The sequence below is a fragment of the Sminthopsis crassicaudata genome, chromosome 2, assembly GCF_048593235.1.
Source record: "Sminthopsis crassicaudata isolate SCR6 chromosome 2, ASM4859323v1, whole genome shotgun sequence".
In the NCBI taxonomy this organism is placed as follows: domain Eukaryota; kingdom Metazoa; phylum Chordata; class Mammalia; order Dasyuromorphia; family Dasyuridae; genus Sminthopsis; species Sminthopsis crassicaudata.
In genome coordinates this window covers 296810943-296883031 of record NC_133618.1, presented here as the reverse complement: position 1 = coordinate 296883031, position 72089 = coordinate 296810943, and positions in this window count along the sequence as shown.

Here is a 72089-nt window from a genome sequence, read left to right as displayed (position 1 = left end):
CTGCATAATGTTAAATTATTTCATTTCTTTGATCCTGTTTCCCCATTTGTAAAATAGGGACTAAAACTTCTGGTTCTAAAAACTCCCTTGTTCTAGTATTTGACAAAATACTTTGTCCAATTCTGTTTAGTTTTTAACTAGGTGCCCCCAAAAAGGCAATAATAATTTTTTGTGCAATCAATTCAAAAACTCAAATATTTTATATTTTATGAAAGTGAAATGTTCACTGTTTCTAAAGTCTAAGAATATTGGTTCCAATACTGCCTTTGCTTCTTATTATGTCACCTTAGGCAAAAACTAATCTGTCTAGACCCTAGTGTCCTAATCTGTAAAATGAAAGGTTTAGACTAGATGTCTTCTAAGTTCTCTTCCAACATTAAGCCTGTGATACTCTTTTAATTCTAGAAATGACACCTTTTTCACTTATACTACAAGTAAAATCACAGAGACAAATTATTAATTTATGTTTTTGCCTTCTTGTAACTATGCTATTTGCTATGGCTAGCAAATCGTTCTTCTGGAGATTGCTCCTGTTATACAGAGTATGTCCTGCCCAGGAAAATATTTATTTTCACTACTATCTTTCTGGATTCTCTTATCCTTGTCAAGCTCAGCCTTCATACATGATGAATCCTAGGTAGCTAGGCGGGCTTTAGCAGAAAAAGCAGTAAGTACAGATAAAATTAGAATACTCCTGGAAGCAAGCAGGGAAAGACACACATGGGATCAGTTCAGTCTTAAGTAAACTTTTGTTCTTAAATAGGTGCTTAAATGCAGTTTTCATTACAGTCCCACTCACATCAACCCTACCCCCACCTTATTATATCTAATCAGAAAGCCAAGTTATTATTCCAAACCCTCAAGTTAAATTTCCTCTATAAATCTGCCCATAGCCAATGCCATCTTTAGTAAAATCCCTTTTTAGCCCAATTTGGGATATCCTTCTGATGATGTCTTTCTTCTTTCTCACTCCATTCCCTCCCTTTCCCACACCTCATCATGTCTTTCTTCTTGCTATAGCTAACTCTTTTAGATTTCTAAATTGCTTTTGGGTTAGTCTTCCAGTCAATGATGTACTTACTCTATGGATTTTGCCTGCCAATCAATGGCATACGCCTATCTCATGGCATATTCCCTTTCTTCTGGGTAATTATGAGTTCCACTAGGAAACTTGTTTTTTTTTTCCCTTGTTAATTGTTAAAAAGCCCTTTCTCCATGGATAACCATAATATTCTTTTCATTGTTCCCCCAAAAAAATCTATTTTATATTCACCACTCCTGCTATCGTTTTTACCTCTTCATTTTTTTCTGTAAACTCTTCTCATAAATAAAGGAATATATTGGCAAATACAATAACATTGTGAATTCTTCACATGTGCCTTGGGCATCATATTTTGAACTAGGAGCTGTTATCCCTACCCCATCAATACATACCCTACACAATTCATATTCTCTCCTGCCTTCCCTTTCTGCTTATACATTCTAGAGATCTTCCCATATGGTTGACACCCAAAGTATCTTCTTCTATTACTACTTTCACATGAAACATCTTTTTTTTTTTTTTTTTTACTTAGGACATTATGTTCCTTTTTCACTCTCTCCAGTTCTGGCTATGTATTTTCTCATGTCAAGTTACTGAGAGATAACAACATTGTATTATTATATTTTGTTTTATTTTATTTTTTATTTATTTTAATACACATGGCTTTATGAATTATATTAGGAGAAAAAGGGAAAAACCCCAAGAAAGATTAAAAAAGAGAGAAAAGAAGTGAACATAGCATGTCTTGATTTATGTTACTGTCCTTAGCTCTTTTTCTAGATGTAAATGGGCATTTTCTGTCCAAAGTCTGTTGGCATTGCTTTGAATTACTGAACCATTGAGAAGAACCAAGCCTTTCATAGTTGATCATCACACAGTCTTGCTATTATTGTATACAATGTATTCCTGGTTCTGCTTGATTCTCTCAGCATCAGTTCATGTCAATCTTTCCAGGCCTTTCTTAAATCACACATTCCATACCAAAATAAGGTCAAAATGGCTACATGATTGAGGCATAAAGGATGATACCATAAACAAATTAGATAATTTACCTATCAGATTTTTGGAGAAGGGAAGAATTTGTGACCCAAGAAGAACTACAGAACATCATGAAAGGTAAAATGGACAACTTTGATTACAGTAAATTTAAAAGGTTTTACACAAACAAAACCAACATAAACAAGATTAAAAAGGAACTACAAAGCTGGGGGAAAAATCTTTATAGACTGTATTTCTGATAAAGATCTCATTTCTAAAATATATACAGAGCTGTGTCAAATTTATAAGAAAACAAGTTATTCCCCAATTGATAAATGGTCAAAGGATATGAACAAATTTCAAATGATGAAATTAAAATAATTTATAATTATGTGAAAAAAATGCTCTAAATCACTATTGATTAAAGAAATGCAAATTAAAACAACTCTGAGGTACCATCTCACACCTCTCAGATTGGCTAAGATGACAGGAAAAGATTGGAGGGGATGTGGGAAAACTGGGACAATAATAATGCATTGTTGGTGAAGTTGTGAAATGATACAAACCATTCTGGAGAGCAATCTGAAACTATACTGAAAGGGCTATAAAACTTTCCATATACATTGACCCAGAGGTGCCATTACTGAGTTTGTACTCCAAGAAAATCATAAAGGAGGGAAAAGGATCCACATGTGCACAAATGTTTGTTGCAGCTTTTTTTGCAGTGGCAAAGAATTGGAAAATGAGTAGATGCCCATCAATTGAGGAATGCCTAAAAAAGTGGTGGCATATGAAGGTCATGGAATATTATTGTTCTATTAAAATATTGAATAAACTACATTGTATTATTAATAACTAATTATTAATGTTGATCATCCTTTTCATTTCTATTAAGACTCAACTCTTGAAAAGATCATTCAGTTTCTGAAGGGGTATGGGTGAATGATAAGATTATTCTTATTTTAGGTTGGGCAGACTCCACCTCTTTGAGAAATCTAGGTGCAGTTTAAGAGCAAAACTTCTTTCTTTTCTTCTTCTTCTTCTTCTTCTTCTTCTTCTTCTTCTTCTTCTTCTTCTTCTTCTTCTTCTTCTTCTTCTTCTTCTTCTTCTTCTTCTTCTTCTTCTCCTCCTCCTCTTCCTCCTCCTCCTCCTCCTTCTTCTTTCTTCTTCTTCTTCTTCTTCTTCTTCTTCTTCTTCTTCTTCTTCTTCTTCTTCTTCTTCTTCTTCTTCTTCTTCTTCTTCTTCTTCTTCTTCTTCTTCTTCTTCTTCTTCTTCTTCTTCTTCTTCTTCTTCTTCTTCTTCTTCTTCTTCTTCTTCTTCTTCTTCTTCTTCTTCTTCTTCTTCTTCTTCTTCTTCTTCTTCTTCTTCTTCTTCTTCTTCTTCTTCTTCTTCTTCTTCTTCTTCTATTCTTCTTCCTATCCTTCATTCTTGAAGAGGACTATGATATTAGGGAAGTGGTGCCATGACAGAAGAAGTGAATTGAATTTAAGTGTGGGAGAGCTGTTCAAGGTCACTTTCCTCACTTTCCCCTCCAAAGTCATTTAGGTCCAATGGCAAGATTAATCAAGATAACTAGAGATGGCCTTGCATGAAATGAGAGACCTTGGCCCTTTTAAACTAAGGTCTTCAACAGTTCTCCCTCTGGCTAAATAAATAAGTAAATGAATGAATCTGGGAAGGGAAGACCCCCAGGGTTTCTGGCTAAAGCAAAAAATACTATTTACATTCAAAATGAATCAATCAGGAATTAAACAATGACCAAATGGGGCTTGGAATGACCAAATGGGGCTTGGCCTAGGACCCATTGTTGGTCAATTAGAATCAAACTGGTTTTGATTAAGGTCTGGTCCCTAAGAGTACAAGGAAAGTAGCAGCAGATGAATGACTACTAAATCTTAATGTTCTATCTCTTGTCATTTTTGCTTCTAAATTCTTAAAGTCACTGGTGATCAGAAGAATGATTGAAATGATTGAAAGTCACCTACTTTTTTGAAAATCCATCTTTCCCTCTGAAAGACTGGCCTCAATATTGCTGGGTATTTGATCTTTGGTTGTAATCTAAGCTCTTTTGCCCTATGGAGTATTGTATTCCAGGTCTTTCAATCCTTTATTGTAGAAGCTGCTGTGTAATACTGATTCTGGTTCATCAATACTCGAATTGTTTCTGTAATGACCTTAAAGATGTTTCTCTCTGACCTTAAAATTCTGGAATTTAGCTGCAATATTTCTTGAAATTTTCCTTGTAAGATCTCATTCAGGGGGTGATCGATGGATTCTTTCAATGACTATTTTGCCCCATATTTCTAGTATTTCAGGGCAGTTTTCTCTTATGATTTCTTGGAAGATGCTCCTTTTCTGATTATAGTTTTCAGGTGGTGCAATGATTCTTAAACTGTTTCTCATAGATCTTGGTCAAATGTTTTTCTATTTTTTTCTATTTTTCATTATTTTTAGATTGTTTGACTGGAATTAATATCTCATAAAGTCACTAGATTCTATATGCCCAATTCTAGTTTTTAATGTACTATTTTCTTCAGTTATCTTTTGTACCTCCTTTTTAATTTGGTTAATTTTACTTTTAAAGGTGGTGTTTTCTTCAGTCAATTCTTGTCCTTTTTCCAAATTGTTGCATACCTTTTGTTTCTTTTCCCAGTTTTTCTTCTATTTCTCTTATTTGTCTTTTAAAATGCTATATAAGCTCTTCCAAGAAGGCTTTTTGTGCTTAAGACTAATTCACATTCTTCACTGAGGTTTTGCATATAGGCATTTTGTCCTTTTCTGAATTGGTGTTTTGATCTTTCCTGTCACCATAGTAGCTTACTATGGTAGTTCTTTTTTGATTCTGGTTCATTGTCTTTTTTTTCTTTTTTCTTTTTTTTTTTTTTCTTGTGTTTTTCCTGGCATTTGAAGTAGAACTTTGCTCCTATGGTACAGGGGAGCTATCCAAGTTTCTTGTGTAACTTTGAACTTTAGGGCATTTTGAGTTTTTGTTTTGAGCCCAGAGTCCCCTCATATATGATGGCTATGTCATAACACTGAGCTTAGCTCAACCTATTTCCACCTGATGCTGCATAGTTTCCCTGACTGTCAATTTGCCTTTTGTGTTGGGATTGGAGACTCCACCACTGATCTATCTCTATGCTGCTGTTTATTGAGCTAGGATATAAGATTACAGTTGCTGATATGTGCTTTGGCTAAGACCTTCCTGTTGGTTTTCCTGGACAAGTACCATCTTCTCTGGGCTTTCTTTCACCCAAGATACACTGATCTTTCCTAAATCTTCCCAAGTTATCTTGAGCTAAAAAATCGTTTTTTTATTCCATTTCTTTGTAAGTTCTGTCATTCTAGACTATTCACAGCCTTGATTTCATTCTGTTTCTGAAGGGCACTGGAGAGAACTCAAGCAACTCCCTAGTTTCTCTCCACTGAATTGGCTCTACCCTCCTGTACTTTAGAGCAAAATTTATACTGTTTTTTGTGGCCCCCTATGAGAACTTGTAACTGAACATGGAGGTCACAACATTATGATTTATTATCAATAAATGTATATCTATTTTACATACATATTTTATATGTACCAGAGGTGACTAAAATCTTCTCAAGTGAAAAGAGATTACAAGTGGAAAAAGTTTAAGAAGCACTGATCTAGAGTATAAATGGAATCCAGGCTGGGTGAGCCTCTGTTTGGGGGAGAATTCTGCCCTTGATCCCCTCCATTACAATTTAGAGTAACTCAGCTTATAAAGGTGAACACTAAGTAGAGAGGCCTAGATGGAAATGGTTTCTCCTGAACAAATGTCTTGAGGTTTCTGAGTTTCATGATCAAGTCACATTCTCAGCAAGAAGAATTTTAACTCACTGCCTCATTAAATGTCTACCAATAAGGACTGAATTTCTCTTTTCAGGACAATTCCTGATCAGAAGATATCCTATTTAAGGAGACTCAGAACCCTACTTTGGTCTTTGATTGCCAAGAAAAATCTTTGGCCACCAATTTATCAACTGTTAGTTAGACCAATTAATAAACTGATCATTAATTACCTGGAAACTCTTCTCTCCAGAATATTTATTCATCATATTACTTAGTGGTCCAGGAAGTATATTGGGTATGCTTGTTGTTCCCTATAATTATTTCCAAACATTTTTTTTTTCTGCCACAATTACTCCAATCCATTTTCTTTTGAAGTTCACATCATTCATTTTCATCACCCTGATTTAATCATTGCTATTGCCATGTATGGACTTCCCTAATACTCTTCACCTTTTCATAACATCTTTAGCAAATGCTTACATCTTTATTCTTGACCCCAGTTCCTACCATCATCTTTGATGATATCAATATTCACATCACATTCTTTCCCTCAAATTCTTACCTGGACTTAATCACTTAATCACTCAAATCCATTTCACTTGCATATGATGACATTCTTCCCTCATGTCAGAATTTTCTTCAAAAATAAAGGACAAACAAAAGCCTCTGTGAGTAGAAATAGGAGCTACCCCCTTGGAACTCAACTGGATCTGGTCATCTGAACAACACAGCTCCTTTATGCCCTTCCTCTTCCATTTCCTCTTTCTCTTCTTCTACATTTCCTTCCCTTCTCTTTTCTTGTAGTCCCTTTCCACTGTCCATATAAGGTATCATATCCATATATGTGGGTTCTCTATCCAAAGGAATGTAAATTTTGATTACTGTTGGGGCTTATAGGCTAGGATCTTGTTAAACTCAAATCACTCTGGCTTTCAATGATTAATCAAAAGTTGGGGCCAGGCCAAGTGCCCCTTGGTTATTGTTTGGGCCTTGATTGGCTCAGAGGAAATGTAAATAGCAATTATTTCTGTTATGGCCAGAAACCATGATGGTCTTCCTCTCCCATATTTATTTATTTATTTATTCATTGGCTAGGTGAAAGACATCATTCTCTGCCATATTTCTACCCAGTCTTAATCACTGATCAGACATTGCCTCAGTCAAATAAAGATCTGTTAAAGAACTTAACTTAAAAACACTGAGGTCTCCCATTGTACCCAGAGCTATCTGTAGTCATCCTGATCTATATTTTCCCACTGGACCCAGATGACTCTGGAAGAGACAGTGAAATTAATGGCTTTGCACAGCCCTCACTTACTTAATTCCAATTTCCTTGCATGTTCTGACATCTCCCTGATGTCATGGTGCTTTTAAAGAATAAAGGATAAACAACAACATATATAGGTATAGGTAGATGAATATTTCATCACTCCCCTATGCAGAAACCATGTCATCCTTCAATTAGATCTCATCACAGAGCAAAAAGAGCAGTAAATATAGTCTCAAGGGACATATACCATTCAATTCCAGCTCTGATGGTAGATATATAATTTGGTCAAGTGACTTAAAACATTCAGAGTCAATTCCTGCACCTTTATAATGGGAATAAGGATGCTTCCATTTCCTGTCTTACAAATTTGTTGTGAGTAAATTACTTTTTATACTTTAAAGTGGCATGGTACATACCAGGAATTCAATAAATATTTACTGACCTTAATTAATTTTAGTCTTTAAATTGGTTTTAATTTTGAAAAGTCAATGCTCTCCCCTCCATTTCTACAAAAACTATAGCAGATGATTGCTGGGGGCATAATACTTTTTGGCCAAGCTTCATGCACTTCCCCAGGGGCTACAGATAAAGAGAAGCTGAGATCATTTGTCCCTTCAGGTAGCTGGCTTAGATATAAATTAACTGACACAGACTCCCAACTCTTCAACTGTCTGACCCTGGCTGGAGCAGTGACAAGTTTCTAATCCCTGGTTTCCTGTGGACCATAGTTCATGTCCACAAGAACTGGATGTTCAACATCAATCTTTTTTTTTTTTTAATAAGACTTCAAGAAGAGAAAAAGATGTTCATAAAAGTCATATCCATAATGTTACAAATCTTAACTTATGAAAATAAGCAAGAAAGTAGAATTGGTCTTGAAAAGCTATAGAAATTAACCTCCTTTTTTTTAATCATGAAAATGACAGTGTCAAAGTGAGGGTACCGTCCATCTGCTATAGTATTCCATTATCTACCCTGTTCAGTGCTGGAAATTTCAAAAGAAAGTATAATATGCCTTCCAAAACAGACAACATAACAATATTATTGGGTTATTTGTCTTCTTAAACCAATAGTGTTGTCAGTGAAAAGTCAATTATCTGGTTTTCAGCTAATTTTGATGCCAACTGCTTACACTGAAAGAAATTTAGCTTTCTACTGTGGATTTACTATAAGTAATCACTGACATTCAACTTTTTTTCCCCAAAACACTATCTCTATGCTTACCTAAATACTGTGAGGTATAATAATATTATAACTTTAACAAATATAATGTAATCTTACTAAGGGGGTATTCCTTTCAAAAGTGTAGGTTACAATCCATCTATGTCTAATCGTTCTATGACCCTAGTCAGTCAATCAGTTGGTAAAAAATTTAAATGCCTACCATGTAATAAGCACTTTGAAAAGTGCTAGTCCAAGTCTTCACATAAATTCCTCACAGGGAATCTACCATTTATTTTAGTAATCATTTGTACAATCTCTTAGCATTATATTAATGAAAAACCCAATTTGTTTATTAGTTGTTTCTCCACTTTGACATTGTCTCAGTATGCATATATCATTGATTAAAAAAAAACACCACTGATACTTATTTTAATTTGATTTAATATAATTTCAGAATTGAATATATAATACAGTATAAATACAATCTGAATAGGAATACTGTTCAAACATTCTTCAAAACAGTTCACCTAATCCCAACTTGAATACTTCTAGCAATGGAGAAATTCACTACTATATGAGCCTCCAGTTATTAACAAGTTTTGTGTGTTTGTCAACATTTTTATGCCCAAATTAAACTAGCCCTTTTATAATGTTAGCCCATAGCCCCTAATTCTTCTTACTATGTCCAAATAGAGAGAAATTAAAAAAAAAAAAAAAAAAAAGGCTGACTTTCCTTTTTTTTTTTTTTTTTTTTTTTTCCCCCCTACTTCTGTAGTTGCTGCCCCACCTCCAAAGCAAATATTAACAACTATGGATGGGAGAAACTAAATCACTTAACAGTATCTTCCCTTAGGCGATGTTTCTTACCCTTGCTATTTTGTGCCCTATTGCTAAAGACATAGCATACAACCTCTAAACCTTCAAGTCTGAGATCTATAAAACAAAGCAGCACTAATATTTTCTCTAGAAAAGGCTAGTCAATGAATTGTCTTATTGCTTCATTCATTGTCCTTTTTAATTCTCATACTAAAACACCTTTCTCTGGCCACCACTCCCCATTGTCTACCTTAAAATGTAAGTTCCTTGAATAAATGCTTGTGACTGTATCACTTTTTGAAAGGTAGCTGGCTTTTCACAAACATAACTAGAAAAAAAAATGAAGCAGATAATGAAGTTTTAAATTAACTATAAAAATGAAGCCAAGCTAGCTAATCCTTTTATGAAATTCAAATGAGTCCCTTGAGTGAATCAGAATGGAGGTGACACAATAGGATGAAAAATTACAGACTCCAAGTGACATTCAAAAGTCAGTTCAGTGTGTAGAGGATCACAGAGGAGCTCAACTTCTGATTGGACAAGGAGAAGACTCACAGAACTTTATAAAATGAAGTGTAAAGACCAGTACAAAAGTAGGAAGGAGGAAGAACAGGCAGAAAGAACCACTACAAAGAAGGAGTTAGGACATACAGCCAAGATGGCTGCTTTAAGACACAAAGGCAACTTAGCTCTCTCTCATTTACTTCAGCAAAAAAATCTAAGAAAACAAAAATTTAAAAACTCACCTGACTTAGTCAAGAAAGCCAATGATAAAATAGGAAAATAAAAATAGGAAAGCCTTCCCCAAAACTGCACAAAAAGTAAAACAGAAAACCATGAGAAAATTTTTTTAAAAAAGAAGAGGTACCACTTGAAAAGCTGGTTCTTATCAGTGGAATAGGTTAGGTTCACAGGGCAAGATAATGAATAAAAATAGCAATCTAGTGTTTGACAAACCCAAAGATCCCAACTTTTGGGATAAGAATTCATTATTTGACAAAAACTGCTGGGAAAACTGGAAATTAGTATGGCAGAAACTAGGCATGGGCCCACATTTAACACCATATACTAAGATAAGATCAAAATGGGTCCAAGATTTAGGCATAAAGAATGAGATCATAAATAAATTAGAGAAGCATAGGATAGTTTACCTCTCAGACTTGTGGAGGAGGAAGGAGTTTGTGTCCAAAGGAGAACTAGAGATCATTATTGATCACAAAATAGAAAATTTTGATTACATCAAATTAAAAAGTTTTTCCAAAAGACATTCAGTGCTCTTGGATAGGCCGAGCAAATATAATAAAGATGACAATACTCCCCAAACTAATCTATTTATTTAGTGCTATACCAATCAGACTCCCAAGAAACTATTTTAATGACCTAGAAAAAATAACAACAAAATTCATATGGAAGAATAAAAGGTCGAGAATTGCAAGGGAACTAATGAAAAAAAACTCAGAGGAAGGTGGTCTAAGTGTACCTGATCTAAAGCTATATTATATAGCAGCAGTCACCAGAACCATTTGGTATTGGCTAAGAAATAGACCGGTAGATCAGTGGAACAGATAGATACAAAGGACAAAAAAGGGTACATCTATAGCAATCTAATCTTTGACAAACCCAAAGATACCAACATTAGGGACAAAAATTCATTATTCGGAAGAAACTGTTGGGAAAACTGGAAATTAGTATGGCAGAAATTAACTTAACACCATATACCAAGATAAGATCAAAATGGGTCCATGATTTAGGCATAAAGAGTGAGATAATAAATAGATTAGAGGAACAGAGAATAGTCTACCTCTCAGACCTGTGGAGGAGGAAGGAATTTATGACCATAGGAGAATTAGAGATCATTATTGATCACAAAATAGAAGATTTTGATTACATCAAACTAAAAAGTTTCTGTACAAACAATACTAATGCAAACAAGATTAGAAGGGAAGTAACAAATTGGGAAAATATTTTTAAAAGGAAAGGTTCTGACAAAGGTCTAATTTCCAAAATATATAGAGAACTGACCCTGATTTATAGGAAACCAAACCATTCTCCAATTGATAAATGGTCAAGGGATATGAACAGACAATTCTCAGATGATGAAATTGAAATTATTTCCACTCATATGAAAGAGTGTTCCAAATCACTACTGATCAGAGAAATGCAAATTAAGACAACTCTGAGATACCACTATACACCTGTCAGATTGGCTAAAATGACAGGAACTAATAATGATGAATGTTGGAGGGGCTGTGGGAAAACTGGGACACTGATGCATTGTTGGTGGAGTTGTGAAAGAATCTAACCATTCTGGAGAGCAATCTGGAATTATGCCCAAAAAGTTATCAAACTGTGCATACCCTTTGACCCAGCAGTGCTACTACTGGGCTTATATCCCAAGGAAATACTAAAGAAGGGAAAGGGACCTTCATGTGCCAAAATGTTTGTGGCAGCTCTTTTCATAGTGGCTAGAAGCTGGAAGATGAATGGATGTCCATCAATTGGAGAATGGTTGGATAAATTATGGTATATGAATGTTATGGAATATTATTGTTCTGTAAGAAATGACCAACAGGAGGAATACAGAGAGGCTTGGAGAGACTTACATCAACTGATACTGCGTGAAATGAGCAGAATTAGGAGATCATTATACACTTCAACAATGATACTGTATGAGGATGTATTCTGATGGAAGTGGATATTTTCAACATAGAGAAGAGCTAATCCAATACCAATTGATCAATGATGGACAGAATCAGCTACATCCATAAAAGGTACACTGGGAAATGAGTGTAAACTGTGAGCATTTTTTTTTTCATTTTTCATCCCAGATTATTTTTACCTTCCGAATACAATTCTTCCTTTGCAACAACAACAACAAAATTCGGTTCTGCACATATATATTGTACCTAGGATATACTATAAGATATTTAATATGTATGGGAATGCCTGCCATCTAGGGGAGGGGATGGAGGGAAGGAGGGGAAAAACTCGGAACAGAAGGGAGTACAAGGGATAATGTTGTAAAAAAAAAAAAATTACCTATGCATATGTACTGTCAAAAAAAAAGTTATAATTATAAAATTAATTAAAAAAAAAAAAGAAAGAAAGAAAAGCTGGTTCTTACACTTAGGAAAACCAGAGGGTAGCCTCCAGCATGATGAAAACCAGTCAGCAACATTTTTAGCCTGCAAAATCTGGAAAAAGTGACAGCAGAAGTAAACCTCAAAAAGCTACAAGGTAGTTAGAAAAATACAACATAGACACTGAGAGGGATATGAAATTATAAGAACCAAAAACTGCATTGACAAGTACTAGCATAGCAGAATTCAAAGCAGGGCATTCCCAGCCCAAAGTTTTTAATATTCTGTGTGATATCCTGAGACACAGAGTCCAGAAGAATGAACATTCTCGACCTTAAAATTCAAGGGGTCCTAACCCAAGAAGGCTGAAGTCAGTGAAGGAATTAAAATGACCCAGACTTCAATGAAGCAAGACCAACCTACTCAAAAGCACAACAGAAAGCAGAAACTGGAGCTAGCATAAAGCACTGAATCTTGAGAGTCAATAAAAGATATAAAGAACTATTAAAAAAATCTAGAGATGTCCCAAAATCTAACCTAGAAAGAGAATTTAACTCCATAGCAATTACAAGAATCTTTAGAGGCTTAAAATTAAAAAATAAAAATAAAAGATTTTTCCATAGAGCACATGAATACCTAAAAGGAAGAGTGGAAGAATTTTTTTTAATGAAATAAAAGTTCCAGCAAAAAAGTTAAAAAGAATAATAAACAGCTCATAGCAAAAGGTGATAAATATTACCAAAGAAACTAAATCCCAGAAAATTAGAATAGATTAAACAGAAGTCAATGACTCTACAAGACAGCAAGAAATATTAGAACAAAACCAAAAACTGTTAAAAATAGAAGAAAATATAAAAATAGCAACTGATCTAGAAAATAAATGAGAGTCAAAGGTTATTTAAGAAATGTTGAAGTTCCTGAAAACCATGATTAAAACAAATGTCTATCTATCTTTAAAGAAATATTAAAATTATCTAGCTATAAAACCTGAAGGCAAAGTAAAAATAGAAAAAAATATGTTAATTATCTCTTGGAAGAACTACAAAAAGAAAAATTTGAAGAACAATGGAGCCCAAATCTAGAATTTTCACATCAAAGAAAAATGCTACAAGCAGATAGAAAGAAGTCCTTCATGTTAAACACACACACACACACACACACACACACACACACACACACACACACACACACAAAATCACAGTCAGGATTATATATGAGCTGGCAGATTCTACTATAAATAAAGGTTATATAAGAATGCAATGTTATGAAAAAGTAAAAATATTCTCTAAGGAAGGATAGAAGAAATGCATTGATATAGTTAGAAGGAAGAAGGGAGAGAAACTAAAAATTTCTTAAATTGGGGACACATAAATAGTAAAATACAGGAAGGCCAGGAGGAGTAGAACTACTACACTGAAGAGCTAGATTTATTTTCTTGTTGATTCTTTAGACTTAAGAAGTTGATAGTGAAAATATTAATAATTAATATTAATAATACAGATTAAAATAAAAACTATATCATGCATACTGTTTCTTTGGGGTTATTAGATATTTATTTGCATACCTCTGGAAGGAGTTCTCAGGTATTCTCATCATTGTTAACTCAGGCAAAAAGATTTTGCCCAAACTAATCAACATAAAGTTTGCTTAATGCTACCATTGAATACCTGTCTCCTCATATTGCAAAGTAATCTAATCCAAAGAGAGAGATGGAAAATATCATCTATATCACTGAAAAAACAAAAGCATATTAACAAATAGAATTCAGTACTGTTCTATAAAATGACAAATATTAAATAAAAAAATTGGGGTGGTGATGGTAAGAATGTTTTTTTTTTTTTTTTTTTTTTTTTAATTTTTTATTTTATTTTATAATTATAACATTTTTTGACAGTACATATGCATGGGTAATTTTTTACAACATTATCCCTTGCACTTACTTCTATTCAGATTTTTTTCCCTTCCTCCCCCAACCCCCTCCCCCTGATGGCAAGCAGTCTTATATATGTTAAATATATTACAGTATAATTTAGATACAATATATGTGTGTAGAACCGAATTTTTTGTTGCACAGGAAGAATTGGATTCAGAAGGTAAAAATAACAGTTTACATTCATTTCCCAGTCCTTTTCTGGATGTAGCTGGTTCTGTCCATCATTAATCAATTGGAATTGGATTAGCTCTTCTCTATGTTGAAGAAATCCACTTCCATCAGCATACATCCTCGTACAGTATCATTGTTGAAGTGTATAATGATCTTCTGGTTCTGCTCGTTTCACTCAGCATCAGTTGATGTAAGTCTCTCCAAGCCTCTCTGTATTTCTCCTGTTGGTCATTTCTTATAGAACAGTAATATTCCATAACATTCATATACCATAGTTTACCCAACCATTCTCCAATTGATGGACATCCATTCATCTTCCAGCTTCTAGCCACTATGAAAAGGGCTGCCACAAACATTTTGGCACATACAGGACCCTTTCCCTTCTCTAGTAGTTCCTTGGGGTATAAGCCCAGTAGTAGTATGGCTGGGTCAAAGGGTATGCACATTTTGATAACTTTTTGGGCATAATTCCAGATTGCTCTCCAGAATGGTTGGATTCTTTCACAACTCCACCAACAATGCATCAGTGTTCCAGTTTTCCCACAGCCCCTCCAACATTCATCGTTATTTGTTCCTGTCATTTTAGCCAATCTGACAGGTGTGTAATGATACCTCAGAGTTGTCTTAATTTGCATTTCTCTGATCAATAGTGATTTGGAACACTCTTTCATATGAGTGGAAATAGTTTTAATTTCATCATCTGAAAATTGTTTGTTCATATCCTTTGACCATTTATCAATTGGAGAATGGCTTGATTTCTTATAAATTAAAGTCAATTCTCTGTATATTTTGGAGATGAGGCCTTTATCAGAACCTTTAACTGTAAAAATTTTTTCCCAATTTGTTACTTCCCTTCTAATCTTGTTTGCATTAGTTTTGTTTGTGCAGAAACTTTTTAATTTGGTGTAATCAAAATGTTCTATTTTGTGATCAATAATGGTCTCTAGTTCTCCCTTGGACACAAACTCCTTCCTCCTCCACAAGTCTGAGAGGTAAACCATCCCATGTTCCTCCAATTTATTTATGATTTCGTTCTTTATGCCTAAATCTTGGACCCATTTTGATCTAATCTTAGTATGTGGTGTTAAATGTGGGTCCATGCCTAGTTTCTGCCATACTAATTTCCAGTTTTCCCAGCAGTTTTTGTTAAATAATGAATTCTTATCCCAAAATTTGGGATCTTTGGGTTTGTCAAAGATTAGATTGCTATTTTTATTCACTATCTTGTCCTGTGAACCTAACCTATGCCACTGATCAACTAGTCTATTTCTTAGCCAATACCAAATGGTTTTGGTGACTGTTGCTTTATAATATAGCTTTAAATCAGGTACACTTAGACCACCTTCCTCTGACTTTTTTTTCATTAGTTCCCTTGCAATTCTCGACCTTTTATTCTTCCATATGAATTTTGTTGTTATTTTTTCTAGGTCATTAAAATAGTTTCTTGGGAGTCTGATTGGTATAGCACTAAATAAATAGATTAGTTTGGGGAGTATTGTCATCTTTATTATATTCGCTCGGCCTATCCAAGAACATTGAATGTCTTTCCAATTATTTAAATCTGACTTTATTTTTGTGGCAAGTGTTTTGTAATTTTGCTCATATAATTCCTGACTCTCCTTTGGTAGATATATTCCCAAATATTTGATACTATCGACTGTTATTTTGAATGGAATTTCTCTTTGTATCTCTTGCTGTTGGATTGTGTTGGTAATGTATAAAAATCCTGAGGATTTATGTGGATTTATTTTGTATCCTGCGACTTTGCTAAAATTCTGAATTATTTCTAATAGCTTTTTAGCAGAGTCTTTGGGGTTCTCTAAGTATACCATCATGTCATCTGCGAAAAGTGACAATTTGATTTCTTCATTTCCTACTCTAATTCCTTGGATCTCTTTCTCGGCTCTTATTGCCAAGGCTAGAGTTTCTAGTACTATATTGAATAGTAATGGTGATAGTGGGCAACCTTGTTTCACTCCTGATCTTACAGGGAAAGGTTCTAGTTTATCACCATTACATATGATGTTTACTGAAGGTTTTAAATATATGCTCCTTATTATTTTAAGGAATAGTCCATTTATTCCTATACTCTCAAGCGTTTTTAGTAGGAATGGATGTTGGATTTTATCAAATGCCTTTTCTGCATCTATTGAGATGATCATATGGTTTTTATTAATTTGATTATTAATACGGTCAATTATACTAATAGTTTTCCTAATATTAAACCATCCCTGCATTCCTGGTATAAATCCCACTTGGTCATAGTGTATTATCCTGGGGATGATTTTCTGAAGTCTATTTGCTAATATCTTATTTAAGATTTTAGCATCAATATTCATTAAGGAAATTGGTCTATAGTTTTCTTTCTCAGTTTTCGATCTACCTGGTTTAGGTATCAGTACCATGTCTGTGTCATAGAAGGAATTTGGTAGGACTCCTTCAATCCCTATTTTTTCAAATAGTTTACATAGCATTGGAGTTAGTTGTTCTTTAAATGTTTGGTAGAATTCACCTGTAAATCCATCTGGTCCTGGGGACTTTTTCTTAGGAAGTTGGTTAATAGCTTGGTCTATTTCTTTTTCTGAGATGGGACTATTTAAACTACTTACTTCTTCCTCTGTTAATCTGGGCAAGCTATATTTTTGAAGGTATTCTTCCATTTCATTTAAGTTATCGAATTTATCGGCATAAAGTTGAGCAAAGTAGCTCCTAACTATTGTTCTAATTTCCTCTTCATTAGTGGTGAGTTCACCCTTTTCATTTTCAAGACTATCAATTTGCTTTTTCTCTTTCCTTTTTTTAATCAGGTTTACTAAGGGTTTGTCTATTTTGTTGGTTTTTTCATAAAACCAACTCTTAGTTTTATTAATTAATTCAATAGTTTTTTTACTTTCAATTTTATTAATCTCACCTTTTATTTTTTGAATTTCAAGTTTTGTGTTTGTCTGGGGGTTTTTAATTTGTTCCTTTTCTAGCAATTTTAGTTGTAAACCCAATTCGTTGGCCCTCTCTTTCTCTATTTTATGCAGGTAGGCCTGTAGAGATATAAAACTTCCCCTAATTACTGCTTTGGCTGTATCCCACACATTTTGGTATGATGTCTCATTATTGTCATTTTCTTGGGTGAAGTTATTAATTATGTCTATGATTTGCTGTTTTACCCAATCATTCTTTAGTATAAGATTATTTAGTTTCCAATTATTTTTTGGTCTATTTTCCCCTGGCTTTTTATTAAATGTTATTTTGATTGCATTATGGTCTGAAAAGGATGCATTTACTATTTCTGCCTTACTGCATTTGATTTTGAGGTTTTTATGCCCTAGTATATGATCAATTTTTGTATAGGTTCCATGAACTGCTGAGAAGAAAGTATATTCCTTTCTGTCTCCATTTAGCTTTCGCCAAAGATCTATCATATCAAACTTTTCTAGTATTCTATTTACCTCTTTGACTTCTTTCTTATTTATTTTGTGGTTTGATTTATCTAATTCTGAGAGTGCAAGGTTGAGATCTCCCGCTATTATAGTTTTGCTATCTATTTCCTCTTGCAGCTCTCTTAATTTCTCTTTTAAGAATTTAGATGCTGCACCACTTGGTGCATACATGTTTAATATTGATACTGCTTCACTATTGATGCTTCCCTTTAGCAGGATATAATGCCCTTCCTTATCTCTTTTAATTAGATCAATTTTTGTTTTTGCTTGATCTGAGATGAGGATGGCTACTCCTGCTTTTTTGGTTTTGCCTGAAGCATAATAGATTCTGCTCCACCCTTTTACTTTTAGTTTGAATGTCTCATCCTGTTTCAGGTGTGTTTCCTGTAAACAACATATAGTAGGATTCTGACTTTTAATCCAGTCTGCTAACTGCTTCCTCTTTATGAGGCAGTTTGCCCCATTCACATTTATGGTTAGAAGGACTAATTCTATATTGCTTGCCATCCTATTAACCCCTGCTTATGCTTTTCCCCTTTCCTTCCCTTTTACCCTCCTATCCAGTATTAAACTGGTAAACACCACTTGCTTTTCACAGCCCTCCCTTTTTAGGATCCCTCCCCCACCTTAAAGATCCTCCCCTTATTTTACCCCTTTTCCTCGAAATTACTGTATTCCCTTCCCCTTAGCTTACTCCTTCCCTTTCACTTTTCAATGAAGTGGAAGAAGTTTCACCATAAATCGAATATGTCTATTGATACACGCTATGTTCATCTCCCTCCTTTCTTTCTCTCAGATATAATAGGTTACCTTTGCCTCTTCATGAGATGTAGTACCACCACTTTGTACTTTTTTATGATATAATCTCCTTTCCACCTCTATTTTCTAAGACAAATTGTACATATGTTCTTTACATATTTTTTTGACAGAAGTATAGTTCTCAAGATTTCTTTTTACCTTTTTTAGAAGTCTCTTGAGTTCTGTATTTGAAGATCAAACCTCTTATGTAGGTCTGGTTTTTTCATCAAAAATAGATGGAATTCATTTATTTCGTTAAATGTCCATCTTCTTCCCTGGAAAACGATGCTCATTCTTGCTGGGTAAGTTATTCTTGGCTGCATACCAAGTTCCTTAGCCTTTCGGAATATCATGTTCCAGGCCCTGCGTTCTTTTAATGTGGATGCTGCTAGATCCTGTGTTATCCTTATTGTGGATCCTCCATATCTGAATTGTTTTTTTCTAGCAGCTTCCAATATCTTTTCCTTTGTCTGATGGTTCTTGAACTTGGCCACTATATTTCTTGGCGTTTTGATTTTAGGGTCCCTTTCAGTAGGTGATCGATGAATTTTCTCAATGTCTATTTTACCCTCTGTTTCCAAAACGTCTGGGCAGTTCTCTTTGATAATTTCCTTGAAAATGGTGTCCAAGCTCTTTTTTTCCTCCCATTTTTCAGGGAGTCCGATTATTCTCAAATTGTCTCTCCTGGATCTGTTTTCCAGGTCTGTTGTCTTTCTGGTAAGGTACTTGACAGTCTTTTCAATTGTTTCATTTCTCTGGTTTTGCTTGACTCCCTCTTGGTTTCTCCTTGAGTCATTCATTTCTACTTGTTCCAGTCTAATTTTCAATGATGTATTTTCTTCACTCACTTTTTTTATATCTCTTTGTAATTGTCCGAGTTTTTATCTTCTATGGAATTTTTTTCCATTTTATCCATTTTATTTTTTAGAGAGCTGATTTCTTTTTCCAGCTCACTAATCCTGTTTTCCTTGGAGTTGTTTACCTTTTCCAGCTCACTAATCTTGTTTCTCAATGATTTGATTTCTTTATCCATTCTGTCTTTGAATGCATGGGATGACTTCTCCAGGCTCTCTTGCCAAGCTTCCCTTTCCTTTTCCCATTTCTCTTCCAGCTCTCTTGTGAGAGCCTTTTTTATTTCCTCTATGAGGTTCTTTTGTATTGAGGAGCAGCTTATATCCCTCCCAGGGGATACATCTGGGGACAGTCTGTTCCTAGTCTCCTCAGCATTTGAAGTGTGCTCCCTCTCCACACAAAAGCTGTCAATGGTTAGAGCCCTTTTGAATTTTTTATTCATTTTGTCAGAATCAAAGAAAACAAACTGACAAGAGAAGCAATTGGTCTGTTTTGCGGGGAATAGGGCTGGATGTTATTAATGGGCTTCCTCTACAGACTGGGGATAGGGCAGCAGAGAGCCACTAACAGAACAGCAATGACTGTACTGAGTCTGCGCTCTGAGGCTCCGAGAACGCACCGAGTCAGTCCAGGTGGGGGTTGGGGGTGGCCGGGCTCTGAGAGACGCTGGCTTTCTGGGGTTTTAATCTTCACCTCCGGTGTTTACACCCTCTCTGCTGCTCCTGGCTTGCTGCCAAGACGGAGCATCCACACTGGGGCAAAAGCCCTTTCGCAGAAACTGCAGAGATCACACCCCTCCCCCTCCGGTCTGAGCTGTGTGAGCTGCCTGTCTTGCTCTGGCTGTCTGCCCTCAGTCTGCGCCCAGTCTGATTGACCCTCCCCCGAACAAACACAGACCTTTTCTGGCGACTTTCAAGGATGTCTTCTCTTGGTGATAATTTGTGGATTTCTTTCTGGGTCAAGCATTAAGTCAGAGGCTTGTCATGCAGTAAGTTCTGAGAGAAAGCGAGGAGCTCAAGCAGCTGTCTGCCTCCACGCCGCCATCTTAGCCGGAAGTCAAGAATGTTTTTTAAAATATATTTTTGTGAGTGTGTCCTGAGGCAATCAGCATTAAGTGACTTGTCTAGGATCACACAGCTAGTAAATATCAAGGGAGACTGAATTTCAATTCAGGCTCTTCTGACTCCAGGGTCAGTTCTCTATCCAGTGTGCTATCTCTCTGCCCCTAAAACAGATTTTATGGATATCCATATTTATATATCAACTACGAGATCCACTTTTTCCACTTTCTTCCTCTCTCTCAGAAAGTTATTCTTTACAATAAAGTTTTTTTTGTTTGGTTGGTTTTTGGGGGGTTTTTTGGCAAGAAGAGGGAGAAAAAACATCAAAATCACTCAACACACTTTTAAAAGTCTGAAATAGAATTTCTCAACTGGGAATATCCTTCCTTTTTTTGCAAAGGATGGAGTGTAAGGGTGGAGCGGGGATGGGGGGGTTGTATATGTAGTGGAATGGAATACCAAACAGGTTTTTTGCAATTCATCTTATTATAATTTTGCAAAACTTAATTTTGATTATCTCATGGTTGTTGTTTACTTATATTGTCTTAATCATTTTGTATTACAGGTTTTTTGGTTCTACTTATTTCACTTTGCAGAAATTCCCCAAAATATGACTATGCTTTATTATGTTCATTGCTTCTTTTGGTATAGTAATATTACATTATATTCACATAGTAAATTTGCATAGCCACTGCTCAATTGATGAGCATCTCCTCTAGCATATGTTGGTATATAAAGAGCCTTTATTTTTGTCACTGACTTCTTTGGTATAAGTTCCTATTTGTGGACTCTGGAATAAATGGAAGAGAAGAGAAGTGATTAAAAAGGAAAAGAAGAAGCAAGGAAATGGTCAAGGAAATGTGTCCAAAGGTTAAAAAAAAAAAAAAAAGTTAGGTCTAGAAGGTTACACAGATCAAAAAAGTTTTCATTACATTGGGCATTTTGCTAATTCCTTTGGTTGTATTTTCATAAAGTGCATTCTCTTTGTTTTGTACATATTTGTTTTATTGATTTTTTCATAGTCACTAAACATCTACAATAAATAGTGCTAGGTCTGGGGAGAGAAAAAGATAAATAAGATCCAGAACCAGCCCTCAAAGAGCTTATGATCTAGGATTGAAGATAAAGCAAGCACAAATAATTAAAATACAAAGCAGAGTCATGAGTTTATACAAATCCTTCAAATTATTTGATTGAAAGTGAAATAAACAGAGTGACTCAAGTCCTCAGTAAGTATTCTTAATCTGTATTTGCCCCATAAGACACACAACTAATAATTAACCAGGTTTTTAAATCCTGTGGCTTTTAACAGTGAACAAAAGAATCCTTATATCATTTGTATATCTTTTCACATTTGTCAAGTCTTTTCAGTGAAAGAAAAATTGTCAAAGCTTTGCCTGAAAGAAAAGGAGTGAGGTGGGAAGAAGAGGGAATTAAAAATGTTTCATATTAATCCAACTTCATAAACAAATCATTAGTGCTTAGATAATGCTGCAAGGCATTATGTTGCTTATAATCTTAATAGACAATGAATAGTTTTGATTTTTTTTTAATTAGAAAAGAAGGGAAAATATAATTTGTTTTTCAAAAAAAAATCAGCTAATTGGAAAGCTCATTTCTAGTCTTGATGGATAAACTATAGTATTTCTAGAATTATCAAAGTGGTTCTTTTAGTTACAGGTTCCTCTGCATTCTTTTCTGCTCCCTTGAAATGCCTCATGTGAGTGCTGACACATGAAGAGGAAAAAAGTGGTTATTAAACTTTCATTAAGGAGGATAGGAACAGGTTATATTTTCAATAAGAAGCTTAATAGCATTTAAACCAAACAATTCCTATACCTCAGTGACAAATTAGTAGACTAATGGGATTTTAAAAAGTATAAATTTGGAACTAACAGCAAATTGTGTGTTGCATCTACTTCAAATGAATAGTATTTTAGATATTAGCACACTCAATCCTAAAGGATTGATATTCACCTAACTTTCTCTGCATTGCTTCATTGGCTTATGGAGGTGACGCTGGATTCTCAAAAATTCTGACTGTAGAACTCAAACTCTATCAAATTTATATGTTTGGTTTTCCAGATAAAAAAGTTTTACAACATCAACAAATATTTCTTCAAGATCCTCCTGCTACATAATGTCTCCTAATCTCCATAGTTAGTTCCTCTCAGAAATTACTGTATATCTACTTTCTATATATTATATCATCTTATATTTGCAAGTAGAATGTAAGTTACTTAAGAACAAAAATTAATTCATTTTTGTCTTTAAAGCCTCAATACTTGTAATATATGTATTGTAATTATAAAGATGTATTATATAATATATAACTAGTAAATGCTTATCATGCAAGGAGTTTAGAGTTTATTTTATTTACATTACAAAGACAGAGAGCCTTATCTATTTAATATTACAGTAGGAACTCCCATACTTACTAGATGTGTGACTTTGGGCAAGTTACTTTAATCTGTGTATTTTAGTTACCTCACTTATAAAATGATCTGGAGAAGGAAATGGCAAAGGTATCCAATGTCTTTGCCAAGAAAACCAAAATGGGGTCGCAAAGCTCAGATATGGATAAAAAGACTAAACAAAGTGATACATAAAAACTTATTATGACTAGGCATAATTCATGTACCAAAAAAAATCATGAGGTCTGGATATATTTCTAAGCCCTTCCCTCCATCTTATATAATAACTAACAAAAAGTAACTATTGAGAAAGATCTTAGAGATCCCTTTACTGGATGCATGAAAGCTATCTACAGCAGTATCCCTCACATTCCACTGAGCTCCTGCAGGTGGAAGAATCAAGCTATAGCAGACTTTCCTCCTACTTCAACCACCCTTTCTATTTTATCCAGATCTCCCTTCCAGACAGTAAGTATCTCTTTCTCATTTTCTCTCTCAGCTGGATGCTGATTCCTCCATCACCACATATATAGGAGGAAGCTCTAGACATCCATTTGACTCTGACTTGACTCCGACTTCTGAACTCATGTCTTTTCCTCCAACAGTCATCTATGTGGATAGGTGTGAATTCTCACAGTATTTGGAAAAGCAGGGAGTCATCAATGACAATCTTTAAAGTTGAAAGACCATTATTACAACTGAATATATGCCTTGAACCCTAAAGTTCACAGTATCTAATAATATTCCTTGTCATTAAACATTACAGCCTGCTTGCATTTACTATCTGCTCTTTCACTATGCACTGCAGGCTCCCAGGCATTGTTTGCTGCTCATTAAAGACCACCAGGAATCTTCATTATGTTTTCTACTAAACCTTCCTATATGCTTTGTCTTCCCCAATTAGAATTTAAGCTCCTTTAGTTCAGGAGTTGTCACACTTTTCTCTTTGTATACCCACTGCTTAACTCAATGCTTAGTATATAATACACATTTAATACTTTTTAAAAACTAATTTTCTTTTAAGTAGTCGGTAATTCAATTTTTTAACAAATAATTTTGGGTATGAGGAAATAACTTCCACATAAAATAATACATTCCACTTTCAGAAAATCTTATTATTAGGAAATCTTTTCTTACATTTGCCAAATCTACCTCCCTGTGACTTCTAAACATTAATCCTTTTTCTGCCATATGAAACAAGAAAAAAAGAGTTTTAATCCCATGTAAACGTCTCAGGAGGGGTGGTCTCAAGTTAGATTCAGTTGAGCAAAAAAAAATGTTAAAAGCACTCAAAAGCATGTTATCTACGTATTAATTGAAAGAACTATTTAAGTAAGGGAAGAAAAATATACAAAGAGCCTTAGTTATATTAAAATATTTAAGGTTATTATGTGGATTTAAGTTCTATATAAGCAATAACTTCTTTACATTTTGAGCTATTGAAAAATAAATGAGATATCATAAGTAGATACATTCCCAAGAAAAAGCTAAAATAGTGCTTGTCAGAGATAAATCAGTAAACAACCAGGCATGGCTAGACCATATGACTTTTTACTTTCCTTCCAAATGTAATTTTATGACTTCAGGACAAGTTTTCTTACTGAGTTCAAACTCCCAATCTAGAGCAGAGTTCATTACAAAATTAGACATAAAGTAGCAAATTAGCACTTTTTAGAGGACTTGTTAATCTCCATATCTAGTGCCATCCATATCATGAACAAGATGTTTCCTAAATATTTCCTTCTATGACTTCAAATTCAGTGTATTTAAAATCTTCCTTTCAAAGCCAACTTCTCCATATTCCTTCTAGAATCATATTTCTAGAGCTGAAAGGGACCTTAAAAGGCTATCTAAACCAGCTTCTTCAATTTATATACATAAGGAAAAAGGCAAATGAGATCAATTCACTTGGATATTCTTATTTTTACCAATAATATCCACCATAATTTCTGCAATCTAAGCCTAGAACCTTGTATTCATCTTTGATTTCTTTCTCCCTTGTCTCCATATCTCATCAACAATCAACTATTACTGGTGATTCTCTCTTCATTACTGTTGTAATGCTCTTCCTCTTGCTCTTTCCTTCCCTGTTGTGTATGGAATTCTTACCATTAAATGACTGTACGAGTCACTCACTCAGTTTTTTCTTCTCACCTGAATTATCATCAGATCACTCTCAAAACAACAAGCTCCCATTTAGCCATGTTACTTGCTCCTTACAGTGGAACTCAGATAAGTCATTTAATCTTTTTCAGTTTCATTTTCCTTCTTTACAGTATATGCAGATAATATGTTTGTACTACTTGCATTGTAATACTGATGTATATAACATCTTTTATAAATCTTAAAATGTTATTTAAATGCTTAAAGACTGTGATACTAAAGAACAAGTTTTAACAGATATTATCAAATTTTAAAAGTTTTTCACAATAATTCCAAGAACAATTTGATTCTACCAACTGAGGATAAGCCAATCTAAGTGTGTAAAGACTCAACACAAATAAGTTGATTTCTACATGAGTAATTTCTTGGTGATACTAATTGTATCATCATTATGATGAGCTATTATTTTTATTATTATACCAACCTCCCTCACCAACTTGTATGTGTATACACAACACACACACACACACACACACACACACACACACACACAAACACACACATACACAAGGAGAGAGACAGAAAGAGAGAGAGAGAGAGAGAGAGAGAGAGAGAGAGAGAGAGAGAGAGAGAGAGAGAGAGAGAGAATTATCAAGAAGTTTTTAATTTTAATAGTTTAAAGACTTTGGGTATACTTCATACATAAATGCTTGCTATTATTTTAATATTTTGCCAATTCAAATATTTCAAACCACTTTTTATTATAGACCCCTTCGAAAATCTTATGAAATATCTCTTCATTTTTTGAATGCATAAAATAGCATATATAACATTATAAGTAAATATATTATTTATGAAACTATCATCCATGGACCTGAAGTTCAGAACTCCTATAAATGAGCCTTCTCTTCCAGCCAAATTATTCTCTAATTGGTCTTGCCTTATGTACTTTATCTTTTTTTTTTTCTTCCTCACTTAAAATGTACCCACTTATCTATACTTAAATCTATGTTCTTCCTGTATTTCAAGGTCTTGCTAACTCCTCCCTAAATCTTACAGGCTTCTCCCTAACAACATTGATGTTTTCCTATTCTTAATTCCTATAGAATTGATTCCCAGTACCACTCAATCGGTATATACTCTACCCAGAAATTTATTGTAATATCTATTTATATAAAGGCCTGCCTCCTCAATTATAGTACAAGAAGCTTGGTTATGCCTTCTACTTATTTGTATTTCCAGTGATTTGCAGGCAGAAAATGATCTGCGCCTACTGACAATGAAGAAGAAAGGAGAAGGATGGCAACATGCATTATATTACAAAGTAATTAAAGGAAGAATAACTTGAAGTAGAAACATTATAGTACATTGCTATACTTATAAAAATAATCTAAGCCTCCTCCTATGACATAAGAAGCAGGAAACTTGTTTTTAAAGGTCTTTCTGTTTAAACTATATCCTCTAAAAGCAAAAAGCAAAAAAAGTATATTGCTAGCAAAAGAAAAATCCCTGGGGCTTCTAAGTTGGGATATGTCAAAAGTAATATTGATATTACTATGACATCTCCTCTGCAAAAATTCTGGGCTCATTAACAAGTTCTTGATTCTCTGTCCCTGTTTTTTGTTTTTTTTTTCTTTTTCTTTACTATGTTACTAAAAGCTCTGAATCTTGAGAATACTTTGCATTGGCCCAATAGGGAAACTATCTTTATTTTTGCATTGGTCAATATCAAATGAATTATAATTATATAATTATACTTGAAATTATAAAATTATGTTATAAAATTATAAAAATTCAAAGAGAAATTTGATGCATAATCTTTGGTATAAGAATTTTCAAATATAAAATAGAGTAGAATGATGTAGAAGAAGAGTAAAGAATTCTGTCTCAGGGAGAAACTACTTCAGTGACCGTGCCAAAATCTTTGAATTTCAATTTCTACTATAAATTGGCAGGATTGATCTACATGGTTATTAAAATAAATTCTGGTTCACAAATATATCTTGTCCCAGAGGATGTATCAGTATTCAGGCAAAGACCATCCTAGGTTTACTCTATAAGAGGCTGGAGGCAATGTAACAAATTAAATTGTATATTTGATTTATTGTTTGGAAGATCAGAATTTAAATTTCTCTTTTGTATGGTACTAGCTGCATGATCATGGGCAAGTCATTTAACTTTTATCTATTTTAGGCAGCTCTTTAGCAACTACAGTTAGATTCTGATGAATTAAAATAATGAATCCCTAGAAATGACCCCATTTTTCTTAAAAAAAAAAATAACTTAATAGTTCCATTGGGCTGGAACTAATTACCACATTTTACAAAACCATACCTTTGAACTCTAGTATTAGAATCAAGAGGACCTAAGTTCAGATCTGGCTTCAGATAGTTACTTGCTGTGTGATCCTCAGCAAGTAATTTAATACTTTTTGCCTCAGTTTCTTCATCTGTAAGTGAGCTGGAGAAGAAAATAGCAAACCACTAGTATCTTTGCCAAGAAAAACCCCTAAAGGAGTCAAAAAGAATTGGATATAACTGAAAATGTTTAAGCAAGAACAAATAAGAAACTGTGATAACTTTTTTATTGCAACAAATGGCATTCCCTATTCTATTAATTTCTTCTATTGTCATTATTTTGTTCAGTCATTTTCAGTTATGTCTAGTTCTTCATGACTCATTTGGGGCTGTGTTGGCAAAAAAGAAATTGCTGGAGTGGTTTGCCATTCCCTTCTCCTGATCATTTTGCAGATAAGGAAACTGATACAAACAAGAATAAGCTTTACAAATCTGGTAAATCATGCAACAAGAAATTTGGTTTTACACACATACATTGTATCTAGGATATACTGTAACACATGTAATATATATGGGATTGCCTATCATCTGTCATCTAGGGAGGGAGGGAAAATTTGGAAAAGTGAGTATAAGGGATAATGTTGTGAAAAAAAATTACCCATGCATATATACTGTCAAAAAAACCCATATAATTATAAAATTAATTTTAAAAAATCTGGTAAATGTCTAAGGTCAGATTTGACTGAAAATGACTAAATAAGAACCCAAAAAAGTGCATATTTCCATAGGACTGAAACCAAATGCCACATTTTTTATGTAATCATAACTTTGAATAGTGAAAATTCATATACATATTACCACTTCACAGTATTCATCATTTAGACTAATCTGGATCTAACAGCATCTAGTAATTTGTAGCTGAGGAAGTAGAGGGAATTCCTTTACCAGGAGTTTCCCACACTGAGGAAATCACCAATATTTGATTTATTCTTTAGAGAAAAGTAAAGCATTACTCCTCCAAATAATATGAATATTACTTCTCAGTTGAGAAAAATGAAGACTGCTATGACCCTTGGTTTCTGTCTGATTTATTAGAGTTGGAAATCCCCAAACTCACAGTGGTATCAGGAAAATCAATTCTTCCATCTGTGGAAGTTTTTAATGGGGCAGTGTTTTTCTCCCCTACATTGGAGAAAGGCATCTATAACATCTGTACTAATAATATTGAACTGTAGCAAAAACTCTTTCTTCAAAAGTAATGTTTTCCAATTTTGCCAGGTTTCCAAAGCACACCAGTTATATACTAATGATTTTCTCACAGATATGGGTGCTTTACTCCACTTTCTGCTTTCATAGCTATGTTTTTTGGAGAAATTTCAAAGTTTATTGTAATTTGCTACTTTTATTCTCCTCTGCCCTGCCAACTATTAAGTCTTGGTAAAAATTCCTATTTATTATTTATAATGAACTAAGTAACAGTATTCACCACTACTATATTCCCCTCCCTGAATTCCCACTAAATTTTTGGCAACTACAACAAGGACCCAGGAAAGAGAACAAGGTAGGTGATACAAGAAATCATTTATTATGCTTTCTAATTCCCCAAGAGCTGCTTTATCTTTGATATCCTCCCCCACACTGTACATATACAATTGCCCTGTAGGTAACTTTAGATATCTAAAGTAGACTCAGAGAAAACTAATGTCATACATAAATTATCTCAATAAATTGTAAATCGGATGACATAAAGGCAAAGCACACATCAAAAAAACAAACAAACTAAACTCAGTCTAATGATTAATGAATGGAAGAAACAGAAGATAAATAAGTTATAAAAATTCAAAGCACACATGATCTACCTTCCGGATTTGTTATGGAAAGAGATATCCACATACATATCTCCATCAGATATGGGCCCCTAAGAGTTAGGAATTCTTAATTTTTAGGAATAAGGAGAAGTATATTTAAAGTGCAAATACTGGTCAAATAGGACAAGTAAATTTCTATAAATCACTATAGCAAGCAACTAAGGTAACTAAAAAAATCTGAAAAACTCAGGATTTTTTTAAAGAGAGAAAGATAATTACCACAGTCAGTCAATAAACATTTTTAAGCACATATAGTTTGCTTTGCATTGTACTAAGTGCTAAAGATACAAATACAAAAAAGACAATTACTACCTACCAAGAATATGCAATCTAAAGGAGAAAGACAGCAGACAAAAGGAAGCTGAAAAGCAAAGTAGGGGAGATGGGAAAGGTATCATACTGGAAAGTATGATGGCAAAGTTACAGAAGTTGCAAATTAGTGCAACTAAGTGAAAAATGAGATATTCTAAGGTATAGCATATGAATGTAATGGAATATTATTGTTCTGTAAGAAATGGTGAGCAGGCTGATTTCAGAAAACCTGGAAGGATTGAATTGATAATGAATTGATGCTGAGAGAAATGAGCAGATTAGGAGAACATTATACACAGTAACAGCAAGATTATGTGATAATCAAATATGGTAGACTTAGCTCTTCTCAGTAATACATTGATATATGACAATTCCAATAGACTTGGAATAAAAAATATCATCCACATCCAGAAAGAAAATTATGGAGACTCAATGCAATAAACATACTATTTTCACCTTGTTTTGTTTGCTTTTTTTTTCCTTTGTTTTTGTTGTTGTTGTTGTTGTTGTTGTTGTTTTTGTTTTTTGTAACATAAATGATATGGAAGTATATCAAAAATGTTTGTACATGTAACATCAGATTGCTTACTATCTTTAGGAAGAGGGAGGGAAGAAAGAAAGAGAGGAAAAAAAAATTGGAACTCAAAATCTTACAAAAATAAATGTGAAAAATTACCTTTACATGTAATTGGGAAAATAAAATGTTATTGAAACTTTTTTAGAAATGAGATATTCTGATATAAAGTCCTTCCTTAAACTGAGATGTTAGAGTTTAAGGTTCTATACTCCAAATAGAAAGACAAAGGGGAATGGTGTAGTTGAGTACCAAAAGATATGGGATCTTAGAAGATGATGACTTTTCCCAATAATGAGCTTGTTTAGCCATGACAAACAAGTTATAGCAATCCCAAAGTGACATAAACTTAATAATTCTCGGCAGCTAAATATTTCCAAGATCACAAACAAAATCAACCATGTACAAAATCATTAACACATTTCAAATATAGTTTAATAAAAAGTGTAAATTAACAAAAAGACAAGAAAAGTTAAAAGTCCTTATATATACATGTATACATATATATTTTATTGTTATTTACAACTTTTTAATCAATATTTTTATACATACATATATGCTCACTTAACCTTTTTCATTTTTATATCACTTTGTATAAATTTCTGCAATTCATGATTATTATACAAGCTATCCCAAAAATCTTAGTGAAGATTTAAATTTTCAAAAGTTTAAAACTGTACAAGATTTTAAATACATGTATTTATAATTTCTTATAGCATATATTCTATTATTTTTGTATAGCATCATTTGTTTAACCATCTAATGATTAAACTTATTTCTTATATTTTGTTTCAAATAATCTTACTGAATACTTTTGTGCAATAAATCCTTTTTTCTACAAATAATTTTCAGATTTGTAATCCTTAGTAACATTATAAAGAAATGTTATGTGAAAATTTTTGCAATTCTCAGTATGTAATTTGATATTACTTTCCCATGATATTGTATCATTTAGCAGCACCACAATGTAATATAATCATGAACTCAATTTTTCACAATTCTTCTAGTAATGAGGTTGAAGTCCAGCACCAAATGGGATACCAAATGATGTAGTTTGGATGGCAATCCCTAATTCCAAAATGAAGTGCAAAGCATATGTCTTGAATTCACAATGGCTTTCTCCTTGCCAAAAGTTACTTTTATTTATGAGGAGAGGTTCCAGGTAAAAAGAAGAGACAAAATAGCCCCTAGGAGTGGGAATATGAAATAGATTTGGGGAGAGGATATAGTTTTCGTGGAATGGGGAGGTTTAACTATTAATAAAGGAAAAAAAAAACAAATTCCCCAATGGAACTCACAATTAACCAAGAGAAGGGGAATATGCTATGAAGTGACAGTATGACATTAACAGGCATACAAAATCCATAGAGGAACAAGTACAAAGAGTACAGGGGAAGGAGTGGAAAGACATCATGAAGCATGACATACTAATCCAAAAGGGATTCAGCAAAAATGGCATAAGTCATGGGCATGTTTATAGGAAAAATTTAATTTTAAGAAGTTTGACATCATAACTTGGCTTTCTGATTAGATACAATAAGATCAGGTTACCCAAGAATTCCATAGTGGTTGAACTATAAGTCTGAGCTGATCCCCTTCAATGCCCTTCCCTGTTTGCCTCCAAGAGTATTATAATCTTATTAGCACTTCAGGCTTTCTCTGCCAACCCCATCTAATTATCTAGAACCTCTAGAACCTCATCAGTAATATATATTTTTATTATTTTAAATTCTCTACATTTATTTTAATAAATGGAAAGTAGTATCTAAGTTTCATTTTATTTGTATTTCTCTAATTATTAAAGAATTTAAACACTTTCTCATGAAGTCGTTTATATTTTGTTCCTTTTTCAAAAATATTTTTTCACATACTTTAGCAACTTATATTGTTAAAATAGTTTATTTTTTAAAATCTCCATTTTCTTATAGATTGTGAATATCAAACTTTAATCAGAGAGTTATCACACAGAGAGAAATGCACACACATAAAACACACATTCTGTCTTTCTTTTTTATGCTGGCTGCATTACTTTTTATTGTACAAATGTCTTTCTGTATACTGAAATCCTTCATATAGTATCTTCTATTTGCTGTATAGTTTAAATGTTCAAACATTCCACAGTTACAATAATTATAATATTACCATCATTTCATTATATTTTTATTAGCCATAGAACATGGCTTTATCTGTGACTCTACATGTGTGAATTATGGCAAGTTACCTCTATTCTTTAGACTTCAATTTCTTCATTTGTAAAAAAAAAAAAAAAAAAAAAAAAAAAAGATTAAACTGTGTGATCTTTAATGTTGCTTCGTTGCTTCCAGGTGCATTTCTATATGCATTTCTATAATTTTGAATATTTTTAATATATAGATCTGATTCTAATTGATTAGAATCTCATGTTTGACAAACCCAAAGATCCCCACTTTGGGGATAAGAACAAACCATTTGACAAAAACTGCTGGGAAAATTTGAAATTAGTATGACAAAACTAGACATTGACTCACACCTAACACCCTATACCAAGATAAGATCAAAATGATTTCATGATTTAGACTTAAAGAGTGATATAATCAAACTAGAAGAACAAAGGAGAGTTTAGTTTTCAGATCTGTGAAGAAGGAAAGAATTTGTGGCCAAAGAAGAACTAGAGTACATTATTGAATACAAAATGGAAAAGTTTTTATATAAACAAAACCAATGCAGACAATATTAGAAAAGAAACAATAAACTGGGAAAATGTTTTACATTCAAGGATTCTGATAAAGGCCTCATTTCTAAAATACATAGAGAATTGATTCAAATTTAAAAGAATTTAAGCCATTCTCCAATTGACAAATGATTAAAAGGATATGAACAGACAATTTTCAGAAGCCACTTCTAGTCATATGAAAAAATGCTCTAAAATCACTATTGACCAGAGAAGTGCAAATAAAGAGAACTCTGAGGTATCCCTAGATACCTCTCAGATTGACTAAGATGACAGGAAAAGATCATGACAAATGTTGGAGAAAATGTGGGGAATATATTGTTAGTGGAATTGTGAACTGATTCAACCATTTTGGAGAGCGATTTGAAACTATACCAAAAAAAGCTATGAAACTGTACATACCCTTTGATCCAGTAGTGCATATTGGGCTTGTATGCCAAGGAGATCATAAAGAACGGAAAGGGACCCATATGGTCAGAAATGTTTGTGGCAGCCTTTTTTGTGGTGGCAAGAAACTGGAAACTGAGTGGATGCCCATCAATTGGAGAATAGCTGAATAAATTGTGGTATATAAATGTGATGAAATATTATTGTTCTCTAAGAAAGATAATTTCAGAGAGGTTTGGAGAAATTTACATGAACTGATGTTGAGTGAAATGACCAAAACCAGGAGATCATTATACACTTCAACAACAATATTATGTGATGATCAGTTCTAATGGACGTGCCTCTCTTCAACAATGAGATGATTGATACCAGTTTCAATAGTCTTGTGAAGAGAGCCATCTACATCCAAAGAGAGGACTGTGGGAACTTAGTGTGGGTCACAATATAATATTTTCATTCATTTTGTTGTTGTTTGCATTTTGTTTTCTTTCTCATTTTTCCCTTTAAAAGGGATTTTTCTTGTGCAGCATGATATTTATGGAAATGCATATGGAAAAAAATGCACATGTTTATGTTGGATTGCTTGCCATTTAGGGGAGGGGGTTGGAGAAAGGGGGGAAATTTTGGAACACAAGATTTTGCAGGGATGAATGTTGAAAATTATTCATTCATATATTTTAAAAAGAAAAAGAAAAAAAGATAGATAGATAGATAGATAGATAGATAGATAGATAGATAGATAGATAGATGGATGGATGGATGGATAGATGGATGGATGACAGATTTGATCCTGTTTTTCTCATTCAGTTACCAGCTTTCTAAATAATTGTTATTTAAAATTAAAGCTTCCCCATTACCTAATATCCTTTAATTTTTCAAACAGTAATCAATTTTGTGACTTTGGATGTAATTTTAAATTTTCTGTTCTGTTCAACTGAACTATTTTTTTCTGTCACAGAGCTTGATTCAAAAATGGGATTTGGCAGGACACATTCTTTTTCTTTGTTATTTTTCAAATATCACTTAGTATTTTTGATCCATATAAAAAGTGGTCTTTTTGTTTTTATCTAATTCAGAAAGGGATTGCAGAAATGTTTTAAATGATATTGAAATAAATTTATAGATTGTTTTAAGTAAAGTTATCATTTTTATTATATAGACTATCCATGAAAATTAATATGTAATCTTTTCTGTATGTTAAAACACTTTATACTTATAGTAATAAAATGACATATATGTCCTGGTAATTTAATATTCAATTTTTAAAATTTATTTTATCACAGCAAGTGACATTCTCCTTTACATAATTTTCTTCTGTTGTTATTATTTTGTTCAGTTATTTTTAGTCATGTCTGACTCTTTATGACCCCACTTGGGGTTTTCTTGGCAAAACTACTGGAGTACTGTGCCATTTCCTTCTCCACATCATTTTGCTCTGAATAAATTGAAGCAAGCAGTGTTACACAGCTAGTAAATGTCTGAGGCCAGATTTGAACTCAAAAGGATGAATTTTCCTGACTCCAGGCCTGGCACTCTATCCTCTGCACTACCTTCTTTTTATTATTATTAGTGTTATACAAACCTACTAATGATTTTGTCTCTTTATTTTACTGCAGCTTTGATCTTTGATAATTTTGAACTTTCAGAATTTCTTATTTTCTAAAAAGTCACCTTATCTCATATATCCTTTCTATTTCATTTACTATCCTTGATGCATGAAATGTTTTGCTTTCTCATATTCCTCTCAATTTCTTTGACTTCTTTCAAAACAATTCAAATTACATGTATGTATGTGTGTGTGTACCCATATAATTTTCCCCATTAAAAGATAAATCCCTTGAGGGTAAGGTGATGTTTTTGCCTTTCTTTGTATCCTAAATATGGAATATAGAAAGTGCTTAAGAAAGAGTTTTTGATTGACTGATATCACTACTCTTGCAATAACAATTGAGCCAACAATGAGGAAAGAGAAATAGTTTTAAATAAAATAAAAATTGGAAGAAAAGATGAACCAGACCAAGCATATGTGGAGAAAAGCCATAATAAAGCTCAGATAATTTTAAAGATATTTAAGGATAGATTTTCAAGATAATTGAAAGAAGAAGGATAGCAATATTCTGGGGGAAGTTATTTATCAGCGCCTAAAATAGTCTTTACCTGCTTATTTGTGGTATTGCTTTATATTCTATATATGGACCATAATTCAATGAGGAACAAAATTGTCTTCCTGTATTTGAAATGAAAAGAGTCTGCCTGACTTATTTTATACTGAAGAAAAATAAATCTATTGTTAGCTTCAAACTTGTGAAATTTTCAGAAATGGTTTCCTAAGACATTCAATACCACAAATTATCTCTTCTTTGGGCTATATATATATCCAGCATGGGATGGGACTCCATCTCATACAGATAAAAATAATTGTCTCTCTCATCTGCTCCTCAACCAGTAGTCACCCATATGCCTTTATCTTACTTGGACAGCTGCATTGTATAATATCATTTACTCCTCCTCATTTTCCTAGTACTGTGGATGCTGATTTGAGTGTTGATTAGGTCCTCAAAGCCCCTCCCATTTCCCACTGAATTTGTCTAAGTCCTCTAGCATTTTTGCTGTAACTTCCTTATGTTTGAAACTCAATATTGCATCTTCACCAATTCTTTGAGATACATTGCTCTGAAAGATGGGTCTTCCAGATTCACAGTTTTGAGAAAAAAAACTTTTAAATAGCTTTTTGCTAAACAGAACATGGTTTTCTTTGTCCTCAAATATCACTCAGAAAAAATTATTTCCTTAAAATGAATAATCAATAAATATCAATAACAGCCTAAATTTCTACTTTCATCTCTACGAATATATTTTAAGCATAACCCATATATATCTCAAAAGCATCTTTGATGAAGTCCTAAGAGGAAAACTCAATGGTTTTTTAACCTGGCTTTCAGACTCTATCATTACAACAACACAATAGACTAAAATAAGCAGAGAATGGAAGAACCCACTATTCTTATGGTATGCAATAAGATAAGAACTTCTAATAAAGAAAAAAGTATCATTCTCTTCCAACAAAGTCTTCCATTCATAGACTAACATATGATTTCTTGAGTAATATGACAAGAATAATGATTTTGTTCCATGGTCCTTGGATTATATCGATTAAATATAAAAAAAATAAATATGATTAAAAATAATTATTTGTCAGTATCATGGAAAATGTTCAGTGAAAAGTTCAAATGGTGGATTGATACCATTTGAAAAGCTCCCTAGGTTCTCCTGTTCATAGATGACATTATATCTTTTTATTGGGTCCTAAAACAAGAAAAAACCTCCTAAATGAGATCCATAGTCTCTCAAAAGTATTCAGCCTAACATAAGAAAAAACAAGTAGATGAACAAGATTTATCTAGAATCTGGATTATGACATGTAATTGAACAGTCATCTCAACAGCTGTCAAGAGTCATCAGTACTTATATCTTGGAGAAACACTAAAGATAAAAAAGAGCTGTATCAAGAATTAATCTGGATCAACAAAAGATCTAGATTTACAAGAAAAATTAACAGGAAAAGGAAGCAATACTTTTCAAACAATATTTTAAAGTAACAGCCATCAAAACTATTTAGTATTGCTTTTAAAATATATAAATAGGTGAATGGAACCATCTACCTAGTGATCAGAAAAAAACTACTCATTGGACTAATTTTTTAAATAAACTTAAGCAAATAAATTACCTAGAGAAAAATTGGCAATTAAGTAAAGGAGACAATGCTGAAACTGCTTTCCAGGAACCTGGATCCAAAGGTTGCCTATGATGCTTACTGTTTGTGTGATCTAAAATACATCTAACCTTCTTATTCTTCCATTTCCTCTAATAAAATAATGGAGTTGCACTAGATGGCTTCTATGCTGTTTTCCAGATGTAGATATATGATTTTATGATCCTTTTTTGACAAGAACATTTGGAACATTAAAAACCAGTTTGGCAAAAAATCAGTCAGGTTAGATCACTATTTTATACAATATACTACGAATGATTCAAAATAAATTTGCAAAAATATAAAAGATCTCATTTTTAATGGGAGAAGGGGAATTTTTATGAAATATGAAATAGAGAACACTGTTAAGAGATAAAACAGATTTGACAACATACAATGAAAAAGATTTTCCATAAACAAAAACAATGTTGCTAAAATAAAGAAAACTGTAAAATCTTCATATCAAATATTTTCATGGAATCATAGGATCAGAGATGTAGAGCTTAGGGATCTTATATGCCATCTTTCCCAATCCTCTTATTTTACAGATGAGGAACTGAATTCACAGGTATGTTAAGAGACTTGCTCAAAGTTGTGCTGGCAAAATTCTGATAAGTATCTGGTGTTCAAATATATATGAATAATTAAACAAATAAATAAGAAAAAGAGCCAACTAAAAAAGAATCGAGATATATTAACAAATACTAAACAAGAGACTTGGACATTACTAACACATTCATAAAAATAGCTGCTCTAAATCACTAATAAAAGAGAAATGACAATTTCACATACACTGACTATGTGAACCCTGCAAACATCATTTAATTTCTTGGTGTCACCAGACTATTCTTTAAATTTTAGAACATTTGTCTCTTACCTACATTAGGGAATATCCTTACTGGGAATTACCTACATTAAAGAATACAAAGATTCAGACCAATATTTTATTTCATTATCCTGAAGAACTATATAAGTGTGTATATATGAGTCAATATTACATATTGGATAGAATATGAAAAAGCATAAGTGAAATTTCTTTTACCACTCACCCTTCCTCAAAAATAAATAAACAAACAAATAAATAGATAGGTAGCTAGCTAGATAAATAAATAATACAGAATGAGAAGACATAGTTAGGATAGAACCTTCACCATTCAATTGAATACATATTTTAATGTGATCCAGGTTCACTTCAGCAAATTTACAAATACTGAAAGAAAAATATGTGATAACTAAATTGGTGGTACCATATATAAACAGGAACAAAATCTTGAATGTATTAAGATAACCACCTATCTAAAGGTGAATTTTTGTCATACCAGAGACTGAAACTCCATTCTTCTTGTTCCTTATTCAGTTTCCTTAAGCTGAAAATTTTATATGAGATCTTGCTTTCTACGAAAACAAAAACAATATTCTCTATGACTCTGATGTATTACCTTACATAGGTAAACAAAGTGTCATGTTCACTTGTTTAATATTTTCTTCCCTTTTTAACTTTTTTTGTGAAAAGGCAAATCTCAAGAAAGCCTCATCATAATCATCACAGACTGTGAACCAACAAATTAGAATCAATGAGGTTTTAATATATTTGCAAGTGAATTCAGAATCTTAGCTAAATTAATCTGTGTTCAACAATCCCCAGTCTACAAATCAGATTTCTAAAAGTGGCCTCTAACAAGCAAGCAGAAACTCAGAGACTTGGATTTTTCTCAAGTACGTTTTCATTTCTCCCAAGAAAATTTGACAATATGCTCATTAGTGCATGAAAATAGAATCATTTGGTCCTTCAAGGTGACTGACATATTTCAACTCATCAGTCTAGCTTCAGAAAATCCAACCAATTCCATTGGTTGGCCGTCTCCTTGAGAGACTTTCCAGGAAAATAAAATATCTGTCCACCTTGAAGCATTCTTGATAACCAATGGTTCACCAAAATTGCCCTCTCCATTTTGGGGGAAAATAGCAGGATACCTAATACATATTCCTGTTTTATTCTTCCCTCCTGCCCATTTTTAATACAACTTTTGGATTAAGCTTCCATATGCAAATATCTGATCTTATCAGTCCTCTGTTTAAAACTGTTTAATGGTTTCCTATTGTCTATCAAAGTTTAAGTTCAGAATAGCTGTTCAAAGCCATAATGAAATGTTGCTAATGTATTTTTATAGCCTTGTTTCATGCTTAATACTTTCTATATTCTCTATTCAATAACCAAAATAAGCTAAACTCTATAATAGACTTTATATACTGGGTAATGATCTATTCATATTCTATGTTTTCTCACCTCCATATTCATGTTTTTCCCCCATATGCTTAGAATGCCTTCTCCCCTTTTTATCTATTGACCTATCCTTTAAAATCCAATATATGTGCTCCTTCCCTTATCTTCCCACTCACTAATGATCTCCATCTCCATTCCCTAGAACTAAAAATATGCTGCTTAGCAAGCATTCCTCTAAAAACTAACTATAGACTTTCAAGTTTAATTTGTATCATTTATATTTTATCCCTCACTTTCTCAAGTCTAGATAATTAACAATTAAATAATCTATCAATGCTGATTTCCAAGGCTTATGTTCACACTGAAAATCTAACAGTTAGTGCTTGTCAAATACTTATAAGCTAACTCCAGCACATTCATAGCAGGCTTCACATACCTCTTCACATGAAATTCTGATATGCACTCATGTATTTTTAGGCAGAAACTATAGTTTCTGTGGTGCAGAAAAGTTCCAAATTAGGGGGAAAGGAAGAAGCTTACCAATACAGATGTACAACTATTCTGTAATAGTCTTTAGAGATTTGCCTATGATGCTAATAAGTAAATGTCTTGCATAAAGTTACACAATAGATTTCAGAGGCAAAACTTGAATCCAGGTCTTTCTGACTGTAAGGCTGACTCTGTCTGCTAAGTCATGTTACTATCTGTGTATTCTGGAAATTACTTCATGGTTCTCTGTATAATTATAAGCTCCATAAATAAAGGGATCATGATTCATTTAATTTTTGTGGTTTTCACTCCCACCCCACTTCCATTACTTCTAGAGCAATGTTCTATGAGGAGTAGATGCTTAATTAATATCTGTTGAATGAATGAATGAATAGAAAAATCTATATCTGCCATCACATTTGCAAAACTTTTATTTCTTGGTTTAATGATCAAAGTGAGCAGAAAATGTATTGTGGCAAGTCACTAAACTCATTACCATTTTCTTTGAATCCCTCTATGTGAAAAGACAGACAATTTATTCTGTAAAATCAGTAGAAATTGCATTGAATATAAGCAAATTATGCACTCCTTCATTTAAGAGTTAAGAAAGATGGCTACTGTCAAGGTAGTTGATAGTATTAGCAATGCATAATATTTTTGTCTTGCCCTGACAATAGAGTTAAGGGTCAGGTACTCCATGATATGACAGTACTGATTTAAGCTTGTCAGTGAGATGGCAAGCCAATTTCATTCTCTTTGCATGTTATTTTTCTCTTCTTTGGAAGACCAAATCTGTTCCTAAAACCTCTGTAAACAGGGCAACCCAGTGGCTAAGCTCTATCCATTAAAATAAAACATGCTTTTCTCCACAGTGCCTCTGAGATTACAGACAAAATATCTTTTTGTAAATGTGCCTCTGCAGAAAGATGGAGAGATGCCGCTAGCAATCACATATTATTACTTCCAAGGGATAAGATAGTTCATGTATTGCACACAAATAGCTTTCAAAGTTCAATTTCTCCCCTTTGCAGCACTAATTAACTAGAAACAATTAAAATGCACTTAATTATTTCCATTATTTTTTTTTTTTAAGAACGAATCCTCATTGTTATGGAATCTAAGATTGACCAAAAGTATTAGTAACAGACAAATGAAACTGCCTTCAAAGCAGGGTTCTTTCTTCTTCTTAAATGCCTTTGTTTATTAGAAAGCAAACTCCTAGAGGACAGCAATTATATCTTTGGGGTTTGTTGTTGTTGTTGTTGTTGTTGTTGTTTCTGTGTCTTTTAAAGGAGTGATGTAATTGATCTAAGCACAGAAATCTATGAATGAGGAAAGTCAACCAAAGTAGATCAGTGCCTACTCTACAACTCAATCTTAGAAAGATGTCTGGAATATAGAGAATTTAAATGACTTGTCTCAGACTCATGATGGATCTTTAGCAAAGTAAATAAGAAATTTTTTTTTTAATTGAACGTAGTTGAATTAAAACTATCCATGCCTCCAATAATCTCAATTCCACAGATGACATATTGAAAGTATGCTATATTAGGCAGCCATCTAAATGATATAGAAGATAGAATACTAGATTTGAAATCAGGAAGTCCTAAGTTCAAATCTAGATTCAAATATTTTCTAGCTCTATCAAACTACTTAACCTCTACCTCAGTTTCCCCATCTACAAAATGATAATAATAATAATACCCACTTCCTAGTATAGTTGGGGAGGATCAAATAAGATATTTTTGTGTTTTTTTTAAATTTTATTTTAATAGTATATTATTTTCCAATTATATATATATATATGCATATATATATATATATATATATATATATATATATATATATATATATAGTTTTCAACCTCCATCATTGTAAAATATTGAGCTCCAAACTTTTTTTTTTTCTGCCTCCTTCCTTTACTATCCCCTTTCCATGCTAGAAAGAAATCTGACATGGGTTGTACATGTACATTCATTTTTTACATATTTCCATAGGAATTATGTTGGGAAAGAAAAATCAGAATCAAAGGGAAAAACCATGAGAAAGAAAAAACAAAAAAAGGAAAAAGGTAGAAATAAGATATTTTGATCTGCATGCAGTCTCCATCATTCTCTCTCTGGTTGTGGATGGCATTTTCTATCCAAAATTTATCGGAATTTCATTGAATCACTAAATTGCTGAAAAGAAATAATTCTATCACAGTTGATCATCACACAATCCTTGCTGTTACTATTTACAATGTTTTCTGGTTCTGCTCACTTCACTCAGCATTAGTTCATGGAAGTCTTTCCAGGCTTTCTGAAATCAGCCTGTTCATTTCATATGGAACAATAGTATTCCATTATATTTATATACCATAACTTATTCAGCCATTCCACAATTAATAGGTATCCACTCATTTTCCTTTTTTTTTTTTTTTTTTTTTTTTTTAAACCACTAAAGAACTGCTACAAGCACTTTTTCCTCTTTTATGATATCTTAGGCACACAAACCTAGTAGTGATCCTGTTGGGATCAAAAGGTATGCACATTTTATATACTGGTTCAGTAAAGGCTGTGATTCATATAATGCCATAACCCCCTAGTTTAAGTAGGATGGCAGCATTTGGGCATAGTTCCAAATTGTTCTCCAGAATATTTAAATCAGTTTGCAACTCCACCAATAGTACATTAGTGGTCCATTTTTCTCACATCTCCTTCAACATTTATCCTTATTTTCCATTATAGGAAAATAGCCAACCTGGTTAGCCAACCTGATACATACAAAGTGGTATCTGAGAGATGTTTTAATTGGCACTTCTCTAATCAATAATGATTTAAAACATTTTTTAGATGACTATAGATAGAAAGCTTAAATTTCTTCATCTGGAAGATGTCTGTTTATATCTTTTGAAATTCAGAAACACTAGCTGTAAAAAAAATATTCCATCTTTCTATTTCCTTTCTAGTCCTAACTGCATTTCTTTTGTTTGTGAGAAATCTTTTTTAATTTAATGTAACCAAAATTATCCATTTTGTATTTCATAATGTTCTCTGTTTCTTATTTGGTCCTAAAGTCCTTCTTTCTCCAAAGATCTGGCAGGTAAACTATTCCTTTCTATCCTACTTTGTTAATTGTATCACCTTTTATGCCCAATTCATGAACCCATTTATTTTCTTTTTTTTATTATTATAGCTTTTTATTTACAAGACATATGCATGGGTAATTTTACAGCACTGACAACTGCCAAGTCTTTTGTTCCAATTTTTCTCCTCCTTCTCCTCATCCCCCTCCCCCAGATGGCAGGTTGACCAATACATGTTACATATGTTAAAGTATAAATTAAATACATGTATACGTGTCCAAACAGTTATTTTGCTGTACAAAAAGAATCAGACTTTGAAATAGTGTACAATTAGCCTGTGAAGGAAATCAAAAATGCAGGTGGAAAAAAATAGAGGGATTGGGAATTCTATGTAGTCATAGTCATCTCCCTGAGTTCTTTCACTGGGTGTAACTGGTTCAGTTCATTACTGCTCTATTGAAACTGATTTGGTTCATCTCATTGTTAAAGATGGCCACGCCCATCAGATTTGATCATCATACAGTATTGTTGTTGAAGTATATAATGATCTCCTGGTCCTGCTCATTTCACTCAGCATCAGTTCATGTAAGTCTCTCTAGGACTTTCTGAAATCATCCTGCTGGTCATTTCTTACAGAACAATAATATTCCATAACATTCATATACCACAATTTCTTCAGCCAATTCTTAAATTGATGGACATCCACTGAGTTTCCAATTTCTGGTCACTAGAAAGAGGGCTGCCACAAACATTCTTGCACATGTGGGTCCCTTTCCCTTCTTTAAGATCAATTTGGGATATAAGCCTAGTAGTAACACTACTGGGTCAAGGGTATGCACAGTTTGATAACTTTTTGAGCATAGTTCCAAATCATTCTCCAGAATGGCTGGATGTATTCACAACTCTACCAACAATGTATCAGTGTCCCTGTTTTCCTACATCCCCTCCAACATTCATCATTATCTTTTCCTGTCATTCTAGCCAATCTGACAGGTGTGTAGTGGTATCTCAGAGTGGTCTTAATTTGCATTTCTCTGATTAATAATGACTTGGAGCATCTTTTCATATGGCTAGAAATAGTTTCAATTTCTTCATGTGAGAATTATCTGTTCATATCCTTTGACCATTTATCAATTGGAGAATGGCTTGATTTCTTATAAATTAGAGTCAATTCTCTATATATTTTGGAATAAGGCCTTTATCAGAACCTTTGACTATAAAAATGTTTTACCAGTTTATTGCTTCCCTTCTAATCTTATCTGCATTAATTTTGTTTGTATAAAAACTTTTCAATTTGATATAATCAAAAGTTTCTATTTTGTGATCAATAAGGATCTCTAGTTCTTCTTTGGTCATAAATTCCTTCCTCCTACATCCCCTCCAACATCCCCGTTTGAGAGGTAAACTATCCTATGTTCCTCTAATTTATTTATGATCTCGTTTTTATGCCTAAGTCAGGGACCCATTTTGATCTTATTTTAGTATGTGGTGTTAAATGTGGGTCCATGCCTAGTTTCTGCCATACTAATTTCCAGTTTTCCCAACAGTTTTTGTCAAATAATGAATTCTTATCCCAAAAGATGGGATCTTTGGGTTTGTCAAACACTAGATTGCTATATTTATTCACTATCTTGTCCTGTGAACCTAACCTATGCCATTGATCAACTATTCTATTTCCTAACCAATACCAAATGGTTTTGGTGATTGCTTCAGCCTTATCTTGATGTGGGATATAAGATGCTGGTCTATGCTTAGTTTGTGCTATACTATTTTCCAGTGTTTTAAGCAATTTTTGTCAAATAATAGGGGCAGCTATGTGGCACAGTGGATAGAGCACTGGCCCTGAATTCAGGAGAACCTGAGTTCAAATCTGACTTCAGACTCTTAACACTCCCCAACTGTATGAACCTTGAGCAAGTTATTTCACCCCAATTGCCTTAGGAAAAAAAATGATTTCTTATCCAGAAGCTATAATCCTTCGATTTACAAATCAGTAGCTTACTAGAGCCTTTGACTGTTGTGTTGTGTGTACTTAATCTATTCCACTGATCTATCCATCATTTTATTTCTTAGTATTGAATGGTTTTGATAACTGCTATTTTATATTCAGTTGTAGGACTGGTACTTCAGAGCACCATCCTTTGCATTATTTTCATTAATTTTCTTAATATTCTTGATGTTTTGTTTTTCCAGGTGAATTTTGTTATTACTTTTTTCCAAGCTCTATGAAATATTTTTTGAATGTTTAATTGCTATGGCACTGAAATAGGTAGAACTTTCATTTTATTATATTGGCTTGGCTTACCCATAAGAAAGTGATTTATCCCATTTCTTTAGATCTAATTTCCTTCATGTAAAAGGTGTTATGTAATTGTGTTTATATAGTTCCTGCATTTGTGTTGCCAAGTTTCAGTTATTTTTAATGGAATTTCCTTTTCTATCTCTTGCAGCTGGGCTTTGTCAATTTTATATCCTGTAATTTTGTTAAAGTTGTTAATTTTTTCAACTAGATTTATAGTTGATTCTCTCTCTCTCTCTCTTTTTTTTTCTCCTGAGGCTGGGCTTAAGTGACTTGCCCAGGGTCACTCAGTTAGGAAGTGTTAAGTGTCTGAGACCAGATTTGAACTTGGGTCCTCCTGAATTCAGGGCTGGCACTCTATCCACTGAGCCACCTAGCTGCCCTATATAGTCGATTCTCTAACTTTACCATCATATCATTTGTAAATAGTGATAGTTTTATTTCTTCCTTTCCTATTCTTTCAATTGTTTTTTTTTCTTTTATTATTAAAGTTAACATTTCTAATACAATAGTGAATAATAGAGGTGATAATGGGCATCTCTTGTTTCATATCAATCTTATTGGTAATGCTTCTAGCTTATCCCTATTTAATGTTTGCTGATGGTTTTAGATAGATGCTGCTTATCATTATAAGGAAAACTCCATTTATTCCTATGCTCTCATGTTTTTTAATAGAAACAGGTGCTATATTTTGTCAAAACCCTTTTCTGTATCTATTGAGATCTATTGAGATCATCATGTGATTTCTCTTAGTCTTATTATTAATATGGTAAAATATGATTCATTCTTTTATGTTTTTTCTTTAGTGACTTGCTCAAAGTGAGAACTTGACAAATGCTTCTTGACTGATTCATGGCTCAGCTTTAGATCTCCTCTTCAATGATGTCTTTCCTGATCTCCCCTGCTACTCATATCTATCTAAACTGCCATTGATTCATATTTATTTTGCAAGCATTTTGTATATGCTTACTTATACTCATGTGACATTTCCCCAAAGCAAACTCCTTCAGGTGTCATAAGAGATAATAAGTATTCCTAGGTAATAGTCCATTACTAAAAAACCACATATAAACAAAATTTATTTAATTTATTATTTAATTAATTTAAATAATTTAATTGCTAATAATAGTATCTAACATTTGCATTATGGTTTACATATATTTACTTCTCTGATTCTCACAGGTATCCATGAGGTAGCAAGAATTTTGTGATCTCTTGTTGGGAAGAGAAGAATAAAAAGTGAAGGAACTTACAGTCTAGATAAACATATAACAAACATTCACTAAAACTATAATAAAGATTATAGCAAGTATATAAGACATGTGCTAAATGATGCCTTAGGAAATCAATCAATCAATATGAAAGGATTTATAGAATAGCTAATATGTGCCAGGTAGTGGATTATGCACTAGAACCACAAATATAGAAGTGAGATTATTCCTGCCCTCAGGAAGTTTTTATTCTATTAAATAGAAAAAAGTAAATACTTGCTTAAAAAAAATTTAATGTGGAATCATTTCAGTTGTTGCAAGAAAGGGACTACCCTCTGAGGCAATGGTCCTCAAACTTTTTTAAAATAGGGGGCCAGTTCACTGTCCTTCAGACTGTTGGAGGGCCGGACTATAGTAAAAACAAAAGCTCACACTCTGTCTCCGCCCCTCAACCCATTTGCCCTAACCTAGGCCGCATAAACAAAGGGCCTGCATCTGGCCCGAAGGTTGTAGTTTGAGAACCCCTGCTCTGGGTTATCAGGAAAAACCAAATGAGTGATGCTTTCATTTCTGATAAAAAATGAACAAGGAATACTTATAGAGGAGGTGATATCTGAGCTGGGCCTTGAGGGATTGCCAGGATGTTTATACTTCAACAAGAAATGCACATTGTGGAATAGTAGCTAAAACTACTGACTTTCAAAACTTGAGCTCAAATTATGGCTCTGACATATGTACAATCAGAAGAAAGTCACTTAAGCTCTTTGAGCTTTTGTTTCCTCATCTGTAAAATAGGTATAAGAACTCCTTCAGTATCTTACATTACAAAATTCTCATAGGAAAATGTTATACAGATATTAAGGAATCACAGAAAGAGAAATTTGGGTTTATTATTATTATTGTCTCCTTTTTACTTTGTAAAGATGTCATGGCAATGAGAAACACACTAATACACACACATACACATACACAAACACACACACACACACACACACACACTCTCCCATGGTTTGGTTTTGAAAGATATCCTTCCCAAAGCCATTTCATCAAACCAATTCCATTTTACCTGAATTTATTGCTTCTTTTTGACATTGCTGCTGAGAAAAAGTCCATGGCCAAAAAAATTCTGGCAATTAGAATCAATAAGTTTTCCCAGTATTTCTATGAAAAAAAAAATCATAACAAATAATTGCTTGCTGTCCTTTACTCTCACCAGACTTGATTTCCCTCAGTACTTGTCTTTTCTGGCACAAGTATATACAAGCTGGGGAAATGCTGTGAGACTGGTGAAGGCTGTCAGGTCACTAGACTCCTTTCACATTTCAAAGAAACAAAACTCTAATTTTTTCAAACCTGTCTCAACTCAATAACTGAGAGTTGGAGAAAAAAATAGTTCTAACATCTTTCTGCTGTAACCTTTTTGACAGGGTGCCTATCAAATACAGTCACAGAATTTTTGAAGATGAAGTTAGTTTCTTCATTTTGAAATACTGCCATACTTAACAGATATATGGACACTAATATAGAAGAAAAGTTATTTGCCATAAGCACATATAAGTTGCACTTTTAATTTTAGTCCTTCAGACCAGAATCAAGCTTCCTTAAGCAGAGTAATTAATCCTAACATATGCCCTTTAAATGTGCTGACATATTAGTTAAAGAATTGGTTTTGGAATCACTTGAATTTATGTGTCTCTGACAGTAATTTGTTGTGCGACTTTGGGCAAGTCATTACCATCTCAGGACTCTAGGCAACTTTCTAATCCTATAGATAAACCTCCACAAGTTCCTCACTTTCATTGGCAGAAAGTTTCTTCATTGGGAGTTCTTTATGCAAATGAAATAGAAGACCTAGACTCTGTCCCTATTATTTGTATGCATCTTAAATGCATTTATATGACTAATAACAGGGGGAAAGCTTTTTTGATTAGTTTCTTTCATAAAATAATTGTTCTAATAAACATAATTTGGAAGTGTTGTTGCTCAGTCATTTTTCAGTGGTCATGTCAGACTCTTAATATTTCTATCTTTGTGGCAAAGATACTGTAGTGGTTTGCCATTTCCTTCTCAAACTCATTTTACAGTGAAGAAACTGAGATAAAATTAAGTAACTAGTATAAGGTCACACAGGTTAGCAAGTATCTAGGGCCAGATTTAAACTCATGAAGATGACTCTGAGCCGCTGAACCACCCAGCTGCCCAATTTGGAACTAGAACTTGGCTAAATTAAAGATTTTCTTTTCATTCCTAGCTGTTGTTTCTTCTTGTTTGTTTTTCATTCTCAAAAATGATTGTGACATCAGGGAGATGACATGATACACAAATGAGTTTGATTGAAATGAGAGAGGGTTATACAAGGTCACCTGTCTTACTTTCCCCTCCACAGGCCTGTCTAGTGGGCAGATACAGATCAGAAGATTGGAGATGGCCCTGAATGCAATGGGAGACCTTGACCTTTTTAAGCTAAGTCTTCAACAGGTCTCAGTTTGATTGACTCCACACCCATTCAGTGATTAAGGCTAAGTAGCAACTGAGGTAAAGACTCTTCTTTTTCACCTTGTCCAAAGAAATATAAATAAATAAATGGACTCTGGGAAAGGAAGACCCTCAAAGTTTCTGGGCAAAGCAGAAATGATGGTTATTTACATTCAATCTGAGTCAGTCAGGACTCAAACAATGACCAAATGCAGCTTGGCCTAGGACCTCCTGGTGGACATTGAGAATCAGATAGATTTTGGTTTAAGGCCTGGTCCTTAAGAGAGAAATCCAGCCAGTAAACCTCAAGAGATATTGGAAGGGTTCAGAGGTGCAAAAGAGAACTTGTAAAGGATTTTAAATGTCAATAATAGGAAGTTGTATTTGTTTCTAGAAGTAATATGAAACCAGTGAAACATGATGTGATCAAAGTTGTACTTTTGGAATATTACTTTCCCAACTTTGGAGGATTAATCAAAGAAGGAAGAGACTTGATTCAGGAAAATCAAGTAAAAACTTATTGACATATTTTAGGCAAGAGGTAATGAGGGCTTGAATTAAGGTGCTGTGTATTTTGCATAAGGGACAGAAGTTTTGAGGTTCCTAAGACTTGTGAGAGAGTTGTTACAAACATATAGAGGAAGCCACTTGGACTTGGATTCTCATCCAAGGCTTTACCCTTTTTCTGAGGTTGAACTGAGACTTTATTTTGCTCCTGGATAAAGAGTTCATTCACTCGTATATTTTTTGCTGTAATATACTTTTAATTACTTCACCATTTCTGAATGCTATTTGCTTGAGTAAGAGGGTTTAACTTATTATTTGTTATTTGTAATAGTTTTTTTTTAATATATAACTAGTATTTGGTAAGAAAGTACTAAGCTAGCAAGCATAAATAAACTATTCTTAAGAGAGCATGCAGATGGTACAGAAATAGTACCTAATTTCCCCCCCTCTCTCTGGAGGCAGAGAGTCTCAGATCATATATTTGTATGACACTCAAAAGCTCTCTGTATACATCTAGACAATCTATATGATATTACTAAATATTAATCTTAAATAGTGTATACTTATCATCCCTTTAGTATATACATATATACTTAAACCCAAAAAATAACCTGATACTATGAAAATCATATGTGAAATGACCATAATGGGAGCAATAAGTTCTAGGGTCCTTATCATATAGACTAGAATAATTTTCCCCTAAATAGCAGGGAACCTGTTCTTGAAGTCTGATTGGTCCAGAAAAATATGGTTCAATTTATCAACATGTTTTATCAATCTTATAGTCATGAAAATATACCCTCATAAAGGTTCTGTGCTATTCAGCTTTCATAGACATCTCCCTACAACACGATTCTATGTATCCTAATGCAAAACAATCTTCTGACCTGAAACATTTGTGATTGGGGATAAGAAATATATCTAATATGGAAATATGTTTAGAAAAATTATATGTTTAATCTATATCAAATTGCTTGCTGTCTTGGAGAGGGAGTGAGGGAAAAAGTGAGAGAAATACAAAAATTTGGAATACAAAGTTTTGCAAAGGTGAATATTGAAAACTATACTTGCAAGTATTTTGAAAAATAAAACACAATTTTTTTTCTAAAGAAAAGAAATGTATTTACCTGAAACATTACTGTGTCCTTTCTGAGTATCTTCTCTGGGTCATTGCTAAGTAAATTTCTTTTTTCTTAAATATTGAATTGTCTTTAAGTGTTTCATTTTATTTCAATTCTAAACCAGAACTATTAGACTATCTTTATTCAAGCTTGGACCAGAATATTGTTGATAAGAATATTGGCACTATTTATTACTTTACAAGTGTATGGAAGAAAGGCACTATGAAAATCTGTTAAAGTACTAGTTCAATAAAGATTATTGTGCCTATTATTATTATTATCAATCATGTAATTCTCATCATTTTCTGTGGAGTTCCTAAGTGTATTTTGTGTTATATAAATAGATAAAATAACTGTTTTGGAGTTTTTAAGGAAAGTAGAACAACAAACATTTAATAAATGTTAGATATATATTAGGAACTGAGCTAAGAATTAGAGATTAAAATATAAGCAAAAAGAAAGTTAGTCCCTGCCCTCAAGAGCTTTGCATTCCAATCAGAAGACAGCAAACAAAAGGGAACTAAAAATTGGGGGGAGGGTGAAGGGGGTAAAAGGGAGAGAGAGAAGGGAAATGGTGCCAAATCCAAAAAGTCAAAAGATGACCCAAAAAGGGAAAAATTTTGTTCAGATTCACACCCTTCCCCAAATAGAGGCATTGAGAGGAATTTGCCAGGAATTACAAAGGGGATGTTCCAGCATAAGATCACTGGGAGGATAGATGTTCTAGGATGAGAAAGCTCCAAGTGCTGAAGGAAAGTTATAGGATGACATGGCGATTGATGCATGGGAGAAATTCCAGAAAGTCAAAAGCAGGTCAGAGGAATAAAGTTTAGCCAGATGGATGTTCCAGGAAGATGTGCCAGGGTCAGAAAGATTCAAGCACTGGCTGTGCCAATATAATAAAAAAGACACTATTATCAAAATTATATTACAGTTCTAATGCTATATCACTCAAACTATCAAGTGGATTCTTTCCAAAATTTGATAAAATAATAACAAAATTCTTTTAGAGAAACAAAAGGTCTAGAATACCAAGGGAAATAATGAAAAGCAGGAGGGAGGGGGAATTGAACTTCCAGACCTCAAACTATATTAAAAAGAAGTCATCAAAATAATTTGGCATTGGTTAAAAAATGGAGAGAAATAATAATGGAAGCAGGCAGGATGCAGCAGAATTAGAAATAATAAGAATTAGAAATAAGCCAGTGTTTAATGAATTGGAAAACATAAATTATTTAAGAAAGAATTCCATACTTGATAAAAATTGCTGAGAAAATTAGAAAGTGATATGGCAGAAATTAAGCTTAAATTAATACTCTATTCCATATTCCAAAATAAATTCTACATAAACAAAAAAATTTATGTAATATGTATTATATATATATATATCACATAGAAATAATATATATCACACATAGAAACATTAGAAGAAAATATTATATATATTTCCCAACTAAGGTTAAGAAATGTTTTCTTATCTAAACAAGGGATAGAGATAATTTCAAAAGATAAAATGAATAACTTGGATCTTATGAAACCAAAAAGCTTCTAAACAAACAAAATTCATGTACTCAGGATAAGAAGGGAAGCAAATAATGAAGAATTCTTTAGATCAGATATCTCAGATAAAAATTTGGTTTCCAAGATAAATAAGAATAAATAGAGAGGTAGGTAGATAGAAAGACAAACATATATATGTATATATACAAATATATATATATATATATATATATAATTATAGATATATATGGGAATAATGAAAATTATTCTCCAAAAATGAGATAAAAAATACACAATTCTAAAAAGAGCCACTGTTTATTAACAACGGTATGAAATAATCCTCTGAATCATTAATAATTAAAAAATGAAAATAAAATGAACTTCAGGTTTCACTTTACATCCTACTATTTTCAAAGATAATAAAAATGGGAAAGTGAATTTTATAGGATTTATTAGAAATAAATGAAAAAAATGTGCATACTTTTTTGACAAGGACATACCACTACTAGGCTCATATGCCAAGGAGCCCATTGATAAGAAGAAAGGCTCCATATGTGCCAAAATATTCTGTGATAAGAAACAAAGAAGATGCATATTAATTAGGGAATTGTCATTCTTGAATGAGAATGATGTTCACAGAGCCAGGAAAATAATAAATACAATGATTACAACAATGTAAATGGAAAGAACCATCCAAAATATCTAGTGATATTGTGTAGTTCCAAAGAACAATATTAAAGAGGTTATATGGTTAGATATCCCAATTTTACTCTTTTGTAGAGTTAGTTGGTTGTTCCATGAATGTGATAAGTTGCACATAATTTTTGGATTTTTTTCAATATTTTGATCACTTTTTTTCCTAATTTTTCTCTTCATTTTTTTTTCTTTTAAAAAGTAGTATTTGTTATGTAGGAAAGCCCTCTGGAAAGAGAAGGATACTTGGAAACACGCTGATTTGGGGAGAGGGGAGGAGAAGATAACAATTTTTAAAACTCCTGGTCTAGAATAATATAAATGTTATGCCAAACTCCCATCCTTATTGATTTCTCCCAATTTGTGAAAACTTGACCTCATGCTAGGACTAGTCAAGGAAGTGACTAAAGGCAACATTATCCATTTTGGGAACTTGACAGCTGTAATAACCGAATTGAAAACCAGACTTTGCTAGCATGAAAGCCATGACACTCTCTGACGCTGTTGCTCTCATTCTCCTTAAGCTGCGCTTCACTGTAGGAAAGCTCTTGGGACTGACAAATCCCCGGCCTTATTTGGTTTATATCACAAACTGCCAGATGCCACCTCAGGATGTTACATTTAGCTCATGCCATAAAACTTTGCTTTGTGGAGATGCTGTCTCAAATGAGCCATGAAGTATTACATTCTCAAAAAAAGCAAGGGAACTTTGACTGGTTTTCTGGTGCCATAGCAGCTGAAGTCACAGAAGAAATAGCAGAAGTGGCTGTAATGGATTCAGTGCTGTGTTTATAACTTGGGAAACAACTGTCACTGTGTGTTCCTGGAAGCAATCCAGGAAGTGAAGCCTGAATTTTAAAAGCATTGGAGGGTAAAATGCTATCCCTAAAATTGGCACAATAGACTATGAGAATGGCAAGAGCAAATCAGGATCAATTCATACAACCCAACATCCATAGGCAGACTTGTTTCTCTAGTAATTAGATGTGCAACTCGAGGTTGGCTAAAATGAATCCCTTCACTCAACTGTGTGTGTTGTTTGAGTCAGCTCTAGAATATAACAAAGCTAAGAGAATAATTCCTCTTTTAGGTGTGTGTGTGTGTGTGTGTGTGTGTGTGTGTGTGTGTGTGTGTGTGCTCACGTGTGTGTGTGTGAATAACTAAATTTAAAGATAAAACCCACACAGTTTACAATGGCAAATGCCTCTCAGAAGGCCCTGTCACCAAATGCAAATTGAACCTTTGGCTCAAAATGCTTGTGGTATTATAACTGGATATATATGGGAGAAGGAATTCTTACACGAAATTATCATCTGCTACTCAGACAAAAACTGATAAGATACATGAGAGTCTAATAGAACTTTCGAGACCAAACTTGTAAAAATACATACATGTAACCCAATTTATACCCTAACTTTCAATGGTTCTTCTGTTGGCAGCTTGTGTCTTTAAAAGGAACAAAAAAGGTAAATATATGTTAAAAATAGAGTTTCTTCAGTGTTTTGGATTTGTGGGTTTTTTTGGTGGATTTCATTTAAATATGAGAGAAAGACTATTACTAACTTGTTCTGTGGGGATAAAGGTTATATATATATAATGAGAGGAGAAATTTGGAGGGACATGAAAAAAGGTAAAAGATGCTAAAAAATTAATGTTGCATGAGAAAAGGCATTTTGTTTTTTGAGATTATTGAATATTTTATTTTCTCTAGTCATATGTAAAGACAATTTTTAACATTCTTTTTAAAAATTTTGACTTTTAAATTTTATCTCTTCCCCCTTTCTAAGATGGTAAGCAATTTGATTTAGGTTTTATTTGCTCAATCATGCATACATTAGTGATGGTGTGAAAAACTACTAAATAGATGTAAAAGGAAAAACAATTACAAAAAAGTATAGAAAGTGAAAAATATATTATGTTTCAATCTGTTTTCAGACTTTACCTGTTTTTCCTCTGGAGGAGGATAGCATTTTTGATTATGAATCCTTTGGGATTATTACTTACTTCATTTTGCATCAGTTCATAAAAGTCTTCCCAGGTTTTTTTAAAATCAGCCTGTTTATCATTTCTTATATTACAATAGTATTCCAAATACAATAATATACGACAACTTGTTCAGTCATTACCCACTTGATGGATAAATGCTTAATTTCAAATGTGTTGTTATTTCGAAACAAGCTACTATAAATGTTTTTGTACAGATAGTTCCTTCCTCTCACCTTTTTTTAAAATCCCAGATACACAGACTTTGTAGTAGTATTGCTAGATAAAGAGTATGAACATTTTTATAGGCCTTTGGCCATAGTTCCAAATTGCTCTCCAGAATGATTAGAACAGTTCACAATTCTAATAACAGTTTATTAATTTCCCAATACTCCCACATCCCATTCAATATTTATAATGTTTTCTGTCCTATTAGTCAATAGAAAAGTGTTAGGATTACAAGGTGATAACTCAGGTTGTCTGAGCAATTCTCTAGCTCAGAGTTCACACCTTTGGTTCAAACCTTTAAAAGGAGTTTGCACCTTTAGACTTCTGAAAAGGAGTTTACATGTTTAAAGGAGTTTGCACCTTTAAGAGGAGCAAGTTCATTGGTTGAAGTATTTCCCACAGGCCCCTGAGTTCTCACTAGCCCAATCTCTGCTAGGATAAAAGAGGAGGGCAATTGGGCAAGGAGGAGTCTAGGCTGGGAGAAGAACAAGACTTCCCGGGAGAACTTCAGGGAAGCTTGAGGAGATGCAGAGCCAGGATTCAGGAAGAAGAGGATTCAAGATTCTACCTTTGCTCTGGCTAGAGGCTCCAGAAGCTTCCCAAGAAACTTGCTCACAGAGGAAAAGATTTTACAGAAAAGAAATCTCCTTCCAGAGAAGGAGTATAACTTAGAGACAATCAGGACACTTTATATTTTGGCACCCAATGTGGGGCAAAGACTTTTGTTTATCCTGACTAGGACTTATTCTGAGGCCTTCAGAGGAGCTAGCCTGGACCTTGACAAACCTATACACAGAGAAAAGGATTCACAGAGGAAAAGATTTTACAGAAAAGAGATCTCCTCCCAGAGAAGGATTATAATTTAGAGACAACACCGTGGGGCTCCCACGACCCTGAGATTAAGAGTCTCATGCTCTACCGACTGAGCTAGCTGGGCCTTGACAAAAAAGTTATGATGTGATAAGTCAGAGTTGTTTGAATTTGCATTTCTCTAATCAATAGTGAGTTAGAATATTTTTCTATATTACTATATTACTAATTACAAAGTTACTAATTTTGATTTTCTCATCTGAAAACTTCCTGTTCATGTCTTTTGATCACTAATCAATTGGGGAATGACCTATAGTTATTATAAATTTGAACCAGTTCTCTATATCTTTAAGAAATGAGCCGATGGGATGCTTACTGTAAAAAAAAAAAAAAATTCTCAGCTTTCTGTTTCCTTCTAAACTTGGTTGCATTTGTTTTGTTTTCACAAAAACTTTTAAATAGGAAAAGCATTTTAAAGGAGCCATTCTTCATTCCAAGTGAAACAGAGAGGTCGAATTTATTCAGAATTTGGGCCATGGAAATAAGAGGACAGAAAATGATAATAGGTAAGTAAATAATTTCTCAGAAAGCCAACAATAATTACACCTTCCCATCTAAAAATATCACCAGAACTCAGGAAAAGGGAACAGAGATCTCAAGAGCATTAGATTGTGAGCTCCTTGATATCAGGACTATCTTTTGCCTTTCTTTATATGTCTAGTACTAAACACAATGGCTTGGCCCATAATAACCACTCATCAAGTTTTTTTGAGACTTACTGATTGGCTCACAGGCAAAATGGAAACATTTTAGGCAATCTTTTTCTTCATTGTTCAGATAATGTGAAGAAAAGAAAAATATTTTTATTTGATGCTAATTCTATGGGGAACTCAAAGAACTGCAATATATGAGTAACCTACCTCCTTTTCTTCATGAAGTTAACAATATACTTGAAGGATAAAATTAACATATATAAAGCAATTAGAACAATTAAATGTGCAATCAACCACAGGTTGTTATCATAAAAACCAAATGCATTTTCTTTTTTAATTTTTTGTTGCAGTAAATTTATTTATTTTCAATATACATTGCTTTATGAATCATGTTGGGAAACAAAAATCATAACAAAAGGGAAAAACCATGAGAGAGATTTTTAAAAAACTAGAAAAAAAGAAGTGAATGTAGCATATGTTGATTTACATTGTCTCCTTAGTTCTTTTTTTCTGTATGCAGATGGCATTTTCTGTCCAAAGTCTATTGGGATTACTTCAGATCACTGAATCACTGAGAAGAACCAAGGCTTTCAAAGTTGATCATCATATACTTTTGCTGTTTTTGTGTATGATATATTCCTGCATCTGCTTGTTTTGCTCAACGTCAGTTCATGTAAAATTTTCCAGGCTTTTCTATAATCAACTTGTTCATCATGTTTTATAGAACAACAATATTCCATTACCTTCATGCACCACAACATGTTCAGCCATTCCTCAATTGATGGGCATCCACTCATTTTCAATTCTTTACTACCACTAAAGAGATGCTACAAAGAATTTTGTACATGCAGGTCCTTTTTCCTTCTTTATGATTACCTTGGGATACAGATGCAGTAATGGCACTGCTGGACCAAAGCATATGCATAGTTTTATAGTCCTTTGGGCAGAGTTCCATATTGTTCTCCAGAATAGTTGGGTCATTTCACAATGTCCCAGTTTTAGTGTCCCAGTTTTCCCACATTCCCTCCGACATTTATCATTATTTTTTCTTGTCACCTAAGCCAATCTGAGAGGTGTGAGGTCGTATCTCAGAGTTGTTTTAATTTGTATTTCTCTAATCAATACTCATTTAGAGCATTTTTTCAAATAACTATAAATGCCTTTAATTTCATCATATGAAAGTTGTTCATATCCTTTGATCATTTATCAACTGGAGAATGACTTATATTTTTATAAATTTGACACAATTTTTTATATATTTCAGAAATGAAACCTTTATCAGAAATACTGTCAGTAAAGATTTTTCCCCAGATTTGTATTTGTCTTTTAATCTTGTTTCTGTTGCTTTTATTTGTATAAAACCTTTTTTAATTTATTGCTGTTCATTGTACCTTTCATAATGTTCTGTAGCTCTTCTTTGGTCATAAATTTCTTCCTTCTCCAAAGATCTGATAGGTAAATTATTCCTTGTTATCCTAATTTTTTATGGTATCAATCTTTGTGCTCAAATAAGGTATCCATTTTAAACTTATTTTGGTATGGAGGGGGAGATGTAGATCTATGCCAAGTTTCTGATATTATTTTCCAGTTTTCCTAGCAATTTTTGTCAAGTAGTGAATTCTTATTCCAGAAATTGGCATTTGGGGGTTTATCAAATACTAGATTGCTATAGGGGTTGATTATTATGTCTTGTGTATCTAATATATTTTACTGATTCACTATTCTTTTTTCTTAGCCAGCACCAAATTGTTTTGATTACTGCTACTTTATAATACAGTTTTAGATTTTGTACTGCTAAGCCACCATTCTTTGTAATTTTTTTCATTAATTCCCTTGATATTCTTGAGCTTTTGTTCTTCCAGATGAATTTCATTATTATGTTTTCTAATTCTATAAGATTATGTTTTGGCAGTTTGATTATGGACCTGAACAAGTGGATCAATGTAATCAGAATTGTCATTTTTATTATATTAGCTCAGTCTAGCCATGGACAATTGCTATTTTTTCCAATTGTTTATATCTGATTTTATTTGTGTGAGAAATGTTTGGTAATTATGTTCACATAGTTTTGGGGTTTATCTTGGCAGGTAGAAATCCCTGACAAGTATTTTATTTTGTCAATAGGAATTTTAAATGGAATTTCTCTTTCTATCTCTTGTTGTTGGGCTTTGTCAGTAATATATAGAAATGCTGATGATTGGTTGTATTTATTTTATGCAACTTTGATAAAGCTGTGAAGTGTTTCCAGTAAGTTTTTGGATGATTTTCTAGGATTCTTTAAATATATCATTATCAAAATGCATTCTTAAAGCAGAACTTCCTAATAAAAAGGTATAGTGAGAACAATGTTGTTGTTTTTCAATCTTTTCAGTCATGCATGACTTTTTGTGACCCCATTTGGAGTTTTCTTGGCAAATGCTGAATTGGTCAACAATTTCCTTTTCCAGTTCATTTTACATAAAAGGAAACTGAGGCAAAAAAAAAGTTAAGTCACTTGCTCAAAGTTCCATAGGTAGTAAGCGTCAGAGGTCATATTTTAACTCTTCCTTACTCCTGGCTCGGAATTCTATCCACTGGACTGCTTTGTTGCCCCACATATCATATTATGGTTTCATTATTCTTTTTCTTTGGATTCAATCTCTGAAGAAATCTATTTCAGCACACTTTTAGAATCACATTACTTATGAGGCAGATTTCTTCTATATGCATTTGGTCAGGTACAGTCATTTTTCCCTTTCTAATCTTCTAAAGTACCATTTTCTCTTCCTGATTCAGTGCTTGGGGTGCTAAGATGTCAGATTCTAAATGTGCTGATTTCACTATCATCAATGTGAAAATGTCATTAGAAAACAGCATCAGATCTGTTCGATCATAGACATTTTGTTGTCATCTTTCTAGTTTCATCTACAAATGCTCTTAGAATAATGGATTCTAGCTGGTGTTCTCACTTAGACTATGCAGATTCATTTTGTACAAAACTGGTTTTAAATGTTTTCTGAATTTCAATAATATTTTGCAAATGAGTTTATATTTTAAAATATTCTTGGTTTTGACTATCATATATCTCTGACAGCCATATTAAATGTCTACTAATAATGCAGTTTCTAGGCTTTTTTCTTCTTGAACCAATTATTTTGTAATAATACATTTTCATTATTAATGGCAGAATCATTGACTTTTATTTTTGCCCATTTCAAATGTATTGTATTTATCAACTCATGTACACATTTAAGTTAAAAAGTGTTTTAAGCTTTTCATCTTTATCCTTTTTATGATTTTAGTATTTATCTTAATCTTTGCACAAAGTAGTGGATAATCTGACTGCACATAGACAACAAATTCAGAAATGATTACCATATTTATAACCTGTCATATCCTATGCATTTTGATATAGCTACTGTTTTATTAACGACACTGGTCAATGTATCTCATTTCTACTGCATTCTAAGTCTCCTGTTAAATATTACATAGATGTGAAGGTTTTAAGTATCCCTAAGATTCTAACCTCTTTCATTCTTAACCTTTAATTAAATTTGCAAACATAATTTTTCTTTTCCTGTTCTGCATCCTCTTTCATATTGAAGCTAGAGTTGATTAGTTAATGAGAGAGGTTGAAATTGTGGTAATTAATAAGGAAATATATATATATATATGCACATAAATCTGTATATACATATTTATACTACTGGATTAACCTCAAACATAAGATGATATGAATGAATAGAGTCAGATGATGAGAGAGGAATACTCAAAATAAGCCAAGTGAGTAAGGTTGATCCTGAACTCCTGCTTCATAATGTATTCATAATTCAATTAATTAAAGACTAAAGGAGATGAGTGATGAGTTTGGGAAACAGATAATAAATCTGTCACACAAATCACTTGATAAATTCTTTATTTGTACATTAATGATAATTCCAAAGGATCATATAACTTAGAATTGGAAAGGTCCTTTGATTTTATAGATAATAGAGTAGAAGTCCAAAGAAAAGAAGTACACAGTGTCACACAGGTAAGAAGGAGAACCAGGATTTAAGTACAAGTTAACTATATCTAAAACCCATGCTTCTGCAGGAACATGAAACTGTCTCTCAGTTTTCAAAAGACAAGAATTGATTATAAGAACTGTTATTCAAGACCTGATTTGGCCCAATAAATAGGTACTGTTCGTTGAAGTAAAAATAATGAGAACTTGAGAAGGAAACAACTACAATCTTTTAGAATCTCTGATCAGTAAAGTATGAAAATTGGTTATATTCTGGCTCACATAAAATTAGAATAGATTTTTAATAGAATAGACGAGATTCCTCAGAATAAGTTCTGTAGGAGAAGTTAATCCTTGTATAGGACATTCCTAGGAGCTGAATTCACATGTCCTCTAAACAGAGACACAAAACCTAGATATCTGTTTGAAAAGATTAATATCTAAACGTCCATCATGTTGATTTAGTTATTTATTTTGGCAAGACAGTTAGAGTTTAGTGAATTGTCCAGGTTCACATAGCTATTAAGTGTCAGGTGTCTAAGACTGGATTTGAACTCAGCTTCTCCTGGCTATAGGGTCAGTGCTATGCACTGCATCACCTACCTGTACCCACCAAATGAGTCTTCAAGGTCTTCTGTGATGACCTCTATTGAGGGAGAACTTGATACCTTGGCAAGCAACTCATTTCAGTTTTTGGCAGCTCTGCATCTTCAAATGCATTTTTCTTCTTCTAATCTGTGAAAAATTATTTATTTTTTTTAATTAAAGTTTTTTTTTTAATTTTCAAAATATATACTTGGATAATTTTCAACATTCACCCTTACAAAATTTTATGTTCTAATTTTCCCTCTCTTTCCACCACCCCCTCCCTTAGATGGTAAGTGAGCCAATATATGTTAAGCATGGGCAATTCTTCTATACATATTTCCACAAATATCATGCTGCATAAGAAAAATCAGATCAAAAAAAGGAAAAAATGAGAAAAAATAAAATGCAAGTAAACAACAACAAAAAGAGTGAGAATGCTATGTTGTGTTCCAAACTTTTTTCCCATGGTTCTCTCTCTGGGTGTAGATAGCTCTCTTCATCACAAGACCATTGGAACTGGCCTGAATCATCTCACTGTTGACAAGAGCCATGTCCATAAGAATTGACCATCATATAATCTTGCCGTCACCCTGTACGATGATCTCCTGGTTCTGCTCATTTCATTTAGCATCAGTTCATCTAAGTCTCTTCAGGCATCTCTAAAATCATCCTGCTGATCATTTCTTACAGAAATAATATTCATATACCATAATTTATTCTCCAATTGATGGGTATCCACTTAGTTTCCAATTTCTTGCCACTACAAAAATGGCTGCCACAAACATTTTTGCACATGTGGGTCCTTTTCCCTTTTTTATGATTTCTTTGGGATACAGATTCAATAGTGATACTACTAGATCAAAAGGTATTCACAGTTGATAGCCCTTTGAGCATAGTTCGAAATTGCTCTCCAGAATGGTTGAATCAGTTCACAATGACAACAACAATGTATTAGTATCCCAGTTTTCCAACATCCCCATGAACATTCATCGTTTTCTTTTCCTGCCATCTTAGACAATCTAAGAGGTGTGTAGTGATACCTCAGAGTTGTCTTAATTCGCATTTCTTTGATCAATAGTGATTTAGAACACCTTTCCATATGACTAGAAGTGGTTTTAATTTCTTCATTTGATATTTGTTCATATCCTTTGACCATTTGTCTTTTGGAGAATAGCTTGAATTCTTTTACATTTGAGTCAATTCTCTATATATTTAGAAATAAGGCCTTTATCAGAACCCTTAAAAGTAAAAAAAAAAAAAAAAAAAAAATTTCCCAGTTTATTGCTTCCCTTCTAATCTTGTTTGCATTAGTTTTGTTCGTACAAAAACTTTTTAACTTAATATAATCAAAATTATCCATTTTGAATTTCATAGTGTACTTGAGTTTTCTCTTTGGCCACAAATTCCTTCCTTCTCCACAGGTCTGAGAGGTAAACTCTCCTTTGTTCTTCTAATTTGCTTATAATATTACTCTTTATGTCTCAATCATGAACCCATTTTGACCTTATCTTAGTATATCTTGTTGGGTGTGAGTCAATGCCCAGTTTCTGCCATACTAATTTCCAATTTTCCCAGCCGTTTTTGTCAAATAAAACTTCTTATCCCAAAAGCTGGGGTCTTTGGGTTTGTCAAATACTAGATTACTATAGTTATTTACTATTTTGTCCTGTGAATCTAATCTATTGAACTGATTTATTACTTTATTTCTTAGCCAGTACCAAATGGTTTTGATGCTCACTGCTTTATGATATAGTTTTAGGTCTGGCACATCTAGAACACCTTCATTTGCATTTTTTATTAATTCCCTTGAAATTCTTGACCTTTTGATCTTTCAGATGAATTTTGCTCTTATTTTTTCCAGCTCTATGAAGTAATTTCTTGGAAGTTTGATTGATATGGCACTGAATAAGTAGATTAATTTAGGTAGTATTGTCATTTTTATTATTTTAGCTCAGCCTACCCATGAGCACTTGACATTTTTTTTTTCCAAGAAATTAGACCTGACTTTATTTGTGTGGAAAGTGTTCTGTAATTTTGTTCATACAGTTCCTGATTTTGCTTTGGCAGGTAGACTCTCAAATATTTAACATTATCTACAGTTATTTTAAATGGAATTTGTCTTTGTATCTCTTGCTGCTGGACTTTGTTGTAATATATTAAAATTCTAATGATTTATGTGACAATTTTGTTAAAGTTGTACATTATTCCCAGTAGTTATTATTATTATTATTATTATTATTATTATTATTATTATTATTATTATAGCTTTTTACTTACAAGATATATGCATTGGTAATTTTTCAGCACTGACAATTGGAAAACCTTTTGTTCCAACTTTTCCCCTCCTTTCCCCTACCCCTTCCCCTAGATGGCAGATTAACCAATACATGTTAAATATCTTAAAGTATAAATTAAATACAATATATGTATACATGTCCAAACAATTATTTTGCTGTACAAAAAGAATCCGACTTTGAAATATTGTACAATTAGCCTGTGAAGGAATTCAGAAATGCAGGTGGACGAAAATAGAGGGAATTCTATGTAGTGGTTCATAGTCATCTCCCAGAGTTCTTTCACTGGGTGTAGCTGGTTCAGTTCATTACTGCTCTGTTGGTGGCCACATCCATCAGAATTGATCATAGTATAGTATTGTTGTTGAAGTATATAATGATCTCCTGGTCCTGCTCATTTCACTCAGCATCAGTCTCTCTGGGCCTTTCTGAAATCATCCTGTTGGTCATTTCTGTAGTAGTTTTTTTTTTAGTTGATTCTCTAGGATTCTCTAAGTATACATTATATCATCTGCAAAGAGCGATAATTTGATTTCCTCATTACTTACTTTCATTCCTTTAATTTCTTTTTATACTATTACTGCCAAAACTAGCATTTCTAATACAATATTGAATAGTAATGATGATAGTGGGAAGCCCTGTTTCACCCCTGATCTTATTGGGATTGGTTCCAGTTTATTCCCATTACATTTGATGCTTGTTGGTAGCTTAAATAGATGTTATTGATCATTTAAAGAAAAAATACATTTATTCCTAAATTCTCTAGTGTTTTTAATAGGAATGTGTGGTGGATTTTAATCAAATGGTTTTTTCTGCATCTAATGAGATAATCATATGATTTTTTTTTGTTAGTTTGATTATTGATATGGTCAATTATGTTAATATTTTTCCTAATATTGAACCATCCTGCATTCCTGGTATAAATCCAACTCGGTCATGATGTACTATCCTGGGAATAACTTGCTATAATCTCTTTATATTTTATTTAAGATTTGGCATCAATATTCATTAGGGAAATTGGTCTATAATTTTTTTCTCAATTTTGACCCTGTCTAGTTTTGGTATCAGCACCATGTCTGTGACATAAAAATAATTTGGTAGGATTCCTTTTCTTTCTCTAGTTTTTAGATGCATTTTTAATTACCTGAAAAATAAAATGTGCTCCTTTGTAAATTTTATCTCTGGTTCATTTTGTGATCAAGATGGAGATATTTTAGTTGCATAATAGGCCAAGGGGAAATATAATTTTGTATTAAAAGACCAAGTCTAAAGCTGTTTTATTAATTATTCAATGTGAACTGGAGTGCTTCAGGCATTATGTATTATTAGGCCTGTTCTATTCAGTGGTTTTATTGGTATCTTGAATGAAAACATAGATTGCATATACTATTTTTAATATTTCATTTTTTAAAATTATATATAAAGACAATTGTACCATTTGCTTTTCAAAATTGTGAGTTCCAAATTTTCTCCCTTTCTCTCACTTCTCCTTTTTTAAGAAGGCAAGTAGTTTGATATAGATTATACCTGTGACATCAGATTATATGTGCTTTAAAACAAAGATGCAAATGCTGCCCATTGCTCAATATTCCTGAGTGCTATCTGAATCAGATTAAAATGTTATTGGGAAATGTTTTAGCAAAATAAATCAAAACACAAAGCAAATTAGATAAAGGTAATTTAGGTTTTTTAAAGTCAATATGCAGCCATGAAAGATTTATTTCTACTAATGTTTGACACTGGAACATGTCATCTTTGAATTATTTTTTATATCAGCTTATGAAGTAAAACCTTAATTTTATTTGAACTCACTGTGTCCTGATGGTTTAATTTCCTCCTTATCCTAAGCCTGGGAGACTGATTCATATACAGTTCACCTAATAGAAAAAATAAATGTAAAATCCAACACATGGGTTAAAAAAAACAGAACTGCAGAGGTGCACATTTATCCCAGAAGACATTCATGTTAATAAGACTTGAGGGCTTTAGAGAATTGCAGGTTTAATAAGTCTTAAAGGTACAACGTGGTAACCAAAAAATCTAGTACAATTTCAGCCTGCATCAATAGATCCATAGTGTCCATAATGTGGGGGATAAGAGCTCGCTGTATTCTACCCTGGTTAGAATACTTCTAGAATATTCTATTCAGTTCTTATGTCACATTTCAGAAAAGACATTGACAAATTAGAGTTCATTCATAGGGGGCACCTAGGATGATTAGAGGATGGGAGATTCTGTCATACAATTATTTGATCAATAAGAATTTATTAATTGCCTACAATGTACCAGGCATTTTGCCAGGTACTAGGAATACAAAATATATACAAAGCATAAATAATATAAATTCAGGGAAATTTTAGGAGGGAATCTCTAACAGCTGAAGACATCAGGTAAGGCAGTGTTTGTGTGTGTGTGTGTTACACAAAATTTGAAGGAAATTACAGATTCTACGTAGTGAAGGTGAGGGAAGATAGTCTGTACAATGGCAGAGAGTCTCCTATATAATAGGAGACATGCAGACTTATGCTTAATGTGGAAAAAATATAAACAATTACAACTATCCAAAAAAGTAAACTATCTTCTGAGAAGGATAAGAAGATCAGTTTGGCTGAAGCAGAATAAATAAGGAATGATATGAAAGAAGTCTGGGAAGGTAGACTGGTACTAAGTTATAAAAGTGCCAAACAGAAGAATTCGTATTTTTTCCCAGTAATCAGGAGCTATTGGAGTTTATTGACTAGGGGAGTGGCATGATATGTCCTGTATTTAAGTGAATGTTGACAGTGTGAGTTGGTCCTAGACAAAGGGACTCTAATGAGAAAAGACAACTGTCCAGGTAAGAGGTGGCAAGACCCTCTGAGAGAAGGGAAGAGGACAGGTGCAAGATACATTTTGGAGGTAGACTATATAAGAAAAGAACATATTAAATATGTGGATCAGGGAATAAAGAGAAATGAAGGGTGTCTCGGATGTCATGAATCTGGATGATTTGAGGGATGCTGCAGTCAGAGATAGGGAAATTAAAAAGAGGGTTGGAAAAGATTTTAAAAATCTGTTCTTTTAAGAGAGAAGTTCTACTTTGGAACTGTTAATTTTGAGATATCCATGGAGAATCTATACAAAAGTAACCAAAAGGAAATAGGCAATGTGGGACTGAGCTTTGGAGAAAGACTAAGGTTGATCTATGTTTCTGGGAACATTCCATGTAAAGATAACTGAACAAGAAACATTTAAAAGAACTGGTGATGTTTAACATGAAAAGGAGAAGCCAAGGGAAAAATAACTTGTCTTCAAGTGTCTGAACGGCTGTCACATGAAAGGAAGATTAGAATTGTTCTGCTAGAAGACATGAGTATAAGTTTCAGAGGCAGATTTAGACTTAAGGTAAGAAATAAAAATTATCTAACAATGATAGCTATGTGAAAAAGCTACCTTCAATGAAGGGAAGTTCTTCAAGTGAAAACTGGATGATTTACTGGCCACTGAAAATGTTGAAAAATCTATATTTATTTGAGTATGGGTAGAATAGATGATTTCAGAGGTACTTTCCAACTCATTGAAATTTGCTATTTGAAAACTGACTGGAAGGAGTGGTAGCAAAGGGCAGGGGTAGGGGTGAGAGAAAATAGAGGCATGAAAAGAAGTCTATTTCAATGATGCAGAGGGACTCAATATATGAATGCAATAGGATTGAATAATTGATTGGAAAAAAGATGATAGATAGCCTTTGGTGGTTTAGTTCATCACACAGAAATGGACTATGGCTAAAAAGTAGTTTTTCTAGTTGTTCAGTCATTTTTATCAATGTCTGACTTTTCATAACCTTAAAGGTTTTCTTGGCAAAGAAACTGGGGGAGCTTACCATTTCCTTCACCAGTTCATTTTACTGATGAGAAAACTGAGGCAAACTAGGTGAAGTGATAGCTAGTGTCTGAGTCCAAATTTCAATTCAGGAAAATGAATCTTCCTGACTCCAGGTATTCTATCCACTATGCAATCTAACTATCTAAATGTAGTTAAGATACATCCTTATCTGTAAAAACTACAGCTTTTCCCTTCTTTTTTTTTTTCCTTTTGAAGTATAGTAGGAAGGACTTTTTCTGCCTAACAATGTCCTTCTCCTAGAACTCTTCCTCAGGGACACAGTTGCCAAGATTTTGACAATGGTATACAAGCACAAGTTCTAATGTTAGGTTTTAGGGAAGTCAAAGGAAGATGAGAAACATCCCAAACGCTCATGTCTTAATAGTATGATTCTTTGTCTCCATGGCCCTACCAGATCCCCAAACCCCAGGGTAACCACTATCCCTAGTTCAACCAATCCTCCTCCAACCACCCACTATCAGTAGCTGTCACCCAAATCTGTCATCCATGTAAGAGAGTGCTCCCATTGTTCAAATATCTGGGGTACAGGCCTTTCAGTCTGGTAAAAAGAGAATAAACTTTTGTAGTCTAAAGGATTTGGTTTCAAATCCTATCTTTAATACTTATTACCTGTATAACCATAAATAAATTTCTTTCCCTCTATGGACCAGCAGTTCCTCAACTACAAAATTACAGTCTTGGATTCCATAATTTTTATTATCTCTTCCAGCTTTTGAACATAAGTTGATGATAAATATACTAATTCAGTTCATATCAATTATTTTATATTTTTCTTATCAAATATCATATCAGAATATTTCTTTCTTAAACATTAACTAAATAGCTAGGTCCTGACTAGTACTAATAATGAATATTCTGAAGTGGTAACATGTATTTAAATTAATACTATTTTAAGTTACAACTATGTAAAATATGGCAATTGGTTCCAGCCCAGTGGAAATAATTCAGTGTAAATTAAAATGATTCAACTGCTTCCAGAGATTTATTATTAATAGGGACAAAACTATGAAGCAATTATATTACTCAATGTATTTTCAAAAAATGCTGTAATCATTCTAATGAAATATAGCTAAACAATGCCCATCATTGGTCAGTTCCTAGACACAAAAATATTTATATACACTGTTCTATTGCTGGTGAATTTTTTTTCTTTTCCTAGTTCAGATAGTTGGAAAATAAGTTATTTTTTCCAAGAGTGTTTTCCATATAATCTAGTTCCTGAAATGGTCAGAATGATATACCACATATTATAAAATTGATGGATGGGTCTCCCTGTTTCCATTCTCTCACTAGTTAAACTGGCTAAATGTGACAGGTTTTTTTTTTAATGATGTATATGTTTGTATAGTTCAAAAGGGGGATTTTTCTGATAAAATATTTTGAGTTTTGGGGAATATGGGGAGCTATTTTTTTTCTCAAAGGAGATAAAATCTTTATTTGTTTTAATCAATTCACCTTTTAGATCAAATCCAAAAATCAGCCTAATGCTATTCTATAAGTCCTATGATGTCTTTTAGACTCAAAAGTGCTTTAGAAAACAGAAGAGTGGAAGTATGTAGGCAATGTATTCTAAGTGCTGCATTTATTCCATCAAACTTTTCATTAAGTGTGTACTATCTACCCATATTTATTTTATCAAACTATCTTGGTAGGCTTCATACACAATTTTATTTTCCATTGATATATATTAGGCAAAAAGAGTTTGAAAATTGTTTAAGCAAAAAAAAAAAAAAAAAAAAAGAAGAAGAAGAAAAGAAAAATAAAGAAAGTAATAGACCAATATAAGACATAAACTCTGGCTTTTCTACCACTAACTAACATACTAGAAACTGTCTGGATTTCCACTTAACACACAGCCAAATCCTTTCCCAGATTTGGGGATTTAAATTCATTTTATTGAAAAGAAGACTCTGTCCCTGACATTAGGGTTAAGTTTCATTTCTTCTTTGTTCATGCTGAGACTTGGTTTTCAGACATTAAATTGAGTCTATTGGTTTTAACCTATTTCAAAACACATAGCTAGTGCTGAGATTCCTAAGAAATGCTTTTTCTTTTTCTTTCTCAACAGAAAACTTGGAACAGGCTTCATTCTTCATGTGACCTTTACTATCATCATAGAGAATCAAATAAGACACATTCACCTGAACCTAAGGCAATTTCAACTCACTTCTCTAGATGAAAGTAAAAACTGCCTAAATCTTAGTCATCACTACTGGGGGAAAGTCTTACCAATGTTAAAATGAACTTGGTCTTATGCCATGGTGCCAGAAGAAAAATAATCAAACTTTTATCCCACTATTCTATATCCCACTATGCTTTTTAGATCATTTATTTCTACCCCCTCCCTTTTTTCTCCTCAATAGCACCATCTTTTAGATGCAAGTATTTTTCTGCCTCCTGAAATTAGGAATTTCTCATTCATCACCTCTCACGCTCACCTTACACTTTCCATTTTCTCACAGATTGATATGAATAAAGATTGCCACTACATCTCAGCCCTGCATTTTTCCTCTGAATGATACTAGGATTGGGTAATCAGATCAATTTATAGCTAATCGGAAGGAATTTTCTTCCAAATGAAACTTGTCAGACACATTTATGTCCTTTAAAGCCACTGTAATTGACCCAGCAGAGGTAGAACATCACCTGTCTCCTTGGAATGAATACAATTGATGGCAACATCAGGACTTCAGAAAGAAGGATTTCTGGGTCCTTTTCATACTTTGGACACTTTGGACATGGATGCATATAAAAAGTGTCAAATAACCTTTTTTTGACTTGATTTTGCCATCAATAAAATGATGCTTAATATTAATACATTTTAAAATACTCAAAGGATCTGTGATACGGTCAGAATGTGGGAGTCCTTTACACTAATATAACAATTCAACAAATTCTACACTACTGGGCCTATAAAACCTATTTTTTGTTGCTTCAATTGTTTTTAGTCTTATAGAGATTGTCATTTTCCCAAGGCTATTTATCTAGTAAGTTTCAGAGGAAAAATTTGAACTTAGGTCTTCTTGATTCCAATCCTAACAATCTATCCACTATGCTCCAGTTATTGAAACATAGTAATGCTTAAGTGGCATAAATATTTTATTACTAAGGCATTCTAATATCCAAATGATATTATGAAGAAACCATTAACAAATAGTTTCAGTACAATTAAGTGTATATTCAGTTCCATATAAAAATAATTGGTGAGCTACAGAGACATAGAAAATACCAAACAAGAAAATTCAAAAATATTTCCAGTTGATTTTGGAATCTGAACCTATTGATCTATTGTAAACTTGAACATGTGTATAAGTGTCATATTTCTGAGAATTCAGAATTAAGTTCGAATTCTAATTAAACCATAAATTGATTTGGGTCCCATTATAAGGTCCTAGAATTATACAATCATAATGACAAAAAATATTTTAAAGGGGACCTTAAACCTCTCTAAAAAGTGATCTTCCAATCCTCAATTTAAATCAGTTCCACTCACCTAGTGAAACTGTTCTTTGCTCTCATTGCTTCCTCCAATCTTATAACATCTCCAGAATGTCCTAATACAACATCCTGGGATTCAGTGTCAACATTTCAATATGTTCATCAGCACCAAGAGTCTCTTGCCATCTTAATCCCTGTTGCACTCATTTTAGAATCCCCAAACCTGGACAATTCCTATTTCTTTCTTTTCACTTGTTTAAGGAAAACTAAGAATTGTTCAAGAGAGTCACCAAACCATTCTGTTTGCATTATCTACAGTTCAATCCATGTAAACTAAGCTGAACTTTCACTGCTGCACAGTAATACTTATATTCACCACTTCCATTTCTTATTTTATTTCCTATGTCAGCTTTTTTTCAAATTTGGTCCACTCTCCTTAATCCCCTTTTCTCAGTCTCATCGTACATGTACTCAGCAAATTCTCTTGGCTTCTACTTCTTTGAAAATATAAGATCATATGCATTAAAACTTTTATTTTATCTTCTCCCATCAAATTTTCCTGTTTTATCTCAAAGAAAGAGGCAGATCTCTCTTTAATCTGAGATAATCTTTCTACCAATGCCCTAGATCTTATCCACTTCTGTATTTTTTGAGTTCTTGATCTATGACTCAACCTGTTTCTGTACCTTAATTTTTTTCATCTCCCAAGACTCCACCTCCATTGCCTACAAAGAAAAAATTCCATCAACTTTGCTACTGGCTGAATAAATTAAGGTATATGAATATTATGGAATGTTTGTTCTATAATAAATGATCAGCAGGATGATTTCAGAAAGTCCTGGAGAGACTTACATGAACTGATGCTAAATGAAATGAGCCGAACCAGGAGATCATCGTACATGGTAACAGCAAGGTTATATGATGGTCAATTCTGACGGCTATGGCTCTTCTCAACAGAGAGGTGATTCAGACCAAATCCAGTGGATTTGTGTTGGAGAGATCCATCTGCATCCAGACAGAGGAGGACTGTGGAGATTGGAGGTGGATTAGAACATAGCATTTTCATTTTTGTCATTATTGCTTGCTTTTTGTTTTCTTTCTCATTTTCTTCCTTTTTGATCTGATTTTTTTTTGTGCAGCATGATAGTTGTAGAAATAAGTATAGAAAAATTGCACATGTTTAAGATATATTGGCTTACTTGAGGGGAAAGGAAAGAGAAAAAAATTAGAACACATGGTTTTGAAAGGGTAAATGTTGAAAACTATTTATGCATATATTTTGAAAATAAGTAGCTTTAGAATTCCCAATCCCTCTATTTTTGTCCACCTGCACTTTTGATTTCCTTCACAGGCTAATTGTAGACTATTTCAAAGTCTGATTCCTTTTGTACAGCAAAATAACTATATGGACATGTATACATATATTGTATTTAACATATACTTTAACATATTTAACATGTATTGGTCAATCTGCCATCTGGGGAAGGGAATAAGGGAAAGAGGGGAAAATTGGAATAAAAGGTTTTGCAATTGTCAATGCTGAAAAATTACCTATGCACATATCTTATAAACAAATCTATAATAAAAAAGAAAATAAATAGCGTTCAAAAAACCATCATAAGAATAAAATACTATTTGCAAAAATAAAATACTCCACCTTTGTCCAACTCCATATCTCGGTGAGGATCAGATTTTCTTCATATAATAAACCAGCCAAAATAATATATTTTAAAATTTGAATGGAGTAGGTGTT